Source organism: Lonchura striata, chromosome 13 (genome assembly GCF_046129695.1).
Source record: "Lonchura striata isolate bLonStr1 chromosome 13, bLonStr1.mat, whole genome shotgun sequence".
NCBI classification, from domain to species: domain Eukaryota; kingdom Metazoa; phylum Chordata; class Aves; order Passeriformes; family Estrildidae; genus Lonchura; species Lonchura striata.
The window spans coordinates 5,457,743-5,529,040 of record NC_134615.1 but is presented as its reverse complement, the minus strand read 5'-3'; the positions used below and the strand labels follow the sequence as shown (position 1 = coordinate 5,529,040).

General features: G+C 42.4%; 1 protein-coding gene, 1 long non-coding RNA gene and 1 other non-coding gene across 4 annotated transcripts; 2 read left to right on the top strand and 1 right to left on the bottom strand.

Moving 5' to 3' along the window:
- Positions 1-12,609: 12,609 nt before the first annotated feature.
- On the top strand, positions 12,610-12,683 carry TRNAT-AGU (transfer RNA threonine (anticodon AGU)). The gene has a single exon. It is a non-coding gene; the product is annotated as a tRNA-Thr (tRNA).
- Positions 12,684-29,003: 16,320 nt separating this feature from the next.
- LOC110481925 (uncharacterized) lies at positions 29,004-36,102 on the bottom strand. Its single transcript, XR_002467345.2, has 3 exons — positions 35,885-36,102; positions 35,370-35,645; positions 29,004-30,463 (listed from the first exon to the last, which is right to left on the bottom strand). It is a non-coding gene; the product is annotated as an uncharacterized LOC110481925 (long non-coding RNA).
- A 477-nt stretch (positions 36,103-36,579) lies between these two features.
- Positions 36,580-67,449, top strand: LRP3 (LDL receptor related protein 3). Of its 2 annotated transcripts, XM_077786266.1 has the most exons (8): positions 36,633-36,739; positions 38,268-38,346; positions 41,562-41,609; positions 51,012-51,150; positions 59,415-59,623; positions 59,910-60,996; positions 62,128-62,260; positions 63,165-67,449. In XM_077786266.1, exons 4-8 carry the CDS (start codon positions 51,137-51,139, stop codon positions 63,966-63,968), a joined length of 2,247 nt encoding a protein of 748 aa, XP_077642392.1. In that variant the 5' UTR covers positions 36,633-36,739; positions 38,268-38,346; positions 41,562-41,609; positions 51,012-51,136; the 3' UTR covers positions 63,969-67,449. The 2 variants fall into 2 exon arrangements, with proteins under 2 accessions (XP_077642391.1, XP_077642392.1); XM_077786265.1 differs by lacking the exon at positions 38,268-38,346 and having other exon boundaries at positions 36,580-36,739.
- The last annotated feature ends 3,849 nt before the right edge of the window (positions 67,450-71,298 follow it).

Genomic DNA, 71,298 nt, shown 5'->3' with positions numbered 1-71,298 from the left:
AGCCCAGGGAGTTTCTGGTATTTAATGTTTGTAAAATCCCACTGAGGGCAGAGCCCCACACGCTGCCCTGCAGGACAGAGCTGGGCAGGGCAGCAGAACATGTTAGAGATAAACAGAATAAACAACCTTGGAACCAGTACAGACCAATTATGGCTTCTGCTTTGGCAGTGGGGCAGAAAGAGACTTTCTACAATCTGGGGATCATCAATAGCTCAGATTCTGATATTTGATAGGCCACAATCAAGGAAACAAGTGTTTGAAAGACTTGAGAGACTTAATGAGATTTAAACTTTTTTTTTTTTTTGAGAGGAAGAAGACTTTGAAAACAAATATCCAGAAAATTAAAACACAGTCCTCCATCCATCAGCATTTTTTTTTTCTCAACCAGATTCAGTAAGCCTGCTCGAGGGTAGGTATCAAGGATGTGAACTTTGCTGTAAGTGGAACTTTGGAATTTAGGATGCGTTGTCCTGTGGTTCCTGCTTTCCTACTCCCCCTCGTGGACTAAACTGTCAGGTTATGTGAACCCGCGAGTGCTGTGCAGGCAGATCTGTGCTAAGCAGGTCTCAGGCATTGAGACCTGCATACATTAAGCAATCATGTCTTAATGTAAGAATTGGTAATGCATAGTAGTGCATTAATGGCATATTAATTCAAAGTATGTAAAATGTTGATTTCCTGCTGTGCAGTGCTAGGTTTCTACCATAACCAGAAGGTTTTCCAGGCATACTGAATAGGCCCAAGAAGCCCAAAAGCACAGAAAGTCCAGACAAGGTTCAGCTTAGCAGCATTATGTTAGCAAAGAGCTGTGGATGGCTTCTCAAAGAAACCAGGAAATGTACAAGGAACAAGTCACATCTTTTAATGATGAGTAAATAAACACATGGCAACTGTAAGCAGATATTGTAGATTGGAGATATAAAAATAAGTGTCTCAGTGTGTCAGTCCTGACATGTACAATTGAATAACTGTCAGATTGACAGTCCCAAACTTTCCTGCTTTGTCTGAACTCAGAACTGGAACTTTTATTTTTCTGTCTTCAGCAAAATGCTGTTGAGCTCTCTTATGTGTAAGTCAACTGAAATCAACCCAGAACTGTAACCCAGAAAATAAGAAGATAATAGATTCATTTTTTTAAAGTATAATATATCCTTGAATGTTCTTTTTGCTGAAAAGGTGTAATGTGCTACTTGTCTGGAGTGTCTGACTTCTGTTTAAGAAATTTTATCTAATTTTTATCTAAGGAAGTTTTCTTGAACACTTGTTGAGCAATACTTATTTTTCAGAATCTATCCAAAAGTATTTCCCTGAATATCGGGAATTTTCTGACATCAATATGTAATGCAAGATTATGTGAAATGTATTAAGCCTGATTTCTTCCCCTGCAGGAACAGCTGAAGCAGTTAGAATTCAGGAGAATATGGTGGATTTGGATCATGGGGGACTAGCCCTGACAATTTTCACTCTGGCATTCTCTTTTTTTCCCTTTGAAAGAGTAGATACCAAATGGCTGGCTGTACTGAGAAAGCATTTGAAGTTCTTTCTGACAACAAACAGTATCTCTGTGAACTGACAGTCCACATATCTTTTGGAAAACAAAGATTAATAGTGCATGCAGCAGACAAAGACTGGGTAAGTCTGAGAAGGGCACTTTTGACTACAAAACTTTTTTGACTCAATAGAACAAGAACACACAATAGCTTTGATCTTTTTTTTTTCTTTGATCTTAGAGACATTCCTAATCATTCTTGTGTCAGTACATTGACACACACTGAGAAAATAACTGAAAAAGTGAAAAATAAATTTATTTTCAAGTTTTGTCTGTTATCAAGGGCTGCCAAGTTAGCAGGATAGCTCCTTCCAGTGAAAGTCCTTGGAAGGGAGCAGCTCTAGATCTGACACTTGGTGTCAGAAAGGGTAGTTACAGTCAGATACAAGATTTTATTCTCATATTGAAGACAAATGAAAGAACATATCAAGAAGGGAGTTTATGTTGCCTACTTTCTGACTGATTCTAAAATCTCTTTGTACTTGCACAAACAAAAATCTGTAGAAATTAGGTTAATCATGGAAATGGACCTAGGTGAAGGTATGGTGACTGATCCTGTGATACTCTGAAATGTGAGTTACTCTGCATCTCAGCAGTCCTCATGGGTTTTTGTGCTGGATGCTTACAGTCATTGGGCACCATAATCTACTTGTAAATTTTGATTCATATTTTTATTTGTTTTACTAAAGAACTTCATAGAAACAGAACTTTTGGGTTGGAAGGAGCCTTAAAGTTCATCCAGTTCCAACCCTCTGCCATGGGCAGGGACATCTTCCACTATCCCAATGAGCTCCAAGTCCTGTCCAGCCTGGCCTTGGACACTTCCAGGGATGCAGCACCCACAGCTTCTCTGGGCAACCTAAGGGCCAGGGTGTCACCACCCTCACAGCAGAGAGCTTCCTCCTAATACCAATCTAAACCTACCCACTTTTAGCTTGAGGCCATTTTCCCTTTTCCTGTTGCTTCAGGCCCTTTTAAATAGTCTCTCTCCATCTTTCTTGCAAGCTCCCTTCAGGCACTGGAAAGGCACAATTAGGTCACTCCAAAGCTTCTCTTCTGCAGGCTGAACAATCACAATTATCTCAGTCTTTCCACATAATAGAGCTGCCCCAGCCCTCTGATCATCTTGGTGGCCTCCTCTGGACCTGGTCCAAGAGCTTCCTGCCTTTCCTGTGCTGAGGAGCCCAGAGCTGGAGGCTGTGTTCCAGGTGGGATCTCACCAGAGCAGGGGGACAGGATCACTTTCCTTGACCTGCTGGCCATGCTTCTTTTGATGCTTTACTTCAAAGCTTTATTTATGGGTTAGGACTGATTATGTTTTGGGTGTTGTACAGATACAACAGGAAGATAGCCTTTTTCCTGAAATCACTTAAATTAAAAACTTGTGTGTGACAGGGTGAGTAGATAGAAGGTGATGGAGAAGTACCACGGCCTCAGCTTTCCCCATGGCAGGCTTGATTTGGATATTTAAAAAAAATTCTTCATGCAAAGACTTGTCAAGTATTGTAACAGGCTACCAGGGCAGTGGTGGTGTCATCATCCCCAGAGGGGTCTAAAGGGAGGGGTTGTAAATGTGGCACTAAGGGACGTGGTTTAGTGGTGGGCCTGGCAGCAGTGGGTTGTTGCTTGAACTTCATCACCTTAGAGGTTTTTTCCAACCAAAATGGTTCTATGATAAATGAGCCAGTAATTCAGTATGGGTCATCATCTCAGCACTTCAGCAGTCTGTTGATTGCTGCTCTATCAAAACAAAAGGATGTTTAAGTGGTGATGCCTTAAGGTTTAGGTTTTATATTTTTTCAGAACCTGTACTGCATTAATGTATAACTCTGAGCTCCATGTTTTGGTCAGACAAAACAGTCCTTCCAGGCCTGAGAACCAAGGTCACCATCTGCCTCAGGCCTTGAAAAGTATAAACAAAAGTGAACTGGTAGGAATAAGACTTCATTTTCTGAAGTGGTAATTGGACAATTAACCCCTGATATGCAAATAGACCAAACTTACATCTAAGAAACTCATGACCACCATCCATCTTGGCTGTAGTCTCTGCAAGGCTTTTGCACTGCCCAAGGTGTATCTACTGAAGGGGGAAGGAATGAGGGACTTGTCTTTACAAACAAGCTGTGGGTCTGCTGGTAAATAGAGCTAGATACTGAGAGATAAAAGAAACAATGGGAAGGATTCCATTGATTGATTAATGCAATGAGAGAGATTTGTCTTTACAAACAAACTGTAGGTCTGCTGATAAATAAAACTGGATACTGAGAGAGGAAAGAAACAATGGGAAGAACCATAAATTCCATAAGGAATTCCACTAATTGACACAAGGAAAAAACAAAGGTGTACCTTGGTCAAGTACCTCAGCCAATGGGGAGAGAGGGAAATGCAGTCAGGAAATGAGGATGAAAAGGAGGCTGCGTCCTCCTAAAATTTGAGAGACCCCAAAGGAAATTTCCCATGGCCTCCCCCTTTATTTGAATAGAGTTACAGGACTCCTCTGTCTCCTTTTTGGATATAAATCTCTGATATTTGTGGATTAATTTTCCTGACAAAGGCCTTTAATAAGTACCTACTTTATTCTTTGAACACTGTCTAGCCTCTGTTCTAGGTAGCCACTCCAAGGCATCAATGGGACTTTTTATTATGAGAGAGATTTCCAGTTATTTATAGATGAATCCTTCAAAACATGAAGGACAGCAAAGGGAACCCCCTATATTTTGAAAATGTAACCATGACAAAGGCTGGCATCAGACATAAGGCACAAGGGAGATGAGTATCTGAGAATAAATCACAGACCTTTGTATTTGAAGACAAGAGATTGTATTTGTGACTGAGATTCAGGAATCAATGAAAAAACAGAGGGAAGGACATAAAAGAGACATTGAAGGTGAATTTGTGTGTTGGACATTAGAACTTTTCCTTTTTTTTCTTCCTCTCAGGGACTTTTGTCTCATTTGTTGCTAAGAAACAACAATGACCAGTTATTACAAGACAAAAGAAGTGGCTGAAGTGGGGTATGGATATAGCTGCACTCTCGTAGCTCAGGGATTTTCTCTTGGAAGGGCAGGGATACAGTGAGATTTTGGCAGGGGACTGGCCTTGTCTCCTCTCACCCTTGGTTCGGAGGGAACTGTGGCAAGCACATTTCTCTCCCTCTCAGGATTTTTCATAGAGGGCCACAGAGAGAAATGGAAGAGAAAACAATTTCTATTTCTGCTCCTTGTTTTCCTATGTGGAATGTGTTTGGAGAATTGTTTACCTGGAGTGAGTGCTTGGTTGGATTCTGGTGAGGATTGTTTGAGCCTGATGGCCAATCCAATCCAACCTCTCGAGAGAGGGTCACGAGTTGGGTTAAAATTAGAGATAGAGTCAGAGAAAGTAGTATGTAGTTTTAGTATTCTCCTTTTATATAGTATATCAATGTATTTTAGCATAGTTATAATAAAGAAATAATTCAACCTTGTGAATTGAGTCAAACATCGTCATTTCTTCCCATTGGGTTCTCCTGCATTTACAATAGGGAACAGGAAAGGTTGAGCCGCTGCTACGGTGGAAGAATTTGCTGCCATTGTGAAGTCCAGCCCATTACTGTTTTCTCCTACTGTGAGTGAGTGTTTTGCTCCTGAGAGCAACCATTGAACAGGGACCTTATTAACACCTGGGCTGACTGGAAAGGACCCTCAGCATCCACTCGGGTTCCTCAGGGAAACCGTGGCCCTGACCCTCTCCCCTTCCCGAAGGGCGCGTCCCTGGCCGCTGTACGGAGAGGCCCGGCTGCCGCTGCCCCTGCTCTGTGCCGCTGGCTCTGACGCAGCCCCGTGTCCAGCCGAGCCCCTGGCTGCTGCTGAGGCCGCGGAGGTTTCTGTGGCTTGGTTCGTCCCCTGGCTGTGCCCCTGTGCCGCCGCCATCGCGGCGTGGCCGCCAGCCCGCGGCACAGCGCCCCCTGCAGGCGCGGAGGACCCAGCGCAGCCCGCGCCGCCCTGAGCCCCCAGCGCCCCCGCTGGCTGTGCCCGGCACTGCACCGGGGGCCGGTGCTGAACCAGCCTGGCCGGGCTCTGCTCTGGCTTCCGCCGTGCCTGTGCTTCCTTTGCCTCGTACGTCAACACAGCGGTAACCAGCTCCTCCTCCTCTTCCATATCGGCCTGAAAGCCCTGTACTTTCAAAGTTATAACCTCCCATTCCAAGGGAGGTTCCTGCTTTCCCTGGCAGACACCCATAAATGAAAATTTGTCCAGCCAGATTAAAATAAAAAATAAAATATTCATTTGCAATCAAATTCTATCTAGCCAGCCACAAGGAAAGAACAGAGCCGAGCCCGGGGTCGGCCCTGGGTGTGCCACAAGGAGTCAGCCTCAGCATAGGTTTTCCTCTATGCCCACACACCTCCAGCCTGGCACAAGTGGTTTTTATAGGGAAAATTCCACCTGAGGCCAAGATTTCCGCAGTCAGTCTTCCATTCAGAGTCCATAGGTTAATAAGTTTTTCTTTTTTGGTGATGATGAAGAACAATTCAGTGTCGGGAGTTGCTGAATCCCTTGATGGAATTTACAGGAACGCTGCATTCACATGGATCTGCCTGAGGATTTCCATGAGATCCATCTTGGGTCGCTCACGCGATGATCAGTCCATTTAATGGAAATCTGCCACTTTCAGGAAACTTTATTGAATAGCTTTGATGTCTAATGCAACTTTGTGTTTGTGCAGAACAACTTTTGTGTTAGAGGGCTACCCAGCAACCTAACCACTGAAAACCCAAAAAAACCTTCTGATGCCAGCAGTTCACACTCATTTAAAAAAATATTCATAGTGGTTTAATATTTATTCTAATGTTAGAAATAATTAAATGTATTGTAATGATGAAATGAAATTGAATTGACTGCTTGCACTGTAAGTTACATACATGACATTTTTGCTCTTAAGTTTCCATCTGAAATAAAAATAATCCCTTTTTCAACTAAGCTGTGCAATAATTTTTGCTGCAGCCCTTAAGAATCTAATTTTAATCAGTGGGTGTGAGAAGGTGAAACAATTGTCTGAATAATATGTTGAAAAATACTTGTATATATCCTTTTAAATGCATCTTGCAGAAGGTACAACTGCAAAATTTCTATTTATTGTTGCTTTGTTATTGATAAATAAGAAAACAAACATTTTTTGTTAGCAAAATAAAATATAATCAGGGTAAGTAGGCTAGTTTTGGTGCTAATTGCTTGATCTCAGGTAATTCTGAACATGAGCATTTCTTGCTTTTTTTATATACAAATGGGTAAGATAATAATAACCCACCTCAGAAGATTTAAGATTGACTAAATTAACATTTTAAGATTTTAACAGGATGTCCTTGTCTAATTCTAAGTTTATTACTATTGAAAAAATAGAATAATTTGATTTTTGACAAGATTTGAAAGATTTTGAAAAACCTCAATCAGCTTCTACCAAAACAAAGTACTAAGGATTTCTTTCCTAATCTGCTTATAGGTTATAGGAAATCTGCCAAAAAACTCCCTCAGACCTTTAAGAATTTTTATTTTCCCTTTATTGAACAGCAGAACATGAAGACATTGTAATTTCATGTAGTATTTCCTGTGACAGGAAATATGGTGTATCTGGTTGAGACACGGAAAATACCACAGATGTTTTTCATGCAATACATCCAACAGTAATAGCATATGTCCAAGGTAAAACAAGACTTATTACTTTTGCATCTTGTTAATGCAGCTCTTGATTTATAAAAATATTCTTATTTTTAAAAAAAATATAACATTAATTAATTCCATTCAGTTTGAAGATCCTTACTTGAGAAAGGCAAAGAGAGTCATCTGCAAAGACATTAAACCTACCATTCTTCAGTATACTCTTATGAAAGGGAGATAATGGGCCAAAGTTAGACCACCAGTGATTGGTTTTTGACCAATAATTTTTCTCTGAAGTTAATTTTTCTACTGAGACCTCAGCTCTGCGAGGCTTCCACTCAGGTCAGTGAGTTGACATTCCTTAAGAATTGGTTTCAGAATATGTAAGCAGCCTTTACATATACAAATGTAAAGTTTGCTGAATCACAGCCTGATGATAATTCATTTAGATTTAAAAATAAAACGTGCAACAAATGGATTGTAACAATTAGAATTCTGTTAGGTGACTATCAGGTGATCCTTTTTCCATATAATTTTTCCTCATATGCTTTTGAAGAAAGACATTCCCAGTGCCAGAAGCCTTGCTCACTAGGATCTCCTGAGCTTTCACCCAATAAGCTCACTTTGAAGTCAGCAACAGGAAAACCTTTATGTCAATTTAGGGCATTGTTACCATTTTAAGAAGGAAGGATGCAACAACAGAGATGTCAAATGAACTGTTAAAAATATTGATGGCATTAAATAAACTCAACCAATTTAGCTTTGCATTCTTAAAGCAATAATCACAGAGAGTCTGCCACTAGACACTAATAAAATTGTCTTTGAGGAATTAGGAATTACTTTGGATGGGAAATCCACTCTGAAACACCGCAAGGTTTCTTTTAAATTGCAGTGACTACAACAATGTTTCCTGTAAGAGATGCTCATAAACTTTTCTCCCTCTGTAGATTTCAGGAAGCACTAGAGTTCTGGAACATCCAGATTTCTTTTTTGACTGCTTTGATAATTGGACTTTAATCTAGAATTTTAAAATATTTTTCCTCTGAATATTTGAGTTTAAATTTATGCATAGAGATAGATGGATGCTTTTTTAAATGAAAAATGGGTAGGGTTTTTTTTTTTTGTTTTTGTAATGTATTAAAATGCAGGTGGGTTGTAGCTGCAGAACAATTTCTTGTTAAACTACTTTTAACAGAGAAACCAGCTGGTCATTTCTTCCTTAATAACTTGGGTCTAGTCCTGCAAAATGACCTTTCAATAAGGCTTGTACCCTGTGCTGGCTGTGAGATTGTAAGCAGCTCCAGAGATTTCACAGAACTGTTGGTGTGATTAAAATTCAGAATATGCTTCTGATGCTTTGCTGGATGGAGACAGGTATCTCAAAGTTGCAGGATGCACTTTGAGAGATTTGTAATGGTTACAAAGGCTCACTCTTCCTGTGTTCTTCATGTGTCAGGGGCAGCAATGCAATATCAGATTGCTGCTTTGCTGCTGGTAGTCATTACTTGTGCACAGCAACCTGGGACAAAAGCTTAAAAATATGGGATATAAAGGCAGGAGAATTTTATTGTCATGAACCTGTTTCCTTGAACCAAGCATTTAAGGCTTCTGTTAGTTCCTCTCTTTTTAGCCAAAAAAGAGAGATGTGTCAATACTAGTGGATGATGAATCTCAACACTATGGACATCTCAGGTAAACCATGAGTGACCACTCTAATCATGTAAGTAATTAATTCATCATTTGCAGGAAAACATGTTTAATTATGACACATTTATGTCCCTCTAAATAAGTAAATTGAAGTTGATGGTTTTAATGAGGCAACTTGAACATTTGCTTAATTGATATATCCATCAAGAAGTATAATAAGAAAATAATGGAGTAAAAGCACTGCAGCATGTTAGAAGATTAACTCAGCACTCACAGATATTGTCCTAACATTAACTGGTTAAAAAAACCTCCTTCAGTAAATACTGTACTGATCTGTAAGAATTAGGAAAATGTGTATGTATTCATTAGTACCCACAGCCTAGAGCACATGTGGCAGTAATACACACCTGAAAAATTTCATGGACACTCTCAGCTGCTTTGAAGGAGCACAGGATCTACCATATTTGAAGCAGATGATGCTCATGATTCTACAGCAAGAATGCAGCACCTGTAACTAGGTGTCTCTTTGATGCTTGGGTGAATAAAGAGAAATAATCAGATTGCCGGTTTACCTGTGTCTGCATGGAAGTAGTGGGGAGCTGTTTCTTACTGCCCTAGTTTCATTACTGGATCAGAGACAACTCTTGGTCCCTCCACAACATGAAATGAGTGTTACTGCAAACCACTGCTGCTCTGAACAGCTCCTCTTCACTGCCAGGGGCTCATGTGAATTTCTACATTGTGATGTAGCTGGATGTTTTCTTTTGCAGCTCCTGCAAAAGAAGGAGCTCTTTTCTTTTGCAGATCTGAATGCTGCAATGAAGATGACTCCTGGACTGCTGCCACCAGATTAACCTGGGGTCACACCCTGATGGTGCCAGCTGAGTTGGGCAACTCAAGTGTTATGGTTTGACACTGGCACAATGCCAAAGTTCTACTCTTTTTACTACCTTTAGAGCTTTTAGTTTACTTTTCTCAGGCTATAGAGCTTCCCGTCCCCCACCCAGCTGGTTGCTGGGCGGGGGAAGGTCTGCACTATATACTGACTAGAACTAAAGAAAGTAAGTTTTCCTAAGAATTCTGTTTTTAACCCCTCTGTGTTCTCAGAGCCGTGTCTATCTTCAATTAGTTAATATCTAAATTAACTTCTTTTTTCTAAAAAAATTCTCTTTCTGTGTCAAACCACAACATCAAGTGACTAACTAGCAGCTCCATGGGGGAAAAGGTACCTGTGGCTTGGGGACATACAAATACAGACAGGTTTGTGAGTACTGAACCTGAAAGCATGCTCTGCACACTGCACTCTCATTTGTTTTTATTCACAGTTGAACTAACAATTCTGAGAGTGTATTTTGATTTTTGAACAAGATACCTCCTTAATTTTCTAAATCAATAAAATTTTTATATATTGTTTTCCATTTACTTGTGTGTTGGAGGTTAGGATTTTTCCTTTTTTTATCCCTCAGGGAATTTTCTCCCTGAGAGATGGCAAAGATGATACTTGGGAGACAGAAGACGTGGCTGGGAGGAGGAGGAGGCGTGCAGCTGAGTGCAGTCCCTTGGCTGGGCTAAGGGAAGGCTTTCCCTTGGGAAGTGCAGAGCTCCCTGGGGATTCTGGTGGGGCTCAGGGCTGGGCTCAGCTCCTGCCTCTCTCAGGTCCGAGGGCACCGGGGTGGTTTTGGTGCCAGCCCTGCTGCCCAGAGCATTCGCTGCCACCGCGGAGCTTTCATCCTGCGCTGATTCCACTCACTGTTTTACTCTCGCAAGAGCAGCTGTTGGATCGGGACCTTCCTCGCTGGGAAGGGGACTGGGAAAAACGCCAATCACTTGGTTTTTAAAAATTTTAAAAGTTTAATAATGATAAAATGGTTATAAAAATATACGATTAGAATAATAAAGTTTAGAGTTAGGACAATTACAAGACAATAAAAAGCAAAGAATTACGGATGTCCGGATGCTCTCAGACACTAAGTCAGGAAAAGCATGACTTGTGAACAAAGGAATCACACTTAAAACAATACACTTGTTGCATATTCATACATCCTTCATGGTTATGCATAAATTCTGTTTAAAACAAGAACTCTGTCTGTTGTATGTCAACTGTTTCCTTTAATCCCCATGGCTCTTTGAGTCTGAGCAAGGCCTGAAGAAATTAATTTCTTCTGATAGGAAGCCTTAATAATTCTTCTCCTTTGGGAGATTTAGGGGTTCTTCGAAGCGAGCATCTCATTCCTAAAAAGAAACTCCCCCCACATACATAGTCTCTATTTTAACATTATGTTGGAACCTAAAACTATATTTAACACACCACTTAAGAGAATTAATACAGCATAACGTTCCAACATCACACATATAACATTCATCGTAATATTTGCGAAAAGCCAATCATAAAATACGCATTTTTCAGAGGGACCACCACCCCAATCCCTTCGCAGCGGGAGCATCTCCCGGCGTGCGGCAGCCCGGCCCTGCTGGTTTTCTGCCGCTGCTGCTGGGGCTTCTGCCTACATTTCAACGCGACCCGCGGCAGCCTGCGGCGCGGCCGCGGAGCCCTCGCCGCCCCTCGGGCCGCGGCCGCCATCCCGCCCCTCGGCCGCCGTCCCGCCCCTCGGCCGCCGTCCCGCCCCTCGGCCGCCATCCCGCCCCTCGGCCATCCCGCCCCTCGGCCGCCATCCCGCCCCTCGGCCGCCATCCCGCCCCTCGGCCGCCATCCCGCCCCTCGGCCGCCGTCCCGCCCCTCGGCCGCCATCCCGCCCCTCGGCCGCCGTCCCGCCCCTCGGCCGCCATCCCGCCCCTCGGCCATCCCGCCCCTCGGCCATCCCGCCCCGGCAGCGCCCGGCAGCGCCGCGGCCCGGCCGGGAGCCACGGCGCCCCTGGCGGCGCTGGCGGGAAGCGCAGGGCCGGGCGGGGTGCGAGTGCCGCGGGCTGGGCGCGCGGGGAGCGCCGGCGCGTCCTGCGAGAGTTAAACGGGTTAATAAAGGACACCAGGAGACGAGGGCCGTACAGCAAAGGCTGTTAGAGCCGGGTGCATCTGGGCACTCAGACAAGAGCACCCTGCTACCGTCAGAGACACCCCTTAAATACCTTCTCCCTTCCATCAGCCTGTTGCATGTTCATAGACCCTCATGCGTGTTCATAGACCCTCGTGCACAGTAAACTTTCCCCCAAACTAGTTTACACGTTCTGAGAATTGTTTAGCCTGGCTCCCCCTTGGCTCTGCCTTTTCAGAGCATGCAGATTCCCTGGCTGTGGTTCCAGCCCTCTGTTACCAGCTCCAGCTGGGGCCTTGGAGCACGCTGCCTGCAGAGGGGGAGTGCTGCTGCCTGGCAGATCCGTGCAGGTGTCCCCATCCTGTGCTCACTGGGTGTCATCCATCCAAGCAGCATTGCAACACCAGCACACGGGTACCAGCTATTGCACTGCTGTGTCTAAGCTTAATTAACAGCAGAAAGAAAAACAAAATCTTTATAACAAAGTCACTTTAACGCCACACATATAAAATCCACTTTAATATTTGCAAAAAGCCAATATTACAATACGTATAACACCACGAACCGTGGCCAGCCGAGGCAGTACAGGATGAGGCAGGGCTGGAGCTCTGCAGGCGGTTTCACCTATAAATGTCTGAGAAGCCGACATTTATGAATTTTCCTCCGCTCTCTACGAGCGTGGTGCCGAAGCCGGAGCGGGCGCGTGTGCGGTCCGCAGCGCCGCACGGGCCGGGCGGGCCGGAGCAGGGCCAGCTCGGTTAATGCTGCACGGAGCGGCCGCTCAGCGCGCGGCGCCGTGGCTTAGTTGGTTAAAGCGCCTGTCTAGTAAACAGGAGATCCTGGGTTCGAATCCCAGCGGTGCCTGCGCCGCAGCGCGCCTTTTTAGTGCCCGCCCCGTTTTACCGGCCGGGACGGGGAACGGCCCCGTGGGTGTGAGGTGTGTGTGTGTGTGAGTGTGTGTGTGCAACAAACAGAGCGGGGTGTGTGTGTGAGTGCAACAAACAGAGCGGGGGTCTGTGTGTGAGTGCAACAAACAGAGCGGGGTGTGTGTGTGTGAGTGCAACAAACAGAGCGGGGTGTGTGTAAATACAACAAACAGAGCGGGGGGTCTGTGTGTGAGTGCAACAAACAGAGCGGGGTGTGCGTATGTGAGTGCAACAAACAGAGCGAGGTGTGTGTGTAAATACAACAGAGCAGGGTGTGTGTGTGAGTGCAACAAACAGAGCGGGGTGTGTGTAAATACAACAAACAGAGCAGGGTGTGTGTGAGTGCAACAAACAGAGCGGGGTGTGTGTGTAAATACAACAGAGCAGGGTGTGTGTGTGTAAATACAGCAAACAGTGTGGTGGTTGTGTAAATACAACAAACAGAGCGGGGTGTGTGTGTGTAAATACAGCAAACAGTGTGGGGTGTGTGTGTAAATGCAACAAACAGAGTGGTGTGTGTGTGTAAATACAACAAAGAATGGTGTGTGTGTGTGTAAATACAAGCAGACTGCTGGGTGAGTGGTGGGTGTGTGTGTAAATATAACAGCCGGGTGGATGTGTGTGTAAACACAACGGCCTGGTGGGTGTGTGTGTAAATTCAACCCCTGTGGGTGAGCAGTGGGTGTGTGTGTTAACACGGACACACAGAACCAGCCGGCAGCTGGACATTCAGGCTGTCTCCTCTTTGCTTTATGGGGAAGCTGTTTTCCAGGAGTGTTTTTTCACACTGAGTCAGGAAAATGCCTCTCACGATTTTTTCTCCTAATTGCCACATCTTCAGTAGCCCCAAGGGTAAACAAAGCTGTTATTGCCTGGTTCTCTTGCTGGAGTTCCTGCTGACTCCGAGGTTGCTGCTGAGGTTTTTTGTTGTCCATCAGCACTGAGACCTGCATTTCGCCTCTTACCTGCTACTGTCACATTAAGTCTGGCTTTTCCAAGTGAGAATTGCACTAAGTACTCTGTGCCACCACAACATTCGTGACACAGCAGAAGGACAAAGGGCTTTTTTTAGAATTCTTGAAAAATCAAAAGCCAAACCTTGCTCTGTTAGGCTTGGGAATTAGGTTCAGCAAAAATATTCCAAATTTGTGTTATTCTAAGAAAGGCAGAATCCATCCCTAAACTTAAAGATGGCTTAAGAGCCATTAGTACAAGTTCCAGCCTAGCAACCATATCCTTCATGTGGTTTTTTTGCACTCACACAGCAGTGATGGGAGTAAATGGATTGACAGCCACATTTGGGGGTCAGAGGTTTTAGGACTCAGATCAGCACCCAAATCACAGTTGTTGGTAGGCTCAAATGTAATGTATAAGGCTTAATGTCCAGGATGAACATTTTGGTTATATTTACCTGTAGGAATCTTTGTTTGAGTAGCACTCACTGTAAAAATGTAGGCTAGATAGTATTTGATATGTCATAATTGCAAACTGTGATATATTTTTTAAAAATTAGAAGTAGCTTCAGACTAACCTCCCATAGATTGATATTATCCAAAAGAAAACAAGAACTAGACAACTGGAATGTGAAAATTAAGGACAATTTGGGAAAAGAAGCTGCAGTGAATTCAGCCAATGAAACAGACTTGTTCTCACCTCTTACACAGGAGAGAGATTACTTGGGCTTCCTTTGCTTTGACTATTTCTACCTGCTGTTCCTCTGCTAGTTTCCAGCCAGGTTCTGTTCTTTTGCCTTGTAGATGGCAATCACCAATATAAAGAGTTCTAGGCATTTGTATAGATGAGGTCAGACCTCACTGGGGTCTCCAGCATCCTCCCAAGGGGCAGCACAGCAAGTACCAACCTCTGCTCTGTGCCCAGGGACAGGACCTGAGGAAGCAGCATGAAGCTGAATCAGGAGAAGTTTAGGATGGCTATCAGGATTTTTCCCCCAGAAGGTGGCCAGGCACTGGAGCAGCCTCCCCAGGAAAGTGGTCACAGCTCCAACCCTGTCACAGCTCAAGAAGTGTTTCGCCAATCCTCTCTGGCACAGGGTGGGATTGTTGGGGTGTCTTTGCAGGGACAAAAGTCAATAATCCTGACGGATCCCTTCCAGTCCAGCAGATTCTATGAAAATATTTGAAGAAGGGCAAAATCAGAATCTGAATCAGACCCGATTTTTGCAAGACTATGGTTTTATGCATTAGTCAAATATGTAGCTCCAGCTTCTGTAAAGCCCCACCTTCTGAAATCCCCAAATTTCAACGTTGATCTATATACCTACACAGGAATTAACCCTATAAGACAATATTTAAATAAATTGAGTGAACCGAGTCATATTTTCTTGCCTAGATTGAAGGATATATAAAAACATCATACAGTTGCTTGTTTTGGCTCAACCTTGGATGTTTTAAATATGTTTTTATGAAATCTGAGCACTGAGCTTTTCCTGACTGCCCAGGAACTGTGTGGTTGAAGGGCCTGCTGGGCTGAGCAATTTGCTGTATTTCCTATTTAGCAATCAACACTAATAGGAAATGTGACACTCACTTCACTGTGCCTGTTCTGCTGTAGCAACATCTCAGTGTGCAGTTATTTCCAGGATTTGTTACCAATCTTTTCCTTGGAGGGGAGAAGGATCCTTTCAAACTGCAATATGTCAGCCTAAAAAGGTGTAAGTCCATCTGCTTTCTTCATTAATTTTTCCAATGTTTTACATTACCTGTGTGCATATTGTGAGGAGGAAGGGTAAGTGCTGTCTAATGAATGGCAAAATTCAATTTTCTTCAAAAAGGCTAGGTTTTTTGAGTATCCTGAAATGGGAAATATGGGCAGATTTCAATTTGGAAATGGGAGTCTATGCTTATTGAACTGGGACTTAATTTTGGCTGAGCACTACATCACTCAGTTTCTTTGCCAAAGTGGGCAACTGGACTATTCAGTCAATGCAGCCAACCTCAGTAAAACTTCCCTGACAATTTTTTTTCTTTTTCCCCAGGATTAAGGCTTCAGGTGTCCTCCTTCTTGTAATATTTAGTTCCTAAGATGAGAGTAGGGGAAACAACCCAAGGAAAATACTCACCAATGGGGATTGTGTAAAGTGCTTTAATGCATTTGATTAGAAAAACCTCTCTTAAAACATCTAAATACTAATCATGCCCAAAAGATTTGGTACTGTTTATCATTTGACTTTCTTCAAAGTTTTTTAAGGTAAACAATTTGCTGAACAAATCACTAACTCTTAAGCTAAATGTATATGTTCAGTGTTTATGGTGATTTTTTTTTTCTTTTGCATTTATATGTGGGAATAGACAAGAAGAAGGCTGCTTAACTCTAAAGTAGAATTGTAGTAACAAATTCGTGAATGTTGTTAAAATTGCATTAAAGCTTATATGTGGTGTGCCAGGTAGCAGGCAGTAACAGCTGTCTTTGCATAAATATTTGCTTTTTTGTTTTTAATGTGAGCTGGAAAAGCTTGCTTCTCCCACCTCTCACCCAAATGTTTTGTCATCACATCACCATCCAGAAAGGTAAAGCAGCTGTACTCTGTATATAATTATATTATCAACTGCTCTAAAATACAGCATGTTGTGCTTATAGGCCCCCTGGCCCTTATGCTACTGGTATTTGCAAGGTTGTATTTGAAATCCATATACACTCGGCCACGACCTATTTAATTTCCAATGAGCAAGAGCACCTGGGCAGAGTAGCCCAGTGCATCCTGAGACCTGTCCTTGTCCCTCAGCTGCTCTTTGGCTCTGCACACACTGCTCTTAACTTTGCATCTCTTTTGCCATCTGCAAAATTACCATAATACTGCTCTCACAGAGTTGCTGGGAGAGTTAATGAATGTAGCATGAAGCACTCTGAGCTCTCAGATAAAATCAATGTTATTAAAATCATGTTTTTGTTTTTCTCCTCAGTGAGGTCAGGTCATGCTGGGACCAAGCCTTTCCAATAATGCTGGCAGCATTCACAGATGCATTTAGACTGTTTCTGAGAAAAGGGCTCTGACTCACTTCATCTCATTGATGAGGCAGAAAAACAACTTGCAAATAAAACTTTTGAAATTATTAAATAGGGTATTTCATTGAAAAATTTAGCATGTAGGACTGTTTTAGGCTTCTTGTTGAAGGTGTTTATTAACTGTTAAGATTATTTTATGTTTATCCACAGAAATATATGTAATACATGTTTTTACAGATCAGTATTTTTCTGACAAAATACTTTAATCTCTCAAAATATTGCAACATTTTACATGAAGGTGTGTGATTATGATATCAATATATGATTGGCATTACCTGAGAAGGGTTAAGTGTAATATGTAGGTTATGAGTATTTAAGAAACACTTTAGAATCTTTCCAATTGTAACATTTATTGATGCCAAATGTAAACCAAATGGCCACAGTCTGTAAGAAAGTAGGGTGAATACCCAATTTATGTTTCCATTACAACTGCCTCCTTCAAATGGAAGCTTAAAATGCTCTCCATTATCTACCAGTTCTGGCTCACCAGGCAGGTCCTCGGGGACTGGAGGTGCCAATGTGATGCCAATCCAACAGAATAGCTGGAAGGACAATCTGGGAAACTCCAGACCTGTCAGCCTGACCTTGGTGCCCGGCAATATTATGGAACAGATCATCCTGAGTGCCATCACACAGAACCTACAGCAGGCCAGGGGATCAGAAATGGCTGGCACAGGTTTAGGAAGGGCAAGTCCTTCCTGACCAATCTGATCTTCTTGTATGACCAAGGGACCTGCCAATAGATGAGAGAAAGGCTGTGGATGTGTCTGCCTGGACTTCAGCAAAGCCTTTGATGCTCTCACAGCATTCTCCTGGAGAAGCTGGCAGCTCATGGCTTGCACAGGTGCATTTCACTTGGTTAAAAACTGGCTGATGGCCTGGCCAACAGAGTGGTGGTGGATGGAGTTAAATCCAGTTGGCAGCTGGTCAGTACTGGAGTCCTCCAGCGCTCAGTATTGGGGGCAGTGCTGTTTAATATCTTTATTGATGATGTGGATGAGGGAATTGAGTGTATCCATGGATGACGCCAAGCTGGGTCAGAGGATGGAGCTGCTGGAGGGCAGGAAGGCTGCAGAGGGCCCTGGACAGGCTGGATCCATGGGCTGAGACCACTGGCATGAGGTCAAGCAGGACCAAGTGCCTGGTTGTACACTTTGGCCACACTTACCCCCTGCAGCTCCCAGGTGTGGAAAGAGTGGCTGGGAAGCTGTTTGACAATGGCTGAACCTGAGCCCAGGCGTGCCCAGGTGGGCAAGAGGCCAGTGGCACCTGGCCTGTATCAGCAATAGTGCAGCCAGCAGGACCAGGGCAGTGACTGTGCTTCTGTGCTGGGCACCGCTGAGGCCACACCTCGAGGGCCATGTCCCTTTCTGGCCCCTCAATTCCAGAAGGACACTGAGGTGCTGGAGGAAGTCCAGAGAAGAGAAAGTTGATTAAGGGTCTGGAGGATCTCTGATGGGAAGTGTGTGAGAGAACTAAGGGAGCTGGGGAGGGCTCAGTCTTGAGCAAAGGAGGCCCAGGGGGAACATTTCACTCTACACCACCCTGACAGGAGGCTGTAGTGAATGGGGACTGGGCTCTCCTCACAGACAACCAGGGACAGGACAAGGGGGCACAGGCTTAAGCTACGCCAGGAAGGTTAACTTGGACATCAGGAGGAATTCCTTCATAGAAAGGGTTCTTAAACCTTGGAAGGCCCTGCCCTGGGAGGTGGGGGAGCCACCATCTCTGAGAGTGTTCAGGGACCAGCTGGACGTGACTCTCAGTGCTCTGGTCTGGTTGACAAGGTGGTGTTTGGTCCAAAGCTTGATGAAATGACCCCAGAGATCTCTTACAACCTAATTGATTCTGTGATTCTTTGAAATTAACACCTAGTAAAGACAGGGAATCTTTTCAAGTATGATAAACAAAAGCGTTTTGTAAAAGGATTTCACAGGCACTCGCATATTCCCCTGACCAATCTGTATGACAGACACAAATCCCTAGAATTGTTAACTGTTCTTTGGTCTTTTTTATCCACAAAGCACACAGTGTTCTACAGTTTAGAGCTATAATGAATCTTTGAAATCATATTAAGGTGGAACCAAATAATCATATAATTGCAAATAGCAAGAAAACTGTTAAATTATTTGAGCAGGAAGAGCAAATCCAACTGCATTTGAAAATTTGTGATTGGTATAAGTTAATGGTATAAGTTCTTCAGCAGTAATTGTTTGAGTAATCTCTGGATATCACACATAGGTAATTTAACCATTATTTTCTGGAATTGTTCCTAAATTGCTCTATGTTTTCTTAATAATTGTGCATGTTTTCCTTAATTTTCTAGCTTCTGTGGGCAAAGACAAAATACACAAAATACAAATTCATGAAGAAGTCAGGAGGTTCTGGATTGTTCATGCATCATCTGTGACCAGAGCCTCATGTCAACCATACAGTGCAGTCTCAAGCTCAGCAAAAAGATTTTCAGCTTAGAAAAGCACAATTTATATAATCAACTATGTTACCTTTATGTATTTGGTGGCTATTTTTATGATGCCTGCCTTTGACTTGGTTTAAATGCCAGACACTCAAAATACATAGCAAAAGAACTCACCAGTATCTGCTTATTGGTTTTCATGTGACACTTTCATGTCTTACGAGTTGAAAGTGAAGTCTTGAATTAGTCCAATAAAACATCTTCCATCTGTAATAGAAAATATTATAATTCCAGTCTTTCATGAAAGCCTTACAAATTAACTTGGGAACAATAAATAAAAGATCTTTTAATGTATGTAATTTGAAGAGAATTTTGTGTTCTTGCAGCTTCTCATGATTTATCCTAATGGTGGCAAATTTATTGAGATGAGAGAGGAGCAAGGAATCTGCCTGCCTACACGTTTCCTCTTGTTGTCTAACAGCGGCTGCATCACTGGAAAATGTGTTTTAATGAGAATATTTATTTTTTCAATAGGAGAACTAAAGTGCTTTATAGAGTTTTGGATTGAGCCAAATTACTTTTAAGGCCCAGAAATTAAATTTTGAAATGTGTCAACTTAGATTCTAACTTTGTTTTCAAAGTTAGCAGCTGCTGCTGCAGGTTTTCTCTTTTGGTGTCTAACTGACATACTGTGTGAACACAATAAATAAGTTGCACATAAGGTGATGGAAAAATATTATATATTGCCATACTTTATTTGACTTAATCACAGCCTATGCAGTATCTCTAAGGATCTGTAGTGAATAAATTTAACTTATCCTGATAGGTATAATTTTAATAAGTTTTTACCCTAGACAGTTGCCAGAATGTGATCTGTATCTGTTATTGATTAATAGTTGAATTAGAAACATGAAACTAATCTCTTCTTGAGAATCAGCTCCTGGCATTCTATCAAGCTGCTATGGAAGAATGGCTTAGTATTTATATAAAAATATGAAGTGGTGAAATAGAAAGCCAGTATCTGGAAATTTAAAGAATTTTTGAAGAGCCAGAATTGCTGCAGAAGATCTTTAACTCCTGTGCTGATGTGATTAATAATTTTCTTAGGCATTTCATAGCCAGCTTGCTTTGTGAAATTGTATCCAGAACTTACCACAATAATGGTTAAGTATTACTTAGCATAAGAAAATAGCTAGACTCATATTGAATCAGACTGACAGTGTATCTGGCCCAGTGTCCTCTCTAATAACCATGGCCAACAGCACATGTCTAGGGCAGAACAGAAGCACAGGGCAAACAGGCAGCAATATTTTGCCAGAATACCCTGCCAGCCTCTGGTCATTTCCAGCTCAGGGTTTTGAACTTTCAAATACAGACCTGATCAAATTTAATTTTTCATTCCTCCATGTCTGTGAATAGGGAAAAGTGAAGTGACTCCTGCAGGCAGATTTGCTTATTGGAGATATCTTTTATCAAAGTGGCAGTTGCCTAAAGAAGGGAAGTTAGAGGCTGCCAAATGTTTAGTGGCTGTTTATTGCAACACTGACTACAGGCTTGGGGGAAAATATCTCCAGTTTGCCTGGGAGCTGGCATTGCTGCCTGCACATTATTCATAAAGATTTGGGTGAAAACATTTGACAAAAACATCAAGTGAAGCCACGCTGGCTGTTAACCCCAGTTTGTAGGACTGCTTTTTGGTCTTTCCTGACGTGCTCTGCTGTGATGTGTCATTCTTCATAGGCATGTCCAGCTCCATGGTGTCATGGCTGTATAATGTGATGTCTCTATCCTGGAAGGATTTGCCACAGTGTCAGCTCTGAATTTTGGGGGAGAGGGAGGGGGAGAACTGTTTGGGATACCACAGTCTGCATATTGGAAAACAAAGACATTTCCCTGTTACTCCTTTGCTGCTTGTAGAAAATATTGATATGAATGGTTTAATTTGTAAGCAATTTGCAGAACTTATACCTGTTGCTTGTAGACTTGTTTTAAGGTTTTCATTGTTTGTTGTCACAAAGTAAGCAATGACATCAGAATGTCTTACTGAGAAAAAAGTGACTTGCCTCCATCACCCAGCAGACAAGTCCCTGATGCATTTTGTTATTGGTGTTTGCAGCCTAGCTGTTTACAGAGATGAAACTGGCCTGTGAACTTGGAGATAGATATGGTAGATATCCCTTATTGTCACTTAAAAGACAAAAATTGCAACAGAGGCCAGGAGGAAAGAGAGCAATACTGAGCAATTTAGGTTCTTTAGGACCTGTGCTGCTCCATTCTCCAGGGAGCCTAGCTCATAAGTACACCAGATTAAAAGAAAGAATTTTTGAATGCTTGACTGTATTTTGGTTCATAATGACACACAAGTTTGTTCAAGCAGGAAGCGTAGCTAGCTAATAAATTGCAAGTTGTGTGCCTTCCTGCAGAAAAATAGAATTTTTTTTTATCCACAATGCTGAAATCCATAGCCACAAAATATTAGGTTCTGTGGGACTGATGGGTTATGGAGGTGTTCTTAGACCTCTTTGAAAAATGTTTTTTCATTAACTGTGCTTGGCTTATGTGCAGAATTTTGTCTTTGTACAGGTGTTTTCACTTATTGCATTTTAGATGTCTATGTTTATCTTGGCAATCTGTATTTGTATTTTTTAGATGGTGAAGCCATTACACTTCAGTTTATTTTCAGTTTACAGTTCTACTTTTGTTCCAACAGGGAAGTAGCCTATAGGGATTCAAATAACAAGCAGTCCCCTATAGATCCAGATGAAGTGTATAGCTCATGTAGCATATAGTTTCTATACTGTGGCATAGAGTTCCCATAGACTGCACCATTGCCATATGCCAGCTCACTGGCAGTGATGGTGTGGACAGAAGGAGAACCAACAGTGGATAATTTGGTTACCCACCTCCAGCGAGATGAAGTTTCTCTTTTCCTATGGGCCTGTGTCTCAGCTGTGAAAACTGTCCAAGTGTGTCCAGCAATTTAAGGAAGTGTCCCATGTCCTGCCAGTACAGACCAGTCCCTGGTATTGGGAGCAAGCACCCCCTGCTCAAGAGAGAGGGGTGTCTCAGTTTAGAGACAAGTTTTAGGAGAAAACGCCCTGGAATGAGTGTTTCCTCTAAAAAGCAGGGCTCCAATAATCCCCTTTTGCCAACAAGAGGAATGAATACCCATGGATGAAAGTGAAAAAAAAAGTAAAACCATTTATTATCAAAGCAAGATGCCCACAAATCACAGGGAAAAAAAAAAAATTTAACCTTGCAGCCCATCCCCACTGTGCTGTGTGGCCGAGAGGCAAAGATGGCAGCTGCCCCCTCGGTCTGAGGGGACGGGAGGAACAGGAGCTCGCAGAGCTGTGAGGACAGAACAGATGGAACTTTTCTGGTGATAGTCTCTGCCCCACAGCAGGCGAAGCTGACTGCTGGGTTTTACTGTGCTTCCTCCTGCTGGTTCAGCTTCTCTGAGATTGGTTTTGGGTGGCCCTCCACCCGCTCCCCAGACAGGCCGAGAAGAAAAAAAAGCACAAAACCAAAAAAGCCACTGCGAGGATTCCTGGTACAGTCTCCAGGCTGGGGAAGGAAAGGAGAAAAACTTCTTGCTTCAAACCAGCAAAAAACCAAATCCAACAAAAGGAATGATGTAGTGTCCCAGTTGTGCTGCCAGAGCAGCCGGAGTGAGAGGTTTGCACAGAGCCTGCCCCGGGTTCCCAGGCTCCAGCCCCGTACCCTGACTCATCCTAAAGCTACAGCACAGCTCCTCTGGCATCCTGAGTGCCAGTGCTGGGCTGATCTTCAGAGAAGACCCTTCCACACATCCTGGCCCTGATGCCGTGTGCAGTGAGTGGATGGCTCTGACCACACAGCAACCTTGAATAGGAAACCCCAATTGCCCAGGGATCTTGAGAGTTGCCAGGAACTGGCCTGAAGGTGAACATTTCAGATTAGCATCATAAGAGGAGGAGAAGGTGATGTGCTGAGGAGGCCCCACCATGTACTCAGCCAGCAGAAAAGGAGAAGCGATGCGCTCTCTTCACTGCTGTGCCACAGACATAACTGAAAATGGAAAGCTGCTGCATGGAATCCTACACCATGAGCCACAAAAGCTCTTGAGGGATGAGGTGGATCAAGTCAGGTTGCAGAGCTGAAAGCCTCCAGATGGCCTTGGAGATGGCTGAAAGAGAGAAGTGGCCAAAACTGCCTCTACACTGGCTTGGGGTGGTGGCAAATGCCCAGTGGGGGTGGCTGGACTGGTGGGAAAAGAGCATTTGGCAGCAGAGGGGAAACCCAGCAGGGCTGCTGAGCTGTGGCAGAGCACCAGTGCTGGGTAGGGAACACGGCTGTCAGAGCCCTTCCTGCAGGGCTGCTGCAGGACATCACAGCAGCACACAGGTGGATTGGGCTGCCAGGTTAAAGGGCTCAGGTGGATCTGGGCTGGTGAGGCTGAGTTACCTCTGGCTTGGTGGGCCCATGACACCTCAGGTCATCGGGGAAAAGATGCAACATCCAGAGGGGTTTGTGATCGAGGGGTGCCTTTAGCCACAAACTCCATCTCCCAGATTATCCATGATTGAAACGTGCACTGCAGTCACGCAGGGCCAAAGGGGAAAAGCCTCTGTGGTGTGAGGGACAGTGGTGCAAATATAAATAAGGGGAGGCCTGGCAAATGGATGGCATCCTTGGCAAATTGATGGCACCCTGCTCCTGCCAGAGCCACCAAGGCAAGCTCTGCGTGCTGACAATGGTGGAAACACCACTGGGGGGCTGGAGATTAATCCTTTGCCTCACACCACTGCCTGAGACACAGTCCTTGAAAAACAATCCTGGGGTGACATGGCACCCCAGAAAGAGCTGAGTCAGGCAGTAGGACTCATTTCTGAAATGGACTCATGGACACCCTGGCCAGAGAGCCCAGGCCTGGCTGGGTGTTTCATACTCCTGTCACAGACCCACCTCTGGCAAAGGGGAACGCTGCCGTGGGCTGTTCAAAACCACACTGAGCAGTGGGCTGGGACCTTGGACACTGGGACCCACATTCAGCAGAGGCCACCTGGTGAGTTTTCACTAGAGGCTCTGCCAGTGGAGCTGGCCCTGCTCAGTCCAAAGCTCCACGTGCCTCAGCAGGGGATAAAGTCCCTGTGATGCATGTGAGAAATGTGCCAGGGAAGGCAGCGTGGATTTGTCCTGCCTCAGGCAAAGGCAAACCCGTGTATGGGATTGCTTTTGCTCAAGAACCTGGGTGCACTTGGTGGGTGATGAAGAGGGGTGGGGAAACAGCATATTCACCTCGAGGGGATTTGATTTTTGGGTGACAGCAGTTTGTAATGTTGAATTGTATAATACTGGTTGCTGAATGACACTGTCACTGTGTGCCATTACCACCAAGGACAGTGAGCATGGATTGCTCCCAGTTGTGAGCTCCTGGTGCAACCACCAGACAGGACACGTGTCTCTCTCTCCCTCCCTCTTTCTTCCCCCTCCACATACATATGCATGTAAGTATTTAACTGCACACACACACACACACACACACACACACACACACACACATAGAGTTGGAAGGTGTAGCATCTGAGCATGATGTAGACGCTGTAGAAAATGTCCTGGTTCCAGCCAGGATGGCTTAAGTTTTGCAGCAGCCAGGAGGGGCATGGCCAGGACCCTGGAGTTGTCCAGTACCACCTCACACCATCTGCAGTGGTGTTGTGTCTCTCTGGTTTTCTGGAGTGTGTGGTTGGGTGGCACAAGGTGCTGCATGGTAAGCGACTGCGTGTGAATAGTTCTTCTGTTTTGTCAATGCTCTTATTTGTGTTCTTGTTACTGCTCATTTCCCCATTTCATTGCTCTTTCTAGTAAATAATTCTTATTCCAACTCATGATTTTTCTATGCCTGCAATTCTCCTCTCTGTCCCCCTGCATGGGGAGGGAGAAGTGAGGGAATGGCACGTGGTCTGGGCTGTTTCATTGGGAACACTAAATCATTCCTAAACCATGACATAGAGCCTCCTACATGTAACATTCCTGTTTGGCCAAAGACCATTTCAATCCACAAATAAGTTTAAATTTAGTATATTTTGAAGGCATTTATTAATGGCTATGGTCTCTCTGCAGTCTCTGTACATCTCTTTCATTATGATAAAAGTTGAGAGGTGCAGACAGATTGGGGACCTAGAGCACAACAACTCTTGCAGGTTCAGGGCTTTTTTCTAATCCTGGAGATGTGACATTTCCCAGATTGTGTGGGCATACATGTGTGAGGGCTTGTGGGAAGCTCAGTTTCACATACTGTAAGGCATGCATGCATGTTTCCATGCATTCTGCAACTACTGGAAAGCCAGCAGCTTCTCTCTTTTACATCATTTGAAAGATAACACCTGGGGGAGGCATCTGTCTTTTGTGGTTTTGCAACAGGAATTTTCTTTCTTTCAGAAAACTGTAGTTAAGCTATGATTAAGGTTTAAATAGACAAGGTTATTTTTAATATTATTTGGAGAGGTAGTCAAGCAGTGACTTGACGTCGATGGCAAAACTCCCACTGACTGTGCCATAGTGAGGTTTTCATTCAATAAAAAAGCAATAAAGAATCTGATTCATATTGAAGGGAGGAAAAAATGAATCAATTCAAGCTGTGTGGGTAGATTCTTTCCTGTGCTGTTAACTGTGCAATGCCATCAAAACAACAAGGTCTGTCCTTATCTCCTGTAGTATTTATGGTTATTCTTTACTTACAAATGACTAAACATAATTAGCCCCTATAATTAACTGTTTGTTGTCTATGGAAACTGTTGAGTGATGGCTTTTTCTGAAAAAACCCTTGTTAATAATTTAACATGAGAAATAGTTTGAAATTGTCTGAATTTCGGCATTTAAAAAATGATGTAAGGGTTGAACAGGTATTGTTTGTAGACATTTTTTTAAACAAATGTGGTTTTTAGTATGTATACTATATACAACATAAATATTTCTCTCTTTTTGTCCAGTGATAAAATTATAGTTAAAAATATCATAAGAGTTGTAACTATCATAAGAGCAAGTAATATGACCATTTATACATATTATTTAATTTGACACATCTTGCTGAATGAACATGCTAGAGGGCCATAGCTCAGAAATAATTTATTATAGTGTCCCTAATTACTATCAGTATGGCTTAATATTTGAAACAATTACTAATATAAACTATTCAATTAACTCTGCATGTTTATTTCTGATTAATTATACTATATATAGTGCTTCTCTATTAAAATAAATACTTAATGTCAGTAACAAAAATTGTCAAATAACATGCTAACTCAGGCCTGTTTGGCCAGCCCTGAGTGGCTATTCTTTTCAATACTAGACTTAAATTTTCTTTAAATTAACATTTTAATTTGCATGTCATTTTCAGGCAGAACAGAATCACTCATTTTTTTTCCTTCTTATGGGTTATGCTCTTTTATTATGTGCTTCTCAAGGTAGTTTGAGTTATCTTTATGTAATAAATATGTATTGATGCACAATCTTAATTGATCCGGGTACCAATACCCTATTATTTCCCTACCCTTAAAGCAAAACAAACTCAATCCTTATTCCATATTATCTATACTGGCTGAGTTCTAAAGTTTGCATATTGAATAAAAAAAAAACAAACCCTCAAGACGTTTACTTCTTGACTCCAACCAGCTGAAAAGACCTGCAGGTCTCTGGTCTGCAGTTCTTTGACTAATGTCTTTGAAAATGAAAGCACTGGGTGAACAGTTGGCTTGGGACACCTGGTTAAAATGAATAAACTGCCTTGTTTGCCACAGCCAGAACCTGCTGCCCTTCTAAGAACAGGGTGAACTTCATTGTGCTCCTTAATATTGATTCTCATGATGTCATTTGTGATTTCTTCTGCCATTCTCTCTGCCTGTGGTCTGTGGAAGCAAAACCAGAAGATTAAGGGAGAGTTAATGAATTAGTAGTTGCAAACACAAATTTGGAATTATTAGAGCCCAAGGCTGTCATGAGATGTCACATCTCTCAAAAGAGGTGCTAAAACCTAAGGCATCATTTAGCTCCATAACACTGTAACACTGTTGTTTAGATCTTGTGGTCCAAATTCAGTGTCACATGGCAGTAAGGGAAAGACTTAGTCACTTCTTTTGATGTTGTCCTGTTGAATCTCTGACTTAATAGTTTCCAAATGTTTTCACATAAACTGATTGTGCAGCTGCTGCTGGTTTCTGCATTTCAGCAGCTCTAAATGTGGGGCCCGTAGGAGAGCATAAAAATAGATTTGGGGCTGCTTTGGCACTATTGGTTTTAGGCCTGCCTGGCAGTGATCACAGCTCCTGTGGCTGCAGAGCTCTTGGCTGGTACTGTACAATCTGAAATTGATCCCCATATTTGCTCTGCATCTGCTCTTCCCTGTGCAGAACTTCAGGAATGGTATTAGTAATGACCATGGGAGTGAAAATTGCCCATAAGGAAGAGGAGCATATGTTACATAGTAAATACAAATATTTCTGAAACAAAGTTACATTGTGGAAATATTAAGATGGTGAATGCTTGCACATCAAGATTTACATATCACTGATGGGTTTTGTGTTAACTTTTTGTGCCCTTGAGAGGCTTTGCAGAAATCTGAGCCCTTCTGTGCTGGGATGCATCAAGTAAATTACCAGCATAAACAGTGAGATTGGTGCCAAGCTAAATGTGGGCACTGCAATGAATATTTATGTTTCCAACTGGATTAATGTACTTTTAGTAGATGTATAGACACAGGATGAAATATTTAAAATTGCTTGGCATTAATTGACAGTTAAATATTTGCTAGTGTGGCTAGCTTTTGAGAAGTAGGAAACCCTTGTGATTTTCCCTTCTGTGTCATTGTAATCAATGGACACTGCTTTGCCCTTATGTTCAGCAAATGTAAGACTGAGAACAAATTAACTTATCACTATACACCAGATCTTTACAGTAGGGGAGTCAGGATGAGTTGGATTTATGATTGCTGCACCTGTGGTCGTGGAAAAGGATCAATGCCAGGTTGGCTAATGAAATAATGGTATTAAATATTATCTCTTTGAATCACTATCTTTGTTCAAACTAGTACAATGCCATTTTGCTGGACAGAACTACTCCTATTTTTTCATAGTTAGAGCAGAAGAGCATGGAATAAGTAAGATTAAAAAACAACAATTGTTGTAATTACTGTCATTTCTGAAAGCAAATTACTATAGTAAAGCAATAGTCTAAAAGGAGTAGGTTTTCCTGAGTTACATGACAATTATATGTGAGCTGCCATATTTTTGGTAGTCAACAAAACAAATGCATACACATAGTTTTGTTCATTTTTTCCAAGAGGGTCTGTGAATAATGATAGATTCATAAAAGCTAATTACAGTTAACTCCCAAAACAACTGGTTGTGTGAGATAGTAACTGAAAAATCTATAAACATTCCAAAAGTCTCTGAGTCTGACAATGTGAATACAAATTTAAGTATAAATTTATACTTGGGTATTTTATTCAAATACGTTTTAAAACTGTCTTTGCAGTGCATCCCCTGACATGGACAAAACAATCACTATGCTGCCATGGGAAGAAGTGCCCTAATGAAGGGTATTTGAACCTGAGTGCTGTAGATGTATACACCAATCTGGGGATCATGGGATTTTCTGTGCTATGTACACTGTGTTACCCTTTAGACCTCTCAAATATGTACAAGATCAAAGAACTTTTCTGTTAGCTACTTTTAATTTAGGATTTGTGACCCCAATGGTTCTATCAGCTTGATTGCTTCCTGTTTAAAAGAATTCATAAATGTGTAATATATAAATATAGAGCAACATGTGGAGCAACGCATGCATAAATTGATTTTATTATTGTTGCCTGCTGTAGGATTCTCCCCTATACACTCTGAAATATGATTTGGTCTGAGATTTCCCCGAGTGAGAACTCTGTACAGAAATTATTTATTTAGAAAAGTTATAATTACCTTCATGTAATTCTGATTTTAAGTAGGTACCTTTTTGCAACAGTCCTGTTCATGTGCCACTACAGGCACTTGTGGATACTATCCTAAGTGGTTTTACTTCAGTTCTCTTTGATTTTATTTCCTAATTTTCATTAAAATAATATTTTTCCTTAATCTAGTTGGCTGCCCTATCTGGCACCTTTACCTTCAACAGAGGAAATAGCTGGAATGTTTGACAGCCACTTGGATGCCCTGGGAGGGGATGCCCTCCTGGGGAGTTGTGGTGCAGCCACACTGCTGTCCTGGGGGATAAAGGAATGGATGTCAGCTCAGGGGAGCCCCACTGATGAGTATGAAAGGGGATCTCAGATGACTCAACCTTCACAAACATGGAAGTGCACAGGCAGAAATTTTCTCACTATTGTCTTTCAGTTTTTGACAAATATCTCACTGCCTCAGGCATAGGGGTTGCAGATGATGTTGGATCCTAACAATATGTACGGTTAAAGCTTTGTCAAAACAAGTACCAATGTGCTCTTAAAACAGTTTTGATCATCTAAATCACTGATTAGCCTCATACTCACTGTCTTTTTTCTTTCCTTTCCTTCTCTCTAGGCATACTTACAGCCCATGTGTGTATGAATCCACAGGGCTGCCAGTCTTGTTCACTCATTCTTCAGTTGTTTAAATTATTTTCCTTTCTTGTTCTTCAAACCATTTATCACAGGCTCTCCTTTTATTTTCATGCTTCTGCTGCACAGACTGTGTCATAGTTAAAGGATATATTGGATTACAGGGTTTTCATTATGCATAAGAAAATCTGACTTTTCATGGTTTTAAACTCCATTGAATGTTGAAGTAACTTTGATTATTCTACAAATCTCTTGACAGCAGTTTTGTTCCATGGTTTATGATTATCCTTTTTTTCTCCTCTCTGTACTGTGGTCTGAATTAGTATGCTGATTTGTGAAAACATTACTGTGTTTTATATTAATCAGATTTCACTTGTACACTTCAGATGAATTTTACTTTTAGAAATTTTATACAATGTGCAATAATTAAAACAGCCTAGGCAGTATGGAACAGATATGAAAACATTACATCTTCAGGGCAGGTATAATTTCCTATCCCTAGCTTGATGACATGCCACCAGTTTTGTACCATTCTAGCTGTAACTGTCAGTATCTGGCAGGATCCCTGAGGATCCAGGAAGACAAGTGCTTGTTGATCCAGTGGACAAACCAAAGAGAGCAGAGCATTTTGTGCCATGGAAATCCACCTCATGACTTAGTAGTGATGGACTTGAGATGTTCTGTGTCCTCTTCCTGGTAGGTGCTGGCTCACAGCCTGTGTAAAGATCAGACATCCACACTTTAGCACAGGTTGGCATTTCTTCTTTAAACTTATTTTATCTCTTAAACTTGCTTTTTTAAACTTGTTTTTTTTCCTATCTTTTAAACGTGCTTTAAACTTATTTTATCTTTTAGTGAAATTAGCTAAACAGATTATTGTCCTGATATCCTAATACATTGTCTTTCCTTTTATTTACTTTTATTTCCTATTTATTTCCTTATATTACAACTTATATCCTTTTTCACTCTCTCTGTGGAACAGTTTCACTGAGGCACAGTTCCAAATTCTTGCTGTTATCAGTCTACTCATGTTAAGAAGAACTTTAGGAAATAAGGTGTCATTTGCTCTTTTTTGAACACAAAAACCACTGTGCTATGAACATATATATAATATATATATATATATATGAGAACATCGAGAAGATGTTCTAAATTGTCAGTTCTAAATTGTCAGTAATCATTATTCTAGTTGATTCCAAGGATACTTTCATACTTTAAAATCATTAGGACTTTTAAAACTATATAGGGTATTGCAGTGATAAGAAGTGCACACTTCATGAGAATGAGTGTAAGAGAAATTTATGCTCAAAACCATACCATTGGAACTTTAAAAATATAACTATAGTAGACAAATAATGGAAACAAAGCCATACATCAGTCTTAGTGACAACCCCTGAGACAGGTGAAATACAAATTGCATCTTCTAGGACCAAATAAAACCTTTAAGGAAGTATCTAGGCCAAATTTTAAGGAAGACTAGCCAGAGATGCTTAATTTTTGTTATTGGTAACACAAGTAGTAGGAAATAAAAAAAATATATATTTGTTGATGAAACAGGAGAAGCCTGGTTATCCTTACCCTCTACTGTGCTTTTCCTGTTCAACTGGTAATTGGGTGCAAGTAAAATGGCAGTCTATAATAAGTAGACTGTGTAGTATAGACTGCAACTATTATTCAGTTTACAGTGGAATTGCTGCAGTGCTTGTAGTGTGGTTCAGAACTGTTCTGTCAGTATTGCTGTGATTTTTAACCCAGGGCTTCCTGGTGAAATGGCAGAGCAGCAGCTCTGAGTTACTTGCTGCACCATTCCTCAGATGGCAGCGTGCTGAACAGCATGCTCTGGCTAACTTGTCTTTGCACAAGTTTCCTGGTTGTAAGAATGGATGAAAGACAGCTCTAAAAATTATTATTGTTCCCAGCTAATGGGTGACATTACACCAGAGAGCATTTTCGGGGCTGGCAGGGGGAATGCCACAGGGTGGTGTGACAGGGGAGCTGCTCTGCAGCCTCTGCATCTGCACTGCAGTAGTTCACTACCCTTCTCCACAGCACAAACCAGTCACTGAACTGAAGTGTCTCTACAGTCCTAATTTATGTTTTGATTTTCTGTGCATGCTCCACTTTAGATGAGCCTGATTATATGTAACACTTTAATTAATTTATATTTTTTTTTCTTTCTTTTTAACAGAATTGGAGGCTGGGAGCACATTGCTGAGCAACCTCAGGTGGCTATTTTCATCTTCTCTGGTAACAATATTTATTCTGAGCAAAGATATTTGTTCTCTCCCTAGGAGATAGATAGCTTTAATGTGCATTCATTGTGTGAGTTAGAGGAGCTTTCATGCTTCTAATTCCAATCTGTTTGATCTCCTACTTAAATTCTAAAATAAGTCGAGTAACTCATGCAGCTAGTATATGTTGACTAAGAATGTATTGATACTTTGTTCCATTTCCTTCTGTAGAAAAGAAATAAAGTGATAAAGACAACCTCAGGCCCCGCTGAGCCTGTTATTTCTGTGAATTCTTGCAGGTAAAGGGGAATCTGAAAACACATTAATTCACCTAAAATGTGATTCAGCTTTATTTTGGTACTACTCTTCTATCATTTACAAGCAGAAGGTAACTTCTTGAGTTACTTTAGCCCTCATTTACCAAACATCTTGTATGTCAAGGAAAATAGTAAATCCTTTAAGACTCCAGCTACCAGAGAGAGTAAACCCCTAATATAGCCAAAGCACAAAAGTATTTATGAACTAAACTAAATCATCCGAACTCATGCCATCAGCAGATAAGAAGGAACTGGCAGAAGAGAGAAAACAGTTTAGCATCTCAGTAGATCTGGGGTCTCACTATTGTCTTGCAGTGCTTTTCTACTGAGTAGATAATAAAACCCATCACCGCAGTTTAAATCGTGATTTAAAGCCACCAGGGAGGTAGGAGGTATGGTGTGCTGCTGAAATAGCCTTTCACAGGTGAAATCAGTGTGTAGGAACTCGGGGTCCCTGTGAACACTGCAGAGTGCCTGTGCTGCAGGGAATGAGTGTGTGTGAGTGTGAGAGTGTGTGTGTGAGTGTGGGTGTGTGTGTGTGAGTGTGGGTGTGTGTGCTGGCCTGTGGTGGATGGCAGCCTCCTGAAACAGCTGACATAATTGCTGACATAAACCAGCAATTTGAGATTATACTTCAAAAACCCAATCACACTGAAAATATTGAAAGCCACAAAGAAGAGAGAAATAAAGCAGTGCTGGTTGTGGCCTGGCTTTTTCTTTCAGGTGTCTGCAATGATTTGTTGTCCAGTGGAGCTTATTGATAAAGTGCAGCTTAAAAAATTTGTTAAGGAATCCTGATAAACTCCCTCCAATTATTTCTGTAAGTATTTGAAATGCAGACAATTCTAATTCTCCTCTGTAATTATTCTGCATGTTTCGAAAATCTGATTTTAGTAACATAATTAAACACAAATGAGACATAATTTTCTTCATGGAGAGGTTGTGTGGACCTTCAGTTTTGTTAAGAGAGCTAAGTTACAAGTATAAAAAAAAACCTAATATGCTATTACAGCTGCCTTGATAGCAGTTACAAAGACAACTGAACCCTTTCAAGAGAGAATAATTTTATTTTCTTTTTCAAGCAATTACCCTAATGTAATTGCTGCTCATAATCTGGTCTGCTTGATACAAACTCAGGATTTCATAGGATGTTCAGAGTGTCATAGAGGAATATCACAGCTTTGCACTCTCTTTGGAAAAATGCCTATATATTGGTGATGTTCTTACAGTATTTCTCCATCAAACAATTTGTATTTGCCTCCCTGTGATATCAAAATGCTCATATTTAATTCCCATCACATTTTATAAAATGAATGTGAATTATAACAGTGCTTTTCAGCTCTACACAAAATTCATGAATAACAAATCCCTAAAGAAGAGGAAGGAAAATAGATCACTGTGAGGTTTAGTAATGATCTATAATGGATCAAGGCAGAAATAGTGTTAGAGTTGGTACAGCAAAGTACCCTTGAGAATTTTCTTCTCTTTCAGGGAGAGTGTAGTTGTCACTAAATGTAAACCTTATTAAATGCAGCTAGATAGTGCTGTGCAGTGATGCAATAAAACCAGAGATGAACAGTGTGAGGCTGAGACAAATAATGTCTTACATTATTTTTCTGATGTTTTCTACCCAACTTTTCTTTAATGCCAGCTGTCAAAAGAGAACAGTGGTGATTATATGGGATCACAGACTTGCTGATCTGCACAAATCTGTATATGCATTGAAATTAATACATGCTGAAAAGGAGATAAATGCATATAAATTGCTTGTGGAACTGATAAAATTATAGCCTTAGTCTAAAGAAATCTCAACCAAATTAATCCATAGTTAGACATGCTTGTAAAAGAAACCTAAGCTTTTATTAGTTACAAAAACTAGATACAGGGGAAACTGATGTGAATAAAGTAATAAAATGACATGTAATCACAATAAGACAAGTATTACACACATGGACAGACTAAGGTTCCAAGTTATTTTAATGTTTTTAAGTACTAATATTAACAGAATCCATAATCTTTGTATCATTCTACGTCTTCATTTTTCTACTGCATATTTTTAAGAACTGTAGCATCAGTAAAACTTTATCAAAACTTTATTTTGGTGGTGTTATGTGACTTTTTTGTGATCCAGTTCTGTCAAAAGCATTAAAATGAATGAGCATACCTATAGCATACATAATATAAAACATTTACTCCTAGAGCCATCTCTGTATTATGTTTTGGAATGGGATATGAAGGCTTGACACTTGGCTTGAGCAGTGATTCAGTTTGGTGTGACTGTTTTAAAGTGATTTTAAAATAGTCTGCAAATCACCCTGAAGTAGAGCACCTAGGATGGGTTCTGCTGGTTGTGTTTTCAAGGTGGATGTTGTGATGAGATAATTAATTTCCCTAGGTCAGCAGATGCTAGAGCATACACATATGTACCTTCATATATAATTGCCTAAAATATACATCTATTTATGTGAACACGAAAGTGTGTGACCGAAAATTAGGTGTCAAAATTTTTAATTAGTCCTATGTGAGCATCAAAGTATAATTCTAAACTGAGTGGATTTTATCTTGACAAGATAGTGGCATGGACACAATCTGTTAAAAGAGTCTGCATGCATCATTTTGCTTTCAGTCCTATAGAGTCCACTGTTTGGGTGAGGTGCAAGGGTGTTATTTAATGGAAATAAGAGATGCAATTTACTATAATTACCATAAAAAGGGTTAAATCAGAATGTAGAGGTGGCTATTTATGTTTTTTAAATTACAATAATAGACATACCAAGGAAAAATTCTTTTATGAAACATTCCATTATTGCTTTTACAGACCCATAATTTGAGAATTACTGCTCAAATCCCCAGATGAAATGATTTTACAATCATGGGTCCATTAGAGGTTTAAGAATTGTCTAGTTAGATTGCAAAGAGTTTAGTTGTGAAAAATTGTTGTGTGATTTATTATGCTATTTAGAATTGCACAGACACATATGAATTAGGCTGTATCTGCAGAACAGACAGCTCACCGCTGTGCTGAATGTGGGGCCTTCTCATCTACAGGTAAACTTCGTACTGATCCACTTACCATTTTCTGTGACATCCATTTCTCTCATTCCAGGCACACCCGACATGATACTACTGATCCTCAGGCGTTCATTAAGAGCCAGAGTGATAGGCAAATGGGAATTACAATTATAATAATTCCAACAAAGGAGTTGATAAGGAAAAGGTAAGGCACAGGTCTGTAGCTCAGCGAGGGTAAGGATCTCAACCCAATGCACTACCATAGCCACACTTTATATCGTTGTAATAAAAAGGCCTAAAGCACTGGTACAGGTTCTCAGGGGGAGTATGTCAGCATCTGCAAATGGGAAAACAAGGAAAAGTTCAGCAAACGTGAGGTAGAGCTGTTAGGGCAACCTAAGCAGGGGTACCTGCCCCTTGCACTGTTTTGCAATTCCCTTCATCAAGTTCCCAGTTAACTCCTGCTGTCGTCTTGCTGCTTGTAATCACATTAAGCTTTGTCCATTTTCAGCGGGAGAGGACGGGTTACGTCGTTCACAGTAATCCAAGCCGGCAGCCCAGCCGTGGATACGTTACCTGTTTGGGGACCAGAGGACTCGTCCCAGGGTCCGCAGGGCTGGAAGGGCTCGGGCCCCAACACCTGGTGCGGGTGGAGCGCCCGTGCGAGCTCTGAGGCCAGCCGGGCTCCGGGGAGGCTTTTCTGCGGGCGCCCGTCCCCGACCACAGCGGGAGCTGCGGCGGAGCCGGCCCAGCGCAGCTCCGCAGGAAACTGCCGGGGAAAGGCGCCGCGCCGGGCCGAGGCAGCCGCGGCCGGGCCCGCGGCGGCGCTGGGCGCGGGCCCGGAGCTCCGCGCACCGCCCGGCACCGGGGCGGCCCCGGCCCGCCCGCGGGCTGCCCGCGCCATGGCCGCGGCCGGAGCGGGGACAGCCGTGCCCGACAGGAAGCGCGGCCCTGGCCGTCCCTTCCGCCCCCGGCCGCGCTCCGCCCGGGCGCCGGCGGCGGCCCCGCAGGTGTGCGCGGCGCGGAGCGGAGCGGGGCGGCGCTGCGCTCCCCTCGCCGCCGCGCTCCCCTCGCCGCCGGCCCGGCCGCCGCAGCCGCTCGGCGGGCCTGTCACGTGGGGCGGCGGCGCTGCGCTCTGTTCTCCGCCACCTGCCCCGGAGCGGCGGCGCGGCCCGGCCATGGGGCCGCGGCCGGCGCCCGCTGCTCTCCCGCCTCCTCTCCCGCCTCCTCTCCCGGCTCCCCGGCGGGCGGGGGCACGGCGGGCCGGCGGCGCCGCCGACTCCTGCGGCTCGGCGTAGCGGCTCGGCGGGCGCGGAGCCGCCGCGGTTCCCCCCGCGCTGAAGGGCAGGCGACAGCGACCCGCCATGGAGAAGGCAGCGGCCGCGGAGCTCCGTCAGGGCGCGCTGGCGCCGCTCACTGCCATCTGCCTGGGTGAGTGCGGCCCGGCCGGGCACGGCAGCGCCCGCGGGCACCGCCGGGCCCCTGCTCCCCTGCGGGAAGTGCCCGCGGGCGGGGGGCGCGGGACGAGGCTGCAGCACACCGAACGGTGACGGGAGCCCCCGTCACCCGCTGCCGAGCGCTCGGCTCCCGCTCGGGCTGCCGTGCCCGGCGGTGCCGGGGCCGCGCGGAGCGCTGCCAGACCCGCGGAGCCCATCGCCTTGCCCTTGGCTCTGGAAGCGCTGCCACAACCTCGCACAGCCCTGAAAAAAAAAAGTTAGGGAGGCATCCCAGGTTCTTCCGCGGGCCGCGGGCTTGTGCGGGGCGCGGTGCGGGCAGCGGCGCCGGGGCTCGGCTGGGTCTGCCCGGCCCTTCTCTTGAGCGGCAGCGGGAAGAAACCTTTTCTCTCCCTCTGTGTCTCTGCCATATTCTGCTCTCTTCCCTCCCTTCTGCTTGAAGCCGTTGCTTTCCGCTCTGCTTCTCAGCAGGTGTTAATTTATGGCAACGTGATGAGGCGTATCACTGGTTTCCAGTCTGTCAGCCCGTTCAGTCGGGGGAGATGGTTTTTGTTAGGCGGCAGCGTTGGCGCCTGGCTGTGACAGGAAGGAGCGAACCACAGCCCCTGTGCCCCTGTGTGTAGCAGGGCACGTGAAGTTAGCGCTGCTGGAGCTGACTGCTCCCTTCCTGCGCCCTGCCAGGGGATTCTGCTGGGGCAGCGTAGCCAGGAGCAGCTGAGCACTGCTGGGCTCTGAGCCCTCCAGACTTGGTAAAGTGTCACAGCTCCTTGATCCAGAATGCTTTCACCCACATCTCTTCGCTAATGAAGTGGATTAGAGTTAATTTTTAATAATCCCAAGTGACAGTTACTATTCGTTATGCAAACGAGCAGAAAGGGATATCTTGTGGCCAGACTGGTTGTTCTGTAAAACAGACTGCTTGTTTTTTGTAAAACGGCTTCCTTAACATCAGTGCTTACCTAGAAAAAATGTAGGAAGTTGAACTTTAAACGTTGCTGTGGTTATTTCAAATGTATCTATTTTAATTAAAGTAAGTACAATAGTACAATATAAGAAGCTAGCTAAACTACAAAACAGTTTGAACATCCAGGTCGTACAACTTTCTTTTTGCATAGCCTTAACAGGATGTCAGAGATGTGCACGGCATGAGGATAATATCTGCTACACTGCTTAGTTAAAGTTAGCGAAGATGCATATTTCCCCTGTATCTTTGAATTTATTACTGGTTTTTGGGGGGTGTTTTGGGTTTTTAAAATTTTGTTTAGGTTTGGTTTTTTTTTTTTTTAATGTGGCCCAGTCAGACCTTTGTTAAACCTTTTATTAGTTGACATAAATAGCATGGTTATTGTTAAAATGACTAATGAGGTAATAAAAGGTTATGTAAACTCCAGAGCTGAAGTGAGAACAGTTCTTGTGTTTAGGTGTGGGTGATGTCAGGCTGAAAGTTTAGTAGATTTCTGCTTTCTATGACTTCTAGAATTTCATTGTCTGGCTCTTCTTTTCAGCTGGAATGTTTTATTCCTATTCCTTGCACAACTGACAGTAGTGGAAGTTGAGAAACATGAGATGTGGGAAGCTTGTAAGGTATTTTGCTTCAGTGAACCCATAAGAATATAATGCTGCTACTTTGACTATTTTTGTATTTTACTTCCTGCTTGTCTGTCCTTTCATCCTTGTTTTTGGTTCTTGCATCTTGCCATTCCTTCCTTGTTTTCCCATGGCCTGTGTGTGGGTGTTTGGTGTCTGTATCAATGCACTGCCAGTGACCATTGCTGTGTGACCTCATCTGTAAACTGCTGCTCCAAAGACTGGAATTGGGTTTGTTTCAGCTGTTCTTTTGTGAAGCCATTTTGTTTATCATTCTTGAGAAATTCTGGAGGACATAGAAAGTTATCAAATAAGAAGGAATCGGTGAAGTTGATGTCTGTCCTTCTGGCTGTGGGGAAATCATGGTAGCTGTCATTTGGTTTGGAGGTGCCAGGACGTTAATTTCTTTTTTAATCCAAATAGCCACTTTCCAAGCTGAAAATCTCACCCTGAGAATTATTTAGCAATCCAAATGAATGGCACAATAAGTTTCCTACATGGAGTTCAAGCCAACTGAACCACTTCAGGAATCTTTTTCTGGCTTTCCCACAACTGCTCAACAGTTAAGAAAAAGGGCATCCAGGAAACGTTCAAATACTCTGGTCTCTCACCTGTTTTTATTTTGACAAGAGACAAAATCAGCAGAAAATGGCTGTTATTTCTTATAGGCCTCTGACAGTTTTGAGAGCTAGGTCCTGGTTTAACAGTGCTCTTGTGGTTTGATGGTCTTGAGTGAGCAAAATGGGTATTGGAAACCATAAGCTTACTCAGTTGCTTGGGAAAACATCTGGTGTGAGACTTAGATTGGATTTTAAAAAACTATTTTTGCTGACTTGGTATAAAAGGGTTTGAAAATGAGAGTGAAGAACTTGCAACTACAGCCAGAAAAAGTTTTTTGCAGAGTTAAATTAGTATTTTTGGGAGTTCTTTTTCGTAGGTATCTGCCAAGTGTGATGTGCAAGGCTGCCTTTAACTGCATTTGTGGTGGTAAACTCGGGCTCTCTCTTTAACAGTCCTCAGTAATGTGGCTCTGAATTGGCTAATTCCACTCTATTATGCCCCTTGTCTTTATCCTACTTATTTCCATTTAAAGAGAATAGGGGCCTCTTATTAGCTGTGTGAGGAAACCTCTGCTTCAGAGCTTGATTCTTATGGCAGTTGGGAGTGTTCACTAGGAAACATAAAGATTACAATGGTAGTACAGACCCAGATTTATCCATACAATGTATCTTCAAACATTGCATTCAGTTGTGCTGATACTAGTCATGCAGAGTATTTTCATGTACTTTCTATGGAGCAAAACCTTGTATTTTACTTCTCATGAATATAAATTTGTGACATAATCATGGATTAATTTCATCTCAGTCTTTAGGACTATATTACTGTGGTTACAGATAGTGGCACTTTAATATTGTATGAGGAAATGTTGTGTTGCTGTTACTGCTGTGACCCAGAGTTTGTCACAAACGGATGTGCTGCTTTGCCACAGTTAACAGGGCTGTGTTGTTTCCTGGTACAAGATAGTATTTTTGCTCCTAGCTACTCTTACTCACCTAATAGAGCAAACTAACACTGTGAAAGGAGAAATAATTACATGGCACATTGCTATTATCATATAACAAATGTTACTAATGTTAGCTAATTGTGTAATAAAATCAGTGCTGTTAGGGTCCTTGGAACATCATAATAATGCTTATTAACACAAATCTATGACTCAGGTGTGTTTCTCCTCAAGCTGTAGCATTACATATGCTGCCACTTAGTTGCCCTCCTGGTTTTGTGTATTCCTAAAAGCTCAGTCCAAGACTGCCTAGAAGGAGGGGAAGTCACTGCCCTTGTCCCTGAGGCAGAGCCCTGAAGTCTGTGACCCCAGGAGCAGTTTTCTCTCTGTTTTGCAGGGCCTGGCCTCAGCCTGAGGCCTGTAGCAGTCCTCCCAGAAGGAGAATATCCAAACAGTGGATAGCCAGATATAAGTCATGGAGGGACTGCTGTAGGCACCTGAGCTGCTGCAGTGTGGTGACTGAAAAACATGAGTGGGCCTGAGCTGGAAAGCTAAGGCATTGTTTCTTATTTCCACCCCTTTAGTACTTTTTGTACCTCTTGTGCTGGTTTAAGTTATAACAGAAGGTAGTCAGGGCAAGAGTCATTGTTTTGGGATGTGTTTAGACAGTGTAGAAGACAATGGGGGCCCACACTCTGAGCCATAAATAGTGTTAATTGTCAGCTGCTTCCTAAGTGACTGTTGGGAACAGGGACGGTTTCTCTTCCTCTCTTCTCCTATTGTTGATTTTTAAATGATGTTTTTAACTAAATTCTTGCCAAGAGATTACCTATTAAAAGATTTAGGATTTAACATATGCAAAATAAAGCCAAAGTGAGTGCTTGGGCTGGGATGTTGTTAATTAAGTTTTTGGTAACATTTTAAACCTTTAAATTTTTTTTTAAGCATTTGTCATTCTGTTATTAGGCTATCTTTGTAGATTACAGATTACTGTTGAAATGAGAGCAGTCAGTGGGAGACTGTAATTTTTAAAGAATGTGTGGGGAAGCTAATAGGGAACTATGTATTAATGCTGATTTCTGGAGCAGCAATGACATAGGATGAATTTTCTTTGGCAATAACTACTCTTTCCAGATCACTTTAATGGTATACACTGTGAGAGGAGACTTTTGAGAAAGTGAAGAGTCTTTGGAACTAATTTGCAAGTCAGATATGTATTGCAAGTACTGCCTCATCCTGTTTTGATTGTATTAGTGGACCTTGTTGAAAACTTCATTGCTTTTGCTTAGTCAAGGCAATCATGTTAGCTTTAGCAGCTGATTTTCAAGGTGACATTTACCTGGGGGGAGAAACTTTGCTTTATTCAGAGAAGTATTTAAGGACAGTAATCACGTTTTAGTGTGATTGTTCTTCTGTGTTCTGCAGTTAAAATTAATCCTATGGAATATAATTTAAAATGGATTGGCATTTGTTTCTTTTGGTAGCATGTTTCAGAGATACTAAATTTACATTGTGTATTGACTTGTTTTAGCTACAGTGAAGGATAATAGTTGATCACATGACTTGCCTGTGCAGATAAGCAAAGTTCTTGTTGGGAAGCTGCAGTGCACTTGTGTTAACACCCCAGCAAACACCTAGAAACGATTAACTATTGACTGCCACCCTGTACTGCTAGAATTTGTCTGAACATTGTTTTTCTGTCTTTACACAGTGAATCTCTTCCTGACTGGGAAAATAGAAAGTGCTGTTACCTCATTAGGTAAGACATACTTTTCTTGCCTGTATTCACTGTTCATTTGAGCTGTTACTGTTTCTTCCCCATACAGAGGTGTGTTGTAATGAAAGAGTGACTTTTAAAATGACATTTGTTTAAGACAAATGAATGATGACATCTTAGGAAGTTGAGGACTTTTAAGTCTTCCTGGGCTTTGTCATGGTGCCAGCCAAGATGAGGGATCTCTGTCCCACTGTCCCCAAGGGCGAGGGATCACTGTCCCTGTGCCAACCAAGGCCAGGCATGACTGTCGCTGTCCCCAAGGCCAGGGATCGCTGTCCCCATGGCCAGGGATCGCTGTCCCTGTGCTGGGGTGGCTGTCCCCAAGGCCAGGGATCGCTGTCCCCATGGCCAGGGATCGCTGTCCCTGTGCTGGGGTGGCTGTCCCTGTGCCAGAGCTGTCCCCGTGCTGGGGTGGCTGTCCCCGTGCTGGGGTGGCTGTCCCCGTGCTGGGGTGGCTGTCCCCGTGCCAGGGCTGTCCCCTGGGCTGTCCCCTGTGGCCCGGCAGTGGGGACAAGTCCCAGGTGCCAAGCAGAGGCTGCGGCCACCTTGGGTCACTCCTGGCCCTGGCCCTGAGCCCCTTGGGCCATGGCCTCTGCCACAGCTGCTGGCACTGGGGGTGTTGCTGGCACTGATTTTCTCATCTGGTTGCTGTTAAATTGTAAATTGTTCCAGTAACAATAAATTGAGTAAATTGTTATCTCAACCTCTAATCTGCATTTCATCTCTCTCACCTGAGGGGATTGGGAGTGGCTGCGTGGGGTTTATTTTCATTTGGGCTTAAACCACAACATGATTATAGACTGCATCATTGTCATTGTGATAGATAAAAATTGTCTGCTTGAGGCTAAGGTCGTACTGCTGGGTATGTTTAGGAGAAAACTCTGTGTTTAGGAAGTATGCCTGGGAGCACCAAGTCAGGGAGACTGGCTCATTCCTGAAGAAGCTAAAACAAGAATATTAAAAATGTCTCATGAATGTCAGTGTGGAAATTCAACTAGAATTGCAGCAGTTAGTGTAATTTCCTTCTCTCTAGCAGTGCTGTGACTTACTGACGTTATGGGAATATTGAAGTCAGGATCCTCTTAGTGATAAGGACCCTCTTGTGACTGTCAATCTACCATTATATGTATAGATGTACTTTATTCCCAGAGAAGCTGTAATTTATATTAAAACTGAAAATGGCAAATAAGAGAGATGGGAGGAAAGGATATTGGAAAACAGAAAAATAATTGTAGGACAGTAGATTGAATAATGTTGGAGCTTGAGTGTTCAAGTCAAAATTGGGGGTTGACAGAAGGTTTAAATCAGGAGAAAGTAGTAATTTTATGATTAGGTAATTAACCTGCTTAAATTAAGCTTAAAGAAAGTGTGGATAAACCATGAAGGAGATGTATTGTTTGCAGCACACTATTTTCCATTCTTTCATTGGAAAAAGTACAGTGTCATTTATGTCTTAGTATGTTCTGCCTGGATGGTTCTTTAGCTTTTGATGGAGTTTGGCATCTGTTTTGTGTATGATGCATGAGTTTACAGAGTGCAAATTAAGTAATTACACAGTTGCTTACTTAGACTGGTGATACTGCCCCAGCCTAAAATGTGTAGAAGTGCTTCCAGTTGGCTCTTGCTTTTTAACACTCTTTTTTCACTAGAAATAGAGTTGTAACATCTGGCTTTAATTCTGCAAATTTGCTGGAAACCTCACAGTATTGTAGCCTTCATGTTTTCTTGTCTTCATACAGTTTTGAGTTACCTTGTCTCCTGATGGTGTAACTGGAGCTTGGGATAAAAATGATCAACAAAGGTCATTGCAACAGAGGGATCCATCCGTGTGTAGCTTCTCTTACCTGTGCTCACAGGAAGCTAGGCTGTTGATCGAGCTGTGTGAGCTTAGATTTTGTCACATCTGCAGCTGGAACCCTTGGACTCTGCCTTTACTGGCTCTGATGAGGGGCAGAAAAAGCCAGCTGGAGACTGAGCAAAGCAAAGGCGAGCCTTGAGTCTTCTTTTCCCACAGGCATAAGGGATCTGCATTAAACCATGTGTGCAAGCCCTCCTTGAGGGAGCATTGTGAGAACTCGGGGAGAGTTTCCTGCTGACTCTGAGACAGCTACTTGAGGAAATGTGTATTGCCAAGCACTTGGTCTTGAGAGGAGTTTCCTTGTGGCAAGTGCAAAACATCTTTTATCCTGCAGCAGATGGTTGGGATGCATTCCTTGTGATTGGGATAGGCCCTGGTGCAGAAGAATGTGAAGCTGCAGGTTTTATTTTTGTCTGGGATTGTCTGAAAATTTATTCCAGCACAGCATAGTATCCTCAGTGCCATCCTTTTATGAAGCTTAATGTCTGTTTTATTACAGTTGCTCTTGCAAAAATAAGAGTGATATTATTAATGTAAAGTTTCTGGAAAAATCATTGCACGTATTTGTGGCATAGTTATCTGGCAGAGGGAATCTACTGCTGTTTACAATAGAAGAAATCCATTTGATTGTTACAGAAAGCCTCATTAAGATTTATGTGCTCTTGACAGTCTCTGAACTCCAGTCTCTTCTGGCATGTGTTTAAAGTTTGAAGTTTTATTTTTCTTTGCTTTTTTTGGGATTTTTTTTGTTTGTTTGTTTGTTTGTTTTTTTTGTTCAGGTTTTTTTTTTAACTGTGGAAGAAATTTATTACTGTCTGTCTTTATAATTTATCTTTTCTTTAAAAACACCATTTCAGTTAGATTTTTGCTGAGTTGGTTGGCCAATCCAGGCATTGGAATTTTTGTTTCTTCAGTAATGCTAAATGTAGGAAATTTAAGTGGTTTGGAGCTTTAGTGAATTTAGATTTCACTTCTAGGTTTGTGCAGAAAGGCTGTAGAATTGTTGAAAAAGTGTTATCACTGCTATTCTTTTGTGTTGTCACTGATGATAAGGTCTTCAGAATCCGGAACTGTACCTTTCTATTTCTAGAAACTTCCCTTTCCTTTAGATGTTTTGGCAATTTGAACAGGCTTTTATTTATTTCCTTAAGGAATCACAGTGTCATGCTGAAGCCCTAAGTACTTATTAACACGGTGCTTAGGCATGTATGTGATTTCACAGACTTCATGGCCAGGAGCTGAGGAGGGAATTGGGACCCTTTTATTGATATTGAAGCCCCAACAGTATAAAACTCTGCCCTTGTGTGGTTTTACCATTTTGTTGTCAGCACTGAAGGCTGTGTTTAGTAAAGGTATTTCTTTCAAAATGTTTGTGTGTGAAAAAAGAGCTGCTGAAAGCTGTGCTGGGGTACTTCACCTTTTACTTCACCTTTTCCTCCTTGCAGCAGTCGGTGCACAAGAAGGGAGGGGCAGGCGACTGCCTTAGGGAGGAGGTCGATTGATGTTTGCAAGGCTTGTAGTAATGAGCGTTGGTGGGGAAAAAAGGCATCAAAACCATGAGGCAGTTAGGTGAGGTTCGGGTAAACACTGTAATAGTTTTGGGAGGGATGCATGTGTGTGTCCCCAGTTTGCTCCGACAGGTTTAGGGGACCGTGGGCATATCGTTAAACAGTGTAATTAAGTTTTGGCAATACTGTCTTGGTGTCATTTGTAATGATGGTGTACCCCATAATCATCTGTTCCCAAAACTCGTTCCTGTATCTCTGAGGTTCCATGGCCAGAGTTGTGTTTGTGTCTGTGGGTGCTGTGTGTCTGTGGGTGCTGCGTGCCAGTCTGTGTGTCTGTGGGTGCTGTGTGCTAGTCTGTGTGTCTGTGGGTGCTGTGTGCTAGTCTGTGTGTCTGTGGGTGCTGCGTGTCTGTGGGTGCTGCGTGTCTGTGGGTGCTGTGTGCCAGTCTGTGTGTCTGTGGGTGCTGCGTGTCTGTGGATGCTGTGTGCCAGTCTGTGTGTCTGTGGGTGCTGTGTGTCTGTGGGTGCTGTGTGCTAGTCTGTGTCTGTGGGTGCTGTGTGCCAGTCTGTGTGTCTGTGGATGCTGCGTGCCAGTCTGCGTGTCTGTGGGTGCTGCGTGTCTGTGGGTGCTGCGTGTCTGTGGGTGCTGTGTGTCTGTGGGTGCTGCATGCCAGTCTGCGTGTCTGTGGGTGCTGCGTGTCTGTGGGTGCTGTGTGTCTGTGGGTGCTGCGTGCCAGTCTGCGTGTCTGTGGGTGCTGCGTGTCTGTGGGTGCTGCGTGTCTGTGGGTGCTGCGTGTCTGTGGGTGCTGCGTGCCAGTCTGCGTGTCTGTGGGTGCTGCGTGTCTGTGGGTGCTGCGTGTCTGTGGGTGCTGCGTGCCAGTCTGTGTGTCTGTGGGTGCTGTGTGTCTGTGGGTGCTGTGTGTCTGTGGGTGCTGTGTGTCTGTGGGTGCTGCGTGCTAGTCTGTGTCTGTGGGTGCTGTGTGTCTGTGGGTGCTGTGTGCCAGTCTGTGTGTCTGTGGGTGCTGTGTGTCTGTGGGTGCTGCGTGCCAGTCTGTGTGTCTGTGGGTGCTGCGTGCCAGTCTGTGTCTGTGGGTGCTGTGTGTCTGTGGGTGCTGCGTGCCAGTCTGTGTGTCTGTGGGTGCTGTGTGTCTGTGGGTGCTGCGTGTCTGTGGGTGCTGCGTGCCAGTCTGTGTGTCTGTGGGTGCTGTGTGTCTGTGGGTGCTGTGTGTCTGTGGGTGCTGCGTGCTAGTCTGTGTCTGTGGGTGCTGTGTGTCTGTGGGTGCTGTGTGCCAGTCTGTGTGTCTGTGGGTGCTGTGTGTCTGTGGGTGCTGCGTGCCAGTCTGTGTGTCTGTGGGTGCTGTGTGCCAGTCTGTGTGTCTGTGGGTGCTGTGTGCCAGTCTGTGTGTCTGTGGGTGCTGTGTGCTAGTCTGTGTGTCTGTGGGCGCTGTGTGCCAGTCTGTGTGTCTGTGGGTGCTGTGTGTCTGTGGGTGCTGCATGCTAGTCTGTGTGTCTGTGGGCGCTGTGTGCCAGTCTGTGTGTCTGTGGGTGCTGCGTGTCTGTGGGTGCTGTGTGCCAGTCTGTGTGTCTGTGGGTGCTGTGTGCTAGTCTGTGTGTCTGTGGGTGCTGCGTGTCTGTAGGTGCTGTGTGCCAGTCTGTGTGTCTTTGGGTGCTGTGTGTCTGTGGGTGCTGTGTGCCAGTCCGCGTGTCTGTGGGTGCTGCGTGCCAGTCTGTGTCTGTGGGTGCTGTGTGTCTGTGGGTGCTGTGTGCCAGTCTGTGTGTCTGTGGGTGCTGCGTGCCAGTCTGTGTGTCTGTGGGTGCTGTGTGCCAGTCTGTGTGTCTGTGGGTGCTGTGTGCCAGTCTGTGTGTCTGTGGGTGCTGTGTGCTAGTCTGTGTGTCTGTGGGCGCTGTGTGCCAGTCTGTGTGTCTGTGGGTGCTGTGTGTCTGTGGGTGCTGCATGCTAGTCTGTGTGTCTGTGGGCGCTGTGTGCCAGTCTGTGTGTCTGTGGGTGCTGCGTGTCTGTGGGTGCTGTGTGCCAGTCTGTGTGTCTGTGGGTGCTGTGTGCTAGTCTGTGTGTCTGTGGGTGCTGCGTGTCTGTAGGTGCTGTGTGCCAGTCTGTGTGTCTTTGGGTGCTGTGTGTCTGTGGGTGCTGTGTGCCAGTCCGCGTGTCTGTGGGTGCTGCGTGCCAGTCTGTGTCTGTGGGTGCTGTGTGTCTGTGGGTGCTGCGTGTCTGTGGGTGCTGTGTGCGAGTTTGCTTTGGCACACGTGTAGTTGGAACGCTGCCCGAGCAGCCTCCGTGCCTCTCGAGGTGGCGGGCTCGGAGATCAGGGACGCTGCCGCGACGCCGTTTATAACCCCAGGCTCGGCGTCTTCTCCTCTGGCTGTTCGGGAATTTGGAGGTCCTGCGCCGAGAGGAAACAGCCCCGAACCGCCTTCGGCTCGCTCTGTCCCTCCCCGATCAGCCCCAGGCTCGCTGTGTCCTGTATCCCGAACAGCCCCAGGCTCGCTGTGTCCTGTATCCCGATCAGCCCCAGGCTCGCTCTGTCCTGTATCCCGAACCAGCCCCAGGCTCGCTGTGTCCTGTATCCCGATCAGCCCCAGGCTCGCTCTGTCCTGTATCCCGAACCAGCCCCAGGCTCGCTGTGTCCTGTATCCCGAACAGCCCCAGGCTCGCTGTGTCCTGTATCCCGATCAGCCCCAGGCTCGCTCTGTCCCTCCCCGATCAGCCCCAGGCTCGCTCTGTCCCTCCCCGGTGTCGGGAGCTGGGGACCCTGCTCCAGGAGAGAAGGGGGGACCTGCTTCAGTCAGGGCTCCAGCCGACGGGAGATAAGCCAAGTGAGAGACAGGAGAACGGAGTGGGGCCGGGGAGAAAAGTCTGACACCATTTCCCCCTTTGACCTCATGCTCGAAATCCAGGGCACCACCCTGGGGGCTGTGCCTGGCAGTTTTTGTTTGGGGTCTCTTTGTTTTGGGCAGTCCACAGGGTTGAGCAGTTTTGTATTTAGTCGTTATTTGCTGTTGTTTTTTGTCGTAATTGGATTAGGAACGGTGAGAAGCAACAACATTCAGTTCACGCCTCCCGAGTTTTAGAGTCAAACTTTATTTGGAACTTCAGATATTTATAGGCAGGATCGTTCACCCAGAACCTGATTGGTTCTCAAACAACACTCCTCACACAATTGCTTTAATTAGGAACAACACCATATTGTCCATAAACATGATGTACAACATTCCACATGTTTATAAACACCAAGTGTACAGGCTTGAGATAAAAATTGTTTTAATTCTTTTCTCTGAGCTTCCCATAACTTCCCTAGGGCGATGCCTGGGAAACTTACCTGTTTCTCTCTCTGACTAAACTCTTGAATCCACAGTTTCTGATTGTTGCTGTTCTGCTTGTTAGTAAAGGGTTATTTTTTCACTTAATATACTTACATTCATTACTTACTTGGACCCCAGGGGGAGATACCTAGGCCCAGAGGCTTCTCCTTTAAATTGTCTTAAACCAATCCAGACCCTTTCTAAGAGCTAAGCAATTGGCCTTTTGATTTTGAGTAGGACAAGTCTGAAAAGCTTGATGTGTGTCAGAGGGGATAAGGCCATGGTAAAGTACTGGCAACAATAGCCATTGTCAGATGAACTACCAAAAATGACATATAATATCAGTGCAGACCTTCCCTCACTATGTCCTTAGATTTGCACAGCTACAATTCTTCTGTTGAAAGGAAGAATCTGTTTCTTTTGTTGCTTGTTTTTTTTCTTGCCTCACATATCAGATGTGCCAGTGTTACTAAGAAAAAGCATTTCTCACTGAAGATCTGAACTGTGATGTTACAACAGATCCTCTACATTAAGAAACTACGTTATTCTAAAACAAAAATATGTAGTGATATTACTTCAAAATGCTGGGATACTATACTTAAGTAACCATTGGTCAGAGTCTTTGTAATTACTTCCTAAAACTGAGAAATAAGTATTTGGGAGAATAATAGCTCCCTAACTACACTGATGGACGTGTGAATGGAAGTGCTCATGTGGAGCCATCAGCCTGTAAGTGGGACTTCCTCAGAATGGAAACTAAATAAGTTTTGTGTGGATTTAACTCTGTTTTATTGCAAGTACTACAAATAAGGAATATTAATCCAGAAAATAATATGGTACGAGGGCAGCAGAAATATCTGCACAGGTGTTGCTGGAAGCCTTATGGATTGTGCTGTCTTCTGTATTTGTTCTTTCACCTTATAGATTCTGTTTCTTTCCTATTTTGAAGTGTTACTAGCCTGGCAGTTAGGAAATGCAGTCTTCCCAGCTCCTTTATGTGTTTTCTAGCTCTTGGTCCTCTTCTGCTACTATGATATATTGGTGCAATAACAAGTATGTGGAGGAGCACAATTCTAGACCTAAAGAAACTGAGAACTAGAGTTGAAAAGTCCTGTGGGTCTTGCATTTGCTTTTATAATTCTATAATTGGAACTGCATCTCAGTATTTTCCAGTGTCTGGCATGAAGCTGCTCTGTTTTTAGAACTGTGATAACAAAAATGTTCTTGTTTTTGTAACTTCCTTACTGCAAAATATTTGTTTGGAAAAAGATGTTTTCATGTGTTTATGTATTCTTTATGTTTTTGTGGCCTTTGAAACTAGTAGGAATTATATACATGTATTTCAGTGGAATGCTGTACCTGGAGAGTAAAAATAATAGCATTTTTATGTTTTGCCTCAGGTGAGTTATTCACCTCATGCTTTTTGTACTCCTGTGGCTCTCACTTTAAAAGTGCTTGCTGTGAGCAAACAGGATAGTGCCAGGCCTGGGTTTCCTGGAGGGGACGTGCTGCAGACCAGCCCCAACCAGGAGCTCTGTAGGCAGCCCTGCCACCTGACTTGACTGCAGCCAAGAGCTGTGCTGGTACTCCTTCCTTCCATCCCTCCAGTGCAGCTAAATCTGATCCCAACTGGGAATTGAAAATGGTGTATTTGTGTGGCTGGATTTCAAGTAATACTGTAAATCTCTCATTTATAATGCAGTGTATTTGAATGCTTACGTGTATGAGGTGACGATGTATAGGCAACCCTTTTTTCCTTGCTGTGTTTTTCAGCTACAAGAATGTAAGCTTCTGTCAAAAACTGAAATGTTCAGCTGCAGTCCACAAGTCATGGTCTAGATAATAATTTGTTTTAAAAATAGTTTAAATAATATTTTTTGGAGAATATTCAGAATAGCTGCTGCATTACAGAGAATTTTCCCTCTTGTAGTCTGCTTGGAGTACATTTTCCTATCAGAACAGCTTTTCAACTTGTCCTTGGAACATTTAATTTTTATTTTTGAATTGCTTAATTACAGATTATAAGTATTTGATGTAGCCTGATGTTTTCCATAGGAAGAACTAAATGTGCTTTGAAAATGCTGAGCTTTATTTGGCCTTGTTTGCTCCTTTCCCTGTCTTGAAAATTTTTCCCATCTATGTGGGTTCAGAAGGAATTTAGAGTACTTCAGTAATGTTCAGTAGAAGCATTTAACATTGGACTGCAGTTTACTTTTTTGTGGGAGAGGTGGGGGTGTGGTGGGTGGTGGTATTTTCTTAACCCTTACAAACTCTTCATGTGGTTAAGAGAATAAACAACATGTGTAGGAACATGTTACAACAGAATGAGCTACTAGTTGCTTTACAGTTAATTCGGATCTTCTTCACTTGCAGGGTGACCTAGCTAGTTTGGGAAGCTGGTAAGAAGGATTTCTGTATGACATCCTCTTGGAAGATCCATGCAGTAATACCAGTTGTAGCCTGTGGTAGATTCATGCAAGGTTATCAATTGGTCCTGCATTGAAATGCAGGTTATGCTTACCTGCACTTGGTGTGGGTGTCTTAATTATAAAACAGGGCAGGGAAGAAAGGAGAAAGAGGATAAAACTCTTGACTCTGATATGTCTGCAGTCTCCAGGAAGTGATGAAAGCTTTTGAAGCTAATATGAATTGTTGATTAGGCAAAGCATTAACAGTATGATTTTTCTCCCCTTATTAACAGCTGCTTGCAGTGGAGAACTGGAACAGCACACAGAGAGACGGGGAGTCATCTATAGTCCTTCTTGGCCATCCAACTATCCTCCAGCCATTAACTGCAGCTGGTACATCCAAGGAGATCATGGAGATATGATAACAATTAGGTACGGTTTGACATTTGTGGAGGTAAAGGATTGCTTTGCTGAAACAAAACAAAATGTGAGTTTACCTGATACACCAATGTGAGGCTATCTTCAGAGCCACTGGATGATCAAAGAAAGCTGAAATTGGTTATGCTGGAACATGGTTCTAGGTTGGGCACCTCTCTCTATTTAAAAATGCTTCACTCTGTCTTGTTTCTGTGGGCTACTTCTGACATCTGTGATTACAGGAGTCACTTTTGGTCTTTTAAAGTGTTTATATTCACAGTGCCTATAGGAGATTTCATATACCCCTGACATTTGAGGGAGTGGGAAACAGCAATATATTTACTCACATTATATAGTCCCCTTTTCCTTCATTATGTTGCTTATAAATAGGAGTAGGTGAAGGCTATAAAACCTGGAACAGCTTCAGTGGGCATGTAAAATTCTTGGAGAAAAAATGGTATTTTCACTAATGTCTTGAAATGGTGCTATGTTTAATATACAGTTGAAGATAATTATTGCTTATTGTTACTTGTTTACCAAAAGACACATGCTTTTCTGCTTAATATTTATTTCCAACAAATCAAATAATAGTTAGCATTTGTGGTACAATTTCAGCTCAATTCTAGAAAAATGCTATTCAATAAAGATTAAAATGTACTGCAAATGTCTTGTTAAGAATGTTTAGGGTGTAATGTGAATGTGCCCAATTTCTCTGTGGCTTGTGGTAGGATCCTTCATGAACTAAGAATTTCTTACTTAAAAAATAAAACCTAGGAAAAGTTTTTTGGGGGGTTTTAGTACTGTTACATTTGACACCATCTGCTCATTCTTTGCTCAGCTGCTTAAAAGGACTGCAAAACCTCTTCAACTGCAGATGCTCAGAAATTGAAAATAAATCTGCCACAGATGGAATAATAGGAAGGCTCTACCATCCATAGTTCAAAGTAGGAACTACTCACCAAAAGTAATGAAGTAAATACCTGCCAGCATTTTTAAATTCATACATAGAAACATGCTTTTAAACCCCATTACATTACATTGGACGTGGGGAATTTGTTTCAAAGCAGAGATTGCTGGAAACTGAGAAAGCATACAAATGAAACACAGGACTTGACTCTGGAGAATAATGCTACAGTTTATGCTAAGAAAATGTCTCAGAGCTCCAGTTGGAATTGGGACTCTTTTCTGCAAGTGTGAGTGTAACAGAGGCTAGAGAAACAAAGGAATATGAAGTGTGGCAACTGGTAATAATGTGTGTACAATTTAGATGTATGCAAAGCAATATGACTTGAAAGATTTCTTAATGGGTTTGTTTTCTGTCACTGAATGCACAGCCATATCCTGCCCTCCTCTGCACATGCAAACAATAGAAACTATTTGTTTACATCCCAGGGACTCGTGTTGTGGTGTTATGTTTGTAACCATAAATGTGTTTGGAATGACTCACTCCAGTGTATGAAATGCAAAATGCTACAGCAGCTGAGGATTTCTTTACAAGGCTGTTGCCCTTGCAATGCCAAAGATGTAAAAGAAGGAGCTGACTTGCCTAGGCTAGGAGGTTTAAAATGCAAACATGTTTTCTGATTTCCATTTGGATATGCTTCTTATTCTAGCAATGTGTTGGTAAGGGCACAAGAGTAGCTTTTTAAATTTTCCTAGGAAAATCAAACACAGTTCTTGTGCTAACATCTGCATTTTGAAAGGTTTCAAAAAAGCCCATCTCCTTTGTGTTGTGTTACACAGCATGCACTTCCTTTGATCTTGAATTCTCGTTGACAACAAGACAGCAGTGTTATATAAGAGATATATATATAATGAGATCCAGCAGGCGTCATTAAGGGAGAAAATTGCAGTTGAAAGTATTTTTTATTTCTAAACTGTTTGCACCTGGTGGTTATTTTTTATAAACCTATTTTTCAGCAGCTTTCAGTAGAGCAGTGACCAGATCTACCTGTGTGTATAAGATGCTGGCTTCTATGGCCATCTCCTTTAGAAACTGTGTCTTAATGTCTGTCTTTCATGTGTATATTGATTTTCTTCATATCCTCACATTTCCATGCCCTTTGTTTTGCTTTATAGTTTACTTCCTAGAAATCCTTGAGGGAACTTTCCCATGAACAGGAAGTCTATGTTCCTTGTACTTATACCACTCCATATGCATTTTTCAATACTTTCTTTCAGGTTCACGTGTCTGATAGAACGATTCCATTGAGACCTGTGAATAAGAATGTAGCCACTGTTTTTCAGAACTATGTTATGTCTCTTTAAATTCAAGTGTTCAGTTGTTAGTTATTGTTTTGGAAACTACTTGATTTTTCCACCCATTTTTTCTATTTTTGTACTTCTTTTTACAGAGGATTACAAAAAAAATGTAAGATCATATAAAGATGTCATGTGCAGTAATTGCCTTTGTACCATCGTTTACAGGCTTAATAGATTTATGTTTCCTCATATCTAAGAAAATGATAAAAGAAATTTTTGTTTAGCAGTTGCTGTTACTTGATGCTTGTAATTAACCCTGGTGTGGGTGGAGTGAAAATTTATTATTTTGTTACTGGAATTTAGGGGACTGCAAGTAAAATGTTCTCCATATTCAGAATTCAAGATAAGAGTTGAAAAGCGATCTACTTAGTGACCCACTCAGGCTTTCTCTTATTAATTGAGGTGAGGGGATCACCTGCATCAGCTTCAGTGATTCATAGCACTGGCTTTGAAAAAAGAAATTGTCAGATACCATTTGAGTTTCAATTTCTGCATTAAACTGAGGTCTGTTCATATATTCTTGCTGGTCTGTAATTGTGTGAAGAGTTAATGGGACTGTTTCACAGTCTATTTACCATACTCATTGTGTTTCAGAACTTGACAGTAATTGGAAAAAACTCATAAGAGTCAGTTACTTGCTCAGCCTTTGAAGAAATAGTCCCTACTAGAAATAGCCCCTACTAGGCAGTGTCTCTTGTCTAAGGCTATGCAGTTAGCTTGTGCTTGGGAGCTGGGAGTAGAATAGAGCTTTCCTGACATCAGGTCCTTGTGCTTCAGTAGTTAAGCAGAAGTTCTTAATGAGCCAATTAAGTCATCAGTTGTTCACGGTCTACACTTTCTGTGAGAAGTTGGCAAATAGAAGTAACTTTTCTTGCTTAATTGCCTGGTTGGTTTTATTTTGGGACTGTGCTTTACTGACCTATCCATATTTTTCCATTTTTTCTCCAATTTTTAAAATGAGTTTAGAGGGCCAAATTGGACATTTACTTTTTAAAATTTATTTACTAATTGCTTTCATTCAGGTTTTGCATCCCATGTTTGTCCTTTCCCAGTTACTAAGAAAGCTTTCTTTTTCTTTTATCTGTAGTCCCTTGTGCCTAAATTACTGAAAGGGTTGTAGAGAATTCCCTACATTATTTATAGAAGTACTTTTTTTCCTAGCTGCTACTTTTCCTTTCAGTGCAGATGGCAAAAAAACTAAGCTCTTCTAAGCATTAGTTTTGCAGGAAGCACATTTTTCTCATATATATATATAGATTATTAATGTGTGTTTGTGGTAGTCTGGTTTAATGAAGTACTTTCCAGCAATGTAAAAATAGATAGTAGGAAGATACCATTGTAGGCTGTTACTTCATGTGAGTACATAGTAAAAACCTGATATATATGACTAATACTGTAATTTCCTGGAAACTCCTGGGGCTCTGCTCACTGTTGGAGGTAACCTCTATTTCAATATCATGCCACTGGGAAAAGAATCACATGAGTTTACTGATTCCTGCAGCATTCAGGAAAAACAAGACTTAGTGCTGCATTTCTCAGTTCAGATCGAGTTGTTCTGATCCTCAAAATCTGAATACTTTCAGTGTTTAATTGGCTATTGTATTTCTGTATAAAAATATGGAAGAGACATTCCAAGAGCAAGACAATAGCATCTTTCAGGAGAAGCATAACCTGCAAACTTTTGTCCAGTGATTTTGATCTTGTACACCAGTCTCCTTCTGCGTTCCTGTATTATTTTGGACATCCACAGGTAGCAGGGAGAGCAGCCTGAGGACCAGGCCATTTTAAAGGATGTTCTGTGATGGGTTGTATTTTGTTTACATTATAGTTCTAGTTCTGGAAATACTCCTTTTCTTCTCCCTGCCCTGTTGTGAACTAGGGCTGTGTGCTCTGGTTGTGGAGAGGAAAAAAAGCCTGGAGGAAAGCCAGGTTCTCCTTCCCTTTTTCTCCACGTGCCAAGATGCCAAAGCAGGGGAGCACTGCTTGGGAGTGAAGCTCTTGGGTGGAGGGGGATGTCTGGAGCAGGGGTTGCAGTGGGGATGGGGCTGTAGCTGAGGAGTGCAAGGGCTGGAGGTTAACACCCTGTGCCCTGCAGCTTGCGGAAGGATGGACCCCTGGGTCCCTGTTCCAGTCCTGCAGAACTGTCAGAGGGTTTTGCTGGAGAGGGATTAGTGACTGAGCAGAACTGACTTGCTTTTCTTCTCAAATCCTGTGCTTCCCTGCCCAAGATATTTAAAAGTACTATGGTACTGGCTGGTGCTGCATGAGATATGGATGACTTACAGATTTAACACATTAGTTATATATGAATACTCTCTGTTTCAGTATGGCTCCTGTTTCTTGTTTTAGGTACATAAAATGATGTAGTTTTGTGGTACAAAAGGTTTGAGACTTCCCTCAAGATCAGTAACTACAGACTTCAGTACTTTTCCAAAGACTGTACAGTGTCTGTGTAGTCCTACCAGTAGTACAAGCACAAGTCTTTGTCCTGTATTTCCACTGTATACCAATACTTGTTCAACCCTTTTGATAGAAAAGTTTGCATTCCAGTTTGAGAAAGCTCAGCTGAATAAATAAATGTTTTGTGGGTAGCAGGATTAAGTTATTCTTCAGAGGACTACAATAGAGCAGCTCTAGATCTAATAAGAGATGATGAAAAGACTAAAGCAGTAGAGGCTGCATGCAGTATTCAGGAGTCTTGGCTAAAATAAATCAGTTGGCTACTTAAGGTCAGAGTAGGATGGCAGAAACCTCTAACACAAAACCTTGTCACAAATACATTATGAAGTGAAGCCAAATTTTATATACTTACAAGTGCAAACATACAAATTCATATTGTTTTCATATTTATTTAGAAGGCAGTGGTTTTTGTGGTGAGGGCTTGTTCAAGTAGATCATGCTTTTGGTCTTGTGTACAATCACCATCAACGTAAATGAGAAAAAATTTGCTTCTAGTAGGGGCAATATAACTTAAAAGGGTGCTGAAATAGAGTGACAATGTCTTAATCAAAGGAAAGTTTGTTGAAGATACATCCGTTGATTAATTTGCATAAGGGGGGGACGTAATTGCTTTGGCTCTTAGCAGAAGAAATTTTAACTGCTGTGGTATCTATTACACAAGATTTCAAATTAGAACTAGAACATACACAGAGAATTTGTGTTTGAAACTTCTAGGCACTTGGGATTAAGATGTTTGTTTTTGTAGCAGAGTTTGTTCTTGTGAATATTCTGTATTGCCCTTTTTGAATACCAAGGCTTTTTTTTTTTTTCAGTAGCTTGTGTATCTCTCAGAGGTTTGGTGTTCTTAAGGAATCTGTTAAACATAGTGTTCCTTTGCAAACCTATTCTGCCTTGTCACCCTTGTACTCTGTGGCTGAAGTTTGGATTTGCTAGTGAAGAAGTGTGGGATTCTGCTCTGAATCTCTCTGAAATCCAGAAGTGACACTGAGGAAAATCAGTTATCCTCTCTATGCCTGGGCTTCTGCATTGGAAGCTGGAACTAAAGGTTGCTCCTTTTCCACAACCAAAAAAAGCTGTTTATTAGCAATGTACAATACTAGACTTCCAAGGTACAAATAAAATATATTAATTGTACATGAATGCAGGCTCTTGAGAGGTATTGCTGTCATCTACGAAGGAGTGTGTAAACAAGGTATGTGCATGTAGCTGACTTTTCAGTACTCTTCCTTTGTGTAAATCTTGAAAGTATTCAATGTTTTTCTTTTTTTTTTTTCTTGAAAGATGTGCTTTCTAAAGTAAGTTATAGACAGCTTATTGTATAGGCAAATTCTCCCCTTGGGTTGTGCAGTTTGTGCTGTGTAACCATGCTATGGCTGGGTTATTTAGTTGATAGACAAAAGTAGCTCTTTTCAGCAGAGCGAGGAAAGTGAGTGACTGTGGGACCCAGTTGGAGTGCTGGGAACTGGGTAAGATAAGAACAATTTGTTTGCCTCTTTAAGGTTTATCATGGTGCATCTAAAATAACTACAACAGTAAAGCCTCAAAAGATGTAGTAAATGAACTTATTTCTAACATAGTAACAGAAATTTTTTAGTCATTCCCACCCCCCCTTCCCAGTTTTTAGTTTCCCTTTCTTAATTTAGTGCCTGTTCCCTTTTCTTAAAAACTTCTGTTGTTGGGCAGATGGGTATTTCTAGCACTTAGTCAAAAACTTTTCATTAAAAAATTCCTATGAACAATCCTGCAAGTAGATGATAGAAACCCTACGTGGTGTGTGGTGCCAAAATGAGTTACAGAGAGCAAAACTGATGTGGTAGTTCAGTAATGCTGTCTCGCATCTCATCTAACAAACACACTTTATGTGAGTACCTATAGCTTCCCTGATGCTTTGGATAATTCCTTTTCATGATGCAGTGGCTGTTCACTTTTTGATCATTAAGAGCATTTTATGCTGAACACCTGTAATAGAAATATTCTGGTTTATCTTTGAATGGCTGAGTACTTAAATCCTTTGATTTTGGCTGCACAGTCATCTAAAATTTCCTTGCAAAATATGCTGGTTTCAGAAGCTTGATGAGATTGCTTATAGCAAAGAATTAAGTGCTGTGGGAATATTTCTTCGCAGCTGGGAAGACACACAGAGGTTGGTGGGAGAAAAAAGAGAAGAGGAAGGACATTTGTGGGTGGATTGTCCTTGCACATATGTTGTTTGTCATCTCTTAATTACCATTTTAACTTTTCACTTTCAGCGTTCTCTTACTTCTCATGCTCTTGCTGATAACATTTTCTTTGAGAGTTATTAAGCCAATGTGTTTGGCAGGACCTAGAGGTGTGGGTAGGCTGAGTCTCCTGCCTAAATGAATTAGCTGATTTACATGGTTGCTGTTCTTCCTCTTTCAGCTTCAAAGGTCAAGATCTGGCAGGCACTGACAGCCTTTTGTAAATACACATTGATATCAGAAAATTATCTTTCCATGTATCTTTTTCAAAGAATTTGTTGTTGATGTTTGTGAAAAATCCTTTAGGGAAGGAGATGTGTATTTTCCAACAGCTTTTCTGCCTTTCTGAAAATTCTGTCTAGATATATGCATGAAGTATGCACAAACTTCTACCAAATTAATTCTGTGTAGCTGAGTTACATAGAAAAGGACCAAAATTCATCTCTTAAGTGTCCTGAACAGTGTGCCCTTTCCTAATGAGAGTGTTTTTCTGTGCAGTCTGCAATCTGCTATTGTCATTGCAGATTGCTGAATGGAAATGCAATCTGTTTCATCAGAGAACAAATACCACATATGGTTCTTGAGCCATGGGTTAGGGCGTATTATCCAGCTGTGTTCAGTGTTCTGCAAACAGGCTCCTCTTTGCACCAGATAAGCTGCTATTGAATAATCACTTGGCTGGTGTCAGCAGAAGGGCTAGAAATTTGACTGTGTTATAATCTTGTTTGTTCTGCATTTCCACTCCCAGAAAGGGAATATTTTAATCTTTGAATTAAAAGATAATCGTGTTAGATTTTAGGTTCCATTTCCACCCCTGTTCTCTTCTTGATCTCTCCTTGCCCATCCATGGCTCGAAGAGAGATTTGTCTCTCATACTTTGCCCTTTAGAGTCCTTCGTACTGCTTCCTATTGTTCTTTTTCCAAGACAGTAGTCAACCCTGTCATCCCTAGTTTCATAGCTTTTACAGTTGCAAACGACTGCTGAAATCAATCTGCTTTCTGTATAATGTATTGTGGAATTTTGCTTTTCCTCATCTCTGTATTTTAGGAAGCAGTTTTATTTAAGGACTGAGTAAAAAAGGACTCATTCAGCTTCTGGAGCTGCTTTGGTATGATGTTTATGCTTGTGAGATGGGTGCTTTTCCAAATTAGGGTTGTGCTTTGTCTCTGTATTCTCAAGGTGGTATACAGAAGGTAGATGTTTCATTATCTTTGATACCTTTATGTCAGCACTGCTTGATGCAGAAAGTCAGCCATTAGGATTTGTTCTTTCTCTGTTAGGTTTTGTTCCAGATACGTGTCTTCTTTGTAACTTGTGCTTTCTTTTGTCCTTGACAGTTTCAAGAATTTTGATTTGGAAGACTCTCAGAAGTGTGCAGTAGACTGGTTGATGATTGGCCCATCTTCCAAGAGGGAGGAGTACAAAGTGTGTGGATCTTCCATACCTCCATCTTTCATCTCTGCAAGGGACCATGTGTGGATATTTTTTCACTCAGATGCATCAAGCTCAGGACAGGCTCAGGGATTTCGCCTTTCTTATATTAGAGGTAAAATCTTACGGGTTCATTGGCTTCACTTCATGCTCTCTCTGGCAAAACTTGGAAGACAGTAGTACTTTTTTTTGACAAGCATCTTGGGCCGTTGATTACTGTAAAGTACTGGTGGTAACACTGATATTATTTGCATCTGGCTTTTTAACTGTATTGCTGAAGTGTACTGGCCTGACTAATTAGCTTATGACATGCATAGTAGTAGATGTTGAAAAGTGATATGAGAGAGTTCCAAAAGTTTTGACGCTGATTTTTTTTTTTTTCTTCTTATCCTCTTTCACAGGAAAGATAGGTCAGTCTGCGTGCCAGTCAGATGAATTCCACTGTGCAAACGGGAAGTGTATTCCCAGTACCTGGAAGTGTAATTCCATGGATGAGTGTGGTGATAACTCAGATGAGAAGAATTGCACTGTCCCTCCAACAGATCCTCCATCCAGCATCTGTCCCTCAGGAATGTTTCAGTGCAGTGCAGGGCACTCCACCAAGTGCTTGATGAACGAGCTGAGATGTAATTCAGTTAAGGACTGTGGTGATGGTTCGGACGAAGATAATTGTCCTGATCTTTCCTGTGGCAAAAAGCTGGGGAATTTTTATGGATCTTTTGCTTCCCCAGACCTATTCCGTGCTGACCACAGCAGGTCAGACCTTCGTTGCACGTGGTATGTGGACACGCAGGATAATCGGCATGTTCTGTTGCAGCTCGATTTGCAGTTAGGCTACAATGACTATGTGAAGGTGTATGATGGCATCGGAGAGAGAGGTGATAAATTAATGCAGACGTTTTCACACCACAACAACAGGCATTCTGTGAGTGTGGAGTCATCAAAGGGCCAGCTCACTGTCTCATACCATGCCCGCTCCAAGAGCACTGGCCATGGATTCAATGCAACCTATCAGGTGAAAGGCTATTGCCTTCCTTGGGAGCACCCTTGTGGAAGTGATGAGGAGTGTTTCACAGATAAGCAGCATTGTGATGGCTGGTGGCATTGTCCGAATGGCAAGGATGAGGAGAACTGTCCTGCTTGCCAGAAGAATGAATACCCATGTGAAGGAAACAGTGGGCTTTGTTACTCAATACTTGACCGCTGTAATAACCAGAAGAACTGTCCAGATGGCTCAGATGAAAAAAACTGCTTTACTTGCCAGCCAGGAAATTTCCATTGTGGGACAAATCTGTGCATCTTTGAGACTTGGCGCTGTGATGGCCAAGAAGACTGCCAGGATGGAAGTGATGAACGTAACTGCCTGGTGATTGTTCCCAGGAAGGTCATCACAGCTGCTCTGATTGGGAGTCTCGTGTGTGGCTTGCTGTTAGTGATAGCACTAGGTTGTGCATTTAAATTATATTCTCTGAGGACCAGGGAGTACAGGTAATTGTCTTGCTCTGTTGATGTTTTCATAGCTGTGGTGGTTTTTTCAATTTTGTTAAAAGGAAAAGAAAGCTGATTCTTTACCAGAGAATTTGCAAAATACTGTGAAATCAAATCCAAGGACCTGATGACAGCTAAATAGTAGTCACCGCATTATGCTTAGAGAAGATTTATGGGAGTAGTGAGTGGAATATCAGCTCTTCTGTGGTCTGTGAGCAGTACGTGTTTATTGTGCGGTAGGCAGAATCTATTTCTAACCTAATCTGCCTTTTCCTTCTCATCTCCTTGCAACAAACCCCTTGCCCCTGCCAAAAGCTGCTGAACTGCTACAGTGAAGTCTTCACTGAATCTGAATTGAAGAATCATTCACCCCTCCCCAAATACTCCAGTTCTCAGTTCTGCTTAAGGTGATGTCCTGCTATGGTGGGGCCTGTTCTCAGCGGGAGTTGTCCATGGTATAAGCTCTGCCCCTTTCCTGTGGCTCTGTATGCCTCATTTTAGGTGTAGCGTGTGTGTTTCTTTGCCTGTGAGAAGTGGGATTCTGCCTTGTAGGAGTCATAAGTGACTTCTGGTTCCCATCTCATCATGTGCACCAGCTCTGTGCTATGCTGCTGGCACTGTGTTTTAAACAGTGTGTTTTACATTCTCTCCTGATCAAATCTGCATGACTGAGGACCTGCAAAAGAGCTGCTGTGCTAAGGTGGGAACTTCAGTGCCTCTGTTCCAGCAGGACTGGCAAATCTCTCTGCAACTGCAAGCTGCCCCTGTTGTGTGATTGTTTCCAGTTCTTAATGTCTTTTCCAAAAATAACCTTTGGGCCCTTGCTGAACAAGTTACTGCTTTTACTGGCACAACAATTACTAGCCAGTTTTAAAAACTTCAGTTGCCACAGTGTCCAACCTGAGACTGCACTGGAGAGTTTGCTTGTTTGATATATTCATGTTTATACCCTGTACTCTTAGTCCTTTTGTTTGTTTTTGCATCCTGATAAGATTTTCATGGAGCTTAGTGGAAGGTTTGTGGTTTTACTCCTAGCATGAGCCCCTTGGCAGTGCTTTTCTACATTAATGTCAGGGAGGCAGGACAAACTGTTACTTCCGTTCCATGTTTTCTCTCTGGTTCTGTTCCCAGAGCATTTGAGACTCAGATGACGCGGCTGGAGGCAGAGTTTGTGCGGCGAGAAGCTCCACCTTCCTACGGGCAGCTGATTGCACAAGGACTTATTCCCCCAGTCGAGGACTTCCCTGTCTACAACGCATCACAAGTATGCAGACATTTATGTGCCAGTAAATATTTCAGCAGCCAAACTACTATAAATTAGATAAAGTCAATCTGGAGCTGTATTTCAGTGGCTGTGCTAATTATGCGAAAATAATAATGTATATGTGTTACATGGAGCTGAAGAGCCGCAGTTCCTGCTGTGGTAGTTTTGAACACATTTAATGTATTTGTTGGGGAGCAGCAGTGAGATAAGCACTTTTGCTGTACATCAAGATAGAATGAATAGTGACAGAGAGAAAGGTCACAAAGAAAATAGAAGAAAAGAGCTTTTCAAGCTGAAACGGTAAATGCACCTGAAGTGATAAGAAAATAAATCTCTAGCAGAATTTTTGGAAAATTCTTAATTTTCCAAAATGATTGTTTTTCATTTACATGCAAATTACACTGGCAAGCCATTAAGTCATTCTGTTTCGTTGCTGAGTACTCAGAAAACTCCTGCACCCTGTCAGAAGTATCCATCTGAAATACAGCTCCTAATGTGATAAAGCACTTGTAGTTTGTTACTCTAGTGGAAAATTAATTTCTGGACAGAAAAGCAGAGCTGAAGCTCATAAAGGAAACACTGTAAGGAACAGAAGTTGTGGCTGCCCTTCCCTGGCAATGTTCAAGCCTGGTCTAGTGGGATGTGTTCACAGCAAGGAACTTGGATTGAGATGATCTTTAAGGTCCCTTGTGAGCCAACCATTCTATGAATCTATGAGAGTCTTCTGGTACAGGCAGAGCTGTCTTTGGTGTTCTCAAATGGTTTGTTAGAAAATACACATTTAAGAAGAAAGCACAGGGATCAAGGCTGAGTATTGTGGCAAAGTGGAGATATCCGTGGGGAGAAGAGGGTTGAGAAACCTTTTGAGCACGTGTGAAACGGTGTTGTGCTCACTGTGTTGCAGGCTTCTGTGCTGCAGAACATCCGGACAGCCATGAGGAGGCAGATGCGGCGCCACTCGTCCCGGCGCGGCTCGCGGCGCCGCTTGGGCAGGCTCTGGAGCAGGCTCTTCCACAGACCCCGGGTGAGAGGGCAGATCCCCCTGCTGACACCTGCCCGCACCTCACAGACTACCCTGGGGGATGGAATCATCAGCAGCGCTGGTGGGACGGCTCGGAGTGGCCCCCCTTCCCCAGAAGGACCTAGCTCAGAGGCAAACGGCCAAGCCAGGGGCCCACAAGAAGCTGGATGCAGCAGCTTGCAGCCAGAGACTGAAACGACAGAGCCATCGCCTTCCAACATCTTCCAGCAGAATACTTGCACAGCAGCACATGCAGAGCCTGAGGCTGGACACACCGATAAATCCTTAAGTGCTGACTCTGACACAGAGCTGAAGCAGCCCAGTAAGGCAGATACAGGAAAGGCTTTCAGAGATCCTTTATCTGAAAGTGTTACAGAAACGATCCATGGAGGGTCAGTATCCAGGAGGACTGTCCCAGAGGACAGTAGTTTAAGTGGAAGTCATCCACTGAGTGAAGATCCATGTAGATTACCCTTAAAAAAGTGGGAGTCTGGTTATCCAGACAGCCCTATGAATGTTCATATCCAAGTGAATGGACAAAACCAATGTTGCCCTAACTCATACCAGGAGGAGCCTTTGGGTGTTCATGCAGCTTGTTGCCATTCTGTGGAAGTGCCAATGTTACAGTCATCTACTTCCCTCTCTGAAAACAATACCAGTGATGATGAATCTTTACTTGTTTGCTAATAAAATTTTTTGTTTTGTCCATGTAAATTTTGTAGCTTCATTGTTTTTGTGGCAGTGCACTTCGATCATAGGTGGTATGTCTATGCTCCCAACTTGCTCTCTAAAAATGAGTGTGCTGTAATGCCACTGTGAGTGCAGTACAAGGCTAAATGGGACAAGTTCATGTCACTGTTGCTATTCCTGAAACTGCAGTGGGGCAGAAGTAGGCCAGTATGTGGTGTTAGGAGTAGAACAGGAATGTGTCGCTGCAGTTCGGAGGCATCTCCATCCTCTGGTATTTCTTTTGTACTTTTACTCACTCTGCATTCAGTGTTTCTTTGCCTTTCAGTGGTCTTACTGAACTAGAGAACTCTGCTGGAATCTAGGGCAGACACCAGTCATTGTAACTCTTGAGTACTAAGCATCAAATAACATTGTCTTTTTAGGCATAATAATTTAATTAAAATTTAATAATTTTAATTAAACATGCTTAAGAGGAATTAAAATCCATTATAGCTTCCTCTTTTATAGAAACTGCTCACTTCTTTTGCTCCCTTCAGAAATGTTTTGATGACCATATGTACCTTAAAGCATCCACTAAGTCCAAAGTTTCTGTATGGAATACCCAGAATGAAACCAGGTGTCTTAGCTACTAAAGCTTTGTACTGAGAGTGTAGGAGTGTTCAGTATAAGTGGAGTGCATGGAGTCTTAGTTGCAGCAGTATTTCTTTTTGCATTGTCATATGTTGCATTTTCTTCATGGTGATGTTGGGAGTGTTGCAGAATTGTTTCTTCCTTCTCTCCCGTGTCCTCTCCTGCCTTGTGTTTCCAGGGACTCTTTGTGTATGCTGGTACCACTGTGCATATGCCTGAAGGACACAGAGGCTTTACAGCTCCTTGGGGCTGTGCTGGGAAGCACTGAGCACTTGGTCAGGATCAGACTTCTGGGTTTTTTAAAAATAAAATCTGTCTCACATGTTTGCTTGTAAATCTACTACCTAAGTGCAGATGTATAAGCCAGTGGTTTTTATTTATCTTGTATTTTTAGATAATGTTATTTTGCTTTTTTATTGTTTTTTTTTCCTATGAAGAACTGAAATACATCAGTGCCATTTTTAAAGCTGACCCTGTGTAGATTGTACACACTTAAATGTAAAGTGGTGCATTTTTGTTTTTTAGAGTGTAATTGAAAGTAAGGAAGTTGTTTACCTGTAAGACGGTGGCATTGCTTAACGAGGAGTCCCTGCAGAATGACAGAACTGTGCTGTGTGGTCCTGTTGTGATGGCTGGGGTGGTGCCCAGACTCTCCCTACTCTAACAAGAGCTCTGCTTCAATTCCCCCCAGTGACCAGTGACACACAAAAATGCTTTATAGATGCATCAACCAGGAAGTTGATGCTGCTGCTCTGTAAACATCCAAGTGCTCCAAAATCCGTCTGTTGTTAGGAATTCAAGTTGTTTAGAGTTATTAAATTAACTTCTGAAATTTGGCTTCTGTGGGCCTGAGTTCTGCTGCTCGCTGGACTTTCCTGGCTGTACAGGCAAACAGACTTCTGCAGTGAGAAGTTTACATTGAAGTGTCAAAGATTTTTTCTTTTAAATGGGCTATATTTTGCCCTGGATCTTTCAGTAGGACTCTCTTTGGGCGAGTGCCTTGAAAAAAGCAAGGAATTGGACTTTGGCCTACTGAAATGTAATATGGAAAGCTTAAATAGAAGTGATTTCTTTTTTCTTCTTCTATTGCAAATTGGTTTCATACTGTGCATTCCAGAGTTAGAAGATTCAAATTCTTAAGGGCATTAATACCAGGAAGGGCTTGTGGCAAAATGCATAACAAGAGTTGTAGTTGCATTAAATAAATACTTCTCAATAATTTTTTTTCCAGGTTCTTCTGTGATCAGAACTCATTTCATCAAAGAAAATGTACTTTTGAATGAGATTTTGCTTTCCTAGCATTTGTAAACATTTTGGGTATGTTCCACTTTTGCAAGGCCATATACTGTAGTCATTGACTGCCAGAGTAGTTGTTTCCATCAAAGGCTACTGGTCTTAGTGTCTTCTTTTTTGTCTGAGGACAATTTTATGTGTAAGGTAGTTTAGTATAGTTAGGAGAAAAATTTTAAAGGTTTATATTGTTTAGATATGAAGAACCTTAGGAATAAGTGTATATTTATTTCTGTTACAGAAAAATATTTCTATAATAAAAGAATGCTGATCATGCCATGCCTTAAACTATCACCATCATAAGGCTCATAAAATTGAAATATGTACTTCAGAGTACTGCTAGATTTTAGGAGCAACCTTGAACAGCTAAGATGTGTAGCTTCACATTATTTCATACATGTATCATACATATTTTGTGTATTGATTAATTTGGTAACTCAGTGGAAATTTTACTGAGGTTTTACTTTTAAAAACTTAAAAAAAAGTCCAGGATAATGAAAATTTGATGTTGAACCATGCAGAAGTATTCACAGCCTGCATTACTGTGTACAGTTTTGCATTGATGAGAAATGCAAGCCTGGTGCTCTTTGTAAGCACTGACTTCTCTGTGCTGCAGGGCAGTTTTCTCTCCTTGCTCACCCCCTGGAAACCACAAATTCACGGTGAATTTTACAGAAGAAATCTCTGTGCTTGCACTGTGAGCACAAAGAGGTGCACTGCAGTGCCCTGCAGTGTCAGTACCTGCATAAATCACAAAGCCTGCCTTACTGTGTGTCTGCCCTTCTGCCATCTCTCGTGAGTGCTGAACAGGGAATCAGCCATCCTTGAAGGCACCTCAGTTGTGGTTCATATAAACTGCCTCCTTGTCTTCAGAACTTCTTAAAATTAGAAAAATCTGGGAATACAACACTTTTAAAGACTATACAACCTTAAGTTAATCAGCTAGTAAACTTGTTAAATTTTTTGTTATATGATTTTCTGCACTCTCTAAAGATTTTTGTAGACAGGAAACAAAGTGTTCAAGTTGTTTGGTTGATACAAGATAAAAAATTCCTCTGTCCAAGCAAGCAAAAAAATCCCAAAAACCAAACAACCCTTCTAAAAACCCCTCCTTCCAAAAAAACCCTCTGAATAGAGAATACCTACTGGTTTAAAAAGAATGCATAAAGGGGAATAAAGGGAACATAAAGGAAAAGAGTGATTCCCTTAATATTTTCTCTACTGCTGCTAAAGCTGGGAATATTTCTGTTAAAAATTCTGGTACCTGTCAGCTTGTGTATTACTCTGCAACATCCCTTAAGCACACTTGTTCTCTATTTCAGTTCTCTGCTTTTTGGCTTTTTTGTTTGTTTTTAATTTGGGTTGTAGATATTATTTTAGTTACAACATTTTACCACAGTGTGTGCAGGCGTATGATTCAGGTGTGGCATCATGTTTGTCAGTGTCTGCTGCTGCTTCCTGGACTGAGCAAGATACTAAGCAAGAAAGATGCTGGGCATCATTGTGCTTTGCCTTGCTTTGGACCTCTTAATTTTTAATAAAATTTGACGTGCCCAGAGCCTGTGGGTTTCTGAGTGTCACTCTTAACACCTAAGCTTGAGGATTCCTAAACTCCCACAATCTTAGTTTGACTCTCCATGTGTGGACATGAATTTGCTGGGGGAGGGCAGAGTTTGGTTTGGTTTGGTTTTGTTTTTCTGGGGTTTTTTATCATCTGCTTTTTCTGTAGCTGAAGCTGGTTGAAGGGATATCACTTTTTAAATAACGCATGTGAAATCTTGGTTCTAGGAAATTCACTGTTGTATACAGCTGCCTTTGGTATGTATGTATGCATACATCCCAACTTAAAACCAAAAGAAGCCCTGAAGTGTACGACTGTTAGGGTGCTTAAAAAAACTATTTCTGAAGCACAGCCTCTCCTTTTCTGAGGCCAATTCTTGTTTGCTGATGCTTCTCCTTCCCCATATCTTTGAGCTACTGCTGACTCTGTCCTGCTTTTTTTCAGAAGGAGGTGAAGGCTGAGTTATATTGTGTTAACTGTGTTTTGCAGACTTGGAAGTCTTTGTACTGAAGAGAATTGGACGGACTTCATGATGATCCCAAATTTATCTGTAGCCATGAAGGAGGGAAGGACCCAGCTTGATGCAGAGAGATACTACCTTCTAGCCTAGCAGAAAGACTTCGCTTTGGTTTTGGTTTTGTTTTCGTTTTGCCATGAAATGCTCATTCAGCTACAGTGGCAGAAGCATTAATGGTTCAAACCATACCATCATACCCTGATGTGAGGCTGAAATGAGAATAACCCATGAGATGGAAATAGAGTCGTAAATGGTACCTGAGTGTTAGCAGGTATTTTGACAGCCTGTGCAGTACAATAGATAGGACTTAAACTAACCAAGGGGCACACTTGAGAAGCCTGAAGGGAATTTGGTACTTTTCAATCAGACCTTTCTCTGAGAGGAAAAACTGCTTTTGCTTATTAAAGATTTTTGGACTTGGTCAGAAGTTGAGTTTTAGTCTCCCAGACAAGTGCTAGGGTTTAAATGCAGTACAGATAGCTGAACCTGAGCCTTGCAGGCTGCACACCTCGTGTCCTGTCCTTTGTCAGTCTGTCACCCCAGCAAACAGCTCCGTGAGCTCTTCTTCCCTCTTCAGATGCTGGCTCTTATGTTCATGGCTGCAGCGGTTAAATGGTTGCCGAGGCTGAGGTTTACATTTTATTCCCTTTCATTCTACATGTTCCCTGCTTTATGATCCGCTCTGGATCTCCCTCCTTTCTATCCCTGTGTCTTACTGTAGGACTTTAAGACAAATTTGGTTTTGGCCTCTCAGCATCTTACTCACTTTGTAACCTTGGATTTTCCTTTTCCATTTTCCAAGTGCAGAAGTTTCTCACTGAAGATAGAGCACTGGTGAGAGGTGTCCAGGACCAAAGACAGGAGGTTTAAAAACCAGAGTTTGGTTTGCCTGTACTCACAGCTGGAAGTGGAGACAGCAGACAACTCTCTGAACTTTAAAGCTTTAGGAAAAGACAAATTCTAAGCAAAGTTTACCCTTCATTTTTCTTTCTCATAGAACTCAGCAGGTGAATAACTGCGGCAATTTCAGATTTGGTTCTTGGTACAAAGGGGCTGGAAACCAAATTATTTTTTTCCAATGTTTAACAGTTAGTGAAACATGAGAAATACCTTGAACAAAGGCCTTCAAATATGAAGTGTGGGACAGCATGCCTGTTGGAGGCTGGTTGGTTGTTCATTTGAAGATGAGTTATTTTGTTTAACTTCAGCTCTGCAGCACATTTCTGGCACAGCATTAGCTTGTTTGGGGCTGGACAGTGGCAGTGGCTCTGTCCCGGGCTCCCCAGCCCACCACAGCACCTCTCCAGGCAAAGGTGGCCTCCCCTGGGGCCACTGTCCTGGCCTGGGGCTGGCAGCTCATCAGGGCTTGTGCTTGCAGGGGTGATGGGCTGGGGCTAGTGGATCTTGTCTGCATGATTCTGGATAGGTGTTCTGTAAGGATGCTCCCAGGCCAGGTGTATTATTTAATCCTCAGGGACTCGTCTGTCCTTCAGCTCTGAACTCAAACAGCAAGGTTCACTCCCCATGTGGACCTGTTTCTCCAGAGCTGGATTCCACGTTCCTGGTGGGTCCCAACTCAGAATATTCTGCGATTCTGTGAGTCTCATCCCTTGATCCTTCTGAGAACAAACTCTTCTGGTTTATGTACTAACGTGACTGGAAGACAATAAATTCCTTTATCAAGTTTTTGAAAAGCTTGACGGTGGCCAAGCCAGCAGAAGTAGCTCTGCCTCATTCTCCCTGTGCTCCCCAACAGCTCCTGGAATTTGATCTTCTCCACTTGTGTCTTGCAAAGCATGTAGCACAGTGATGACATATCTATTGTCACAGTTTTCAATCCTGTGATAAATCAGGTAAGAGTAATCCAATCCATTTTTTACTGACTTTGCCTTAGGCTGACTTAGAGGTGATACTCCCCAGAGTATTTTCTGCATTACAGTCCCTAGTATTTTATGCTACATAAATGTAATAATGTAATATATAGGCTTATATATTATTGCATTGCTGTTCAAGCTTTATTTAAACTCCTTTCTGTTGGAGACAGCTTGCCTTTCTGTAGCAAGTATCACAGTACTCTCAACATGCTGATAGTGTCAGCTGTTTCAAGGCTTTTTGTTCAGTGGGCTTTAAAATACAAGTAATTATGTCTCCTTTGGGGCTAGCTGCTTTGTCTTTAGGAAATATCTCTCTTATATGGATTGAGTGTGCTGCTGAATTTCATTTAGCATATGAATTTCTATTCCTAATTTTGTACATTGATTTCTGTAGTTAGAAATTCTATACATTAGGCACTAACCTTTGCAAAGCCTTTAATGTATGTGATGCTGGGAGCAGAGATGAAGCTGTTCCTAAAAATGAAACACCGTGGAACACTTTTTGGGGATTGGCATGTAATTCAAAGATGAGGTCTAGTAAATCATCCTGTTCTAAATTAAGCCTTCTGATTTAAGGCCAAATGTTGTTACTTTTAAAGCATGTCAGTATAACCAGGGAAAACTTGAGCCAAACTCAATTAACAGTTTGTTGAGGGATTTGTTCTTTAATTTTGCTTTTGATTTCCTCATATAACAGCCAAGAAAAGCCTTGGTAGCTGTTGCAGCATTACTGCTATTACTATTATTATTACTTTTCTCATTACCATACAGACTTGTCTCAAGAGCTGCAAAGTTTCCTTGCTGGCTGATTTCCATACCTTAATTGTTTAAACAAACAAAAATAAAGCCATGCCAAAACTTAGCAGTTCTGAAAGCAATCAGTATTTCTGATGCTGTTATACATTTCGTTTTCCCATGAGCTAGTAAAGGTATTGAAAGAATTAATCTGTTGGAAATTATACCTCAGAAAGTGGATTTTGAGCTATGTAAAAGGAGACTTAATCATGAGAGCCTCTGACATTAGTCAAAGGTTCAGGTGCTGCTTAGCCACAGGGAGGTCTGCTCTGATTTTTTTTTTTTTAAAGCAAGCTGAATATATATGATTTCCATTATCAAACGATATATTCATTCTGTTATTTAAAATGTGGACTCTTTCTTTACATGTGTGCATATATACACAAAACCACACCTTTTTTCCTAGGTAAATATGTATTTTAATCTCTTACAGTTTACAGCTTTATACAAAAAGAATGTAAGCTGTGTTTCTTTCAGTGTCTATCATCTGAAAGATGGAGATTAATAGAATTTTAATATATAGATATTATTATTATTATACTACAAAAGTATTTCTGAATAATTAACTGAGATAATGAATCCATAATTTTTGTGCCAGGGTCATGGAAAGATACTTTAAAAATTACATTCAGATGGCTGTTACCAAGGCTACTGAACGTG

What these genes read in the sequence shown, in the direction of transcription:
- LRP3 (XM_077786265.1), top strand. Translation starts at nt 36,673, where the DNA reads ATGGAGAAGGCAGCGGCCGCGGAGCTCCGTCAGGGCGCGCTGGCGCCG. An exon ending in GCTCACTGCCATCTGCCTGG is followed by an intron (nt 36,740 to 41,561) that starts GTGAGTGCGGCC and finishes GTCTTTACACAG; the next exon opens with TGAATCTCTTCCTGACTGGG. An exon ending in AAGTGCTGTTACCTCATTAG is followed by an intron (nt 41,610 to 51,011) that starts GTAAGACATACT and finishes CCTTATTAACAG; the next exon opens with CTGCTTGCAGTGGAGAACTG.